The sequence below is a fragment of the Silene latifolia genome, chromosome 5 (assembly GCF_048544455.1).
Source record: "Silene latifolia isolate original U9 population chromosome 5, ASM4854445v1, whole genome shotgun sequence".
Lineage (NCBI taxonomy): Eukaryota > Viridiplantae > Streptophyta > Magnoliopsida > Caryophyllales > Caryophyllaceae > Silene > Silene latifolia.
The window spans coordinates 71,926,228-71,980,432 of record NC_133530.1 but is presented as its reverse complement, the minus strand read 5'-3'; the positions used below and the strand labels follow the sequence as shown (position 1 = coordinate 71,980,432).

The 54,205-nt window shown below is 38.4% G+C and overlaps 8 protein-coding genes and 1 long non-coding RNA gene across 17 annotated transcripts; 1 reads left to right on the top strand and 8 right to left on the bottom strand.

Moving 5' to 3' along the window:
- Window positions 1-7,393: 7,393 nt before the first annotated feature.
- LOC141655524 (pentatricopeptide repeat-containing protein At2g15980) lies at window positions 7,394-8,773 on the bottom strand. The gene has a single exon (XM_074462601.1). It carries the CDS (start codon window positions 8,771-8,773, stop codon window positions 7,394-7,396), a length of 1,380 nt encoding a protein of 459 aa, XP_074318702.1.
- Window positions 8,774-10,151: 1,378 nt separating this feature from the next.
- LOC141657542 (uncharacterized) lies at window positions 10,152-11,582 on the bottom strand. The gene is made up of 2 exons (XR_012548789.1): window positions 11,404-11,582; window positions 10,152-10,554 (listed from the first exon to the last, which is right to left on the bottom strand). It is a non-coding gene; the product is annotated as an uncharacterized LOC141657542 (long non-coding RNA).
- Window positions 10,550-12,254, top strand: LOC141657541 (uncharacterized). Its single transcript, XM_074464814.1, has 2 exons — window positions 10,550-11,321; window positions 11,580-12,254. The coding sequence occupies exons 1-2, from the start codon at window positions 10,938-10,940 to the stop codon at window positions 11,946-11,948; spliced, it is 753 nt and encodes a 250-aa protein (XP_074320915.1). The 5' UTR covers window positions 10,550-10,937; the 3' UTR covers window positions 11,949-12,254.
- A 1,697-nt stretch (window positions 12,255-13,951) lies between these two features.
- LOC141657540 (uncharacterized) lies at window positions 13,952-16,851 on the bottom strand. The gene is made up of 7 exons (XM_074464813.1): window positions 16,566-16,851; window positions 16,373-16,469; window positions 16,129-16,267; window positions 15,587-15,669; window positions 15,371-15,505; window positions 15,160-15,264; window positions 13,952-14,636 (listed from the first exon to the last, which is right to left on the bottom strand). The coding sequence occupies exons 1-7, from the start codon at window positions 16,658-16,660 to the stop codon at window positions 14,505-14,507; spliced, it is 786 nt and encodes a 261-aa protein (XP_074320914.1). The 5' UTR covers window positions 16,661-16,851; the 3' UTR covers window positions 13,952-14,504.
- Window positions 16,852-17,064: 213 nt separating this feature from the next.
- Window positions 17,065-23,371, bottom strand: LOC141657538 (receptor like protein kinase S.2-like). Of its 3 annotated transcripts, none has more exons than XM_074464806.1 (7): window positions 23,328-23,371; window positions 23,078-23,133; window positions 21,877-22,069; window positions 21,517-21,660; window positions 19,387-21,225; window positions 18,201-19,169; window positions 17,065-17,763 (listed from the first exon to the last, which is right to left on the bottom strand). In XM_074464806.1, the coding sequence occupies exons 2-7, from the start codon at window positions 23,084-23,086 to the stop codon at window positions 17,375-17,377; spliced, it is 3,543 nt and encodes a 1,180-aa protein (XP_074320907.1). In that variant the 5' UTR covers window positions 23,087-23,133; window positions 23,328-23,371; the 3' UTR covers window positions 17,065-17,374. The 3 variants fall into 3 exon arrangements, with proteins under 3 accessions (XP_074320907.1, XP_074320906.1, XP_074320908.1); XM_074464805.1 differs by having other exon boundaries at window positions 21,877-22,723; window positions 23,328-23,360; XM_074464807.1 differs by lacking the exon at window positions 21,517-21,660 and having other exon boundaries at window positions 21,877-22,723; window positions 23,328-23,360.
- On the bottom strand, window positions 23,103-23,927 carry LOC141655523 (receptor kinase-like protein Xa21). The gene is made up of 3 exons (XM_074462600.1): window positions 23,807-23,927; window positions 23,363-23,710; window positions 23,103-23,191 (listed from the first exon to the last, which is right to left on the bottom strand). The coding sequence occupies exons 1-3, from the start codon at window positions 23,925-23,927 to the stop codon at window positions 23,103-23,105; spliced, it is 558 nt and encodes a 185-aa protein (XP_074318701.1).
- A 2-nt stretch (window positions 23,928-23,929) lies between these two features.
- Window positions 23,930-30,201, bottom strand: LOC141657539 (putative receptor-like protein kinase At3g47110). 6 transcript variants are annotated; one of them, XR_012548788.1, is made up of 8 exons: window positions 29,997-30,201; window positions 29,804-29,900; window positions 29,564-29,702; window positions 29,022-29,104; window positions 28,803-28,937; window positions 28,592-28,696; window positions 26,232-26,486; window positions 25,937-26,023 (listed from the first exon to the last, which is right to left on the bottom strand). XR_012548788.1 is itself a non-coding variant. In XM_074464808.1 (7 exons), the coding sequence occupies exons 1-7, from the start codon at window positions 30,089-30,091 to the stop codon at window positions 24,034-24,036; spliced, it is 1,026 nt and encodes a 341-aa protein (XP_074320909.1). In that variant the 5' UTR covers window positions 30,092-30,201; the 3' UTR covers window positions 23,930-24,033. The 6 variants fall into 6 exon arrangements, 5 of the variants coding, with proteins under 5 accessions (XP_074320909.1, XP_074320910.1, XP_074320911.1 ...); XM_074464808.1 differs by lacking the exons at window positions 25,937-26,023; window positions 26,232-26,486 and adding an exon at window positions 23,930-24,405; XM_074464811.1 differs by lacking the exons at window positions 25,937-26,023; window positions 26,232-26,486 and adding an exon at window positions 24,560-24,698.
- A 284-nt stretch (window positions 30,202-30,485) lies between these two features.
- On the bottom strand, window positions 30,486-37,158 carry LOC141657537 (uncharacterized). Of its 2 annotated transcripts, XM_074464804.1 has the most exons (5): window positions 36,222-37,158; window positions 34,092-35,930; window positions 32,850-33,818; window positions 31,608-32,576; window positions 30,486-31,172 (listed from the first exon to the last, which is right to left on the bottom strand). In XM_074464804.1, exons 1-5 carry the CDS (start codon window positions 36,826-36,828, stop codon window positions 30,784-30,786), a joined length of 4,773 nt encoding a protein of 1,590 aa, XP_074320905.1. In that variant the 5' UTR covers window positions 36,829-37,158; the 3' UTR covers window positions 30,486-30,783. The 2 variants fall into 2 exon arrangements, with proteins under 2 accessions (XP_074320905.1, XP_074320904.1); XM_074464803.1 differs by having other exon boundaries at window positions 34,092-37,158.
- Window positions 37,159-38,609: 1,451 nt separating this feature from the next.
- On the bottom strand, window positions 38,610-41,863 carry LOC141656151 (uncharacterized). The gene is made up of 2 exons (XM_074463028.1): window positions 39,162-41,863; window positions 38,610-39,063 (listed from the first exon to the last, which is right to left on the bottom strand). The coding sequence occupies exons 1-2, from the start codon at window positions 41,842-41,844 to the stop codon at window positions 38,717-38,719; spliced, it is 3,030 nt and encodes a 1,009-aa protein (XP_074319129.1). The 5' UTR covers window positions 41,845-41,863; the 3' UTR covers window positions 38,610-38,716.
- Between the last annotated feature and the right edge of the window lie 12,342 nt (window positions 41,864-54,205).

Here is a 54,205-nt window from a genome sequence, read left to right as displayed (position 1 = left end):
ATTGACTGCACAGTTATAGGCACTTTTTCTGTGGGTAAAGCATATGATTATCTGAGACCACGAGCTCATACTCAAATCTGTTTCAAAGCTTTTAATAAGAAGTGCCTTATCCCTCGACACAAGATCACCTTAATGCTTGCAGTCCAAAGGAACCTAACTACTATAGATCTTTTGATTAAATGTGGTCTTCCTCTTCCCAATAAAGCTGCAGTAGAAAGCCCTAGACATTTGTTTTTCAACTACACATATTCTAAGGCACTTCTGGCATACATTATTTCTTGAACTGGTTGGACAACTGCCACTACTCAGCTAAGATGTCTCATTTGTCTGGTTATGAGATACAAGTTCAAGAAATCCTGGCAAGACAATTGGCTTTTATGTTGTGTCTCTGCTGCAGTATATTACTTATGGGCAGAAAGAAATAAAAGATTGTATGAGGGTCATGAACGTCCAGTGGCTACCTTATGGAAGGAAGTCCAGTTCGTTGTGTGTGCTACACTCTTAAACATGTCATCATCCGTGATTCCAGACGATTTGTTAGCAACTTTAAACTCTTAGTGTAGCGGATGTATTTTCTAGTGGAAATGTTGGAATAGTCTAGTGGATATGTCCTTGTAAGAAAATTCATGTATCTTTCTCTTTGAAAATATATGAGTATCTTTTCTTGCAAAAAAAAAAAAAAAAAATTAAAGAAAACAAAAATTCTGTTGCACGACTATTTTTTTGTGTGTTTTTTTGGCAAAATATGACCACTTTTTGGTTAATAGTGACCTGGTCATTTTTTAGTAATAAAAAATGGTAGTTTTTTTTTTTTTTTTTTTTTTTTTTTTGACAACAGTAGGAGAATAACTTACAATTTTCTATCAGGAACAAAGTAAGCTACTCGACTAAGTAGCACCAGAAACCCGCGAGCTAAACCTAGCACTACAAAGTCATACCTAAGCAAAACATAAATATTAAATAAACTTAAAGCTACTACAATAAGATAAGCTACATCCGCGACCATAGGATGGAAAAGGGCGGAGGAAGGGCCACGAACAATCAAACCAGCTTCAAAAGCACACTCGATTTCCAGGAGACATCGGTGCCAACGAGCCGCAGAATGACAATGACAAGGTGCACTTCCGCTCTTGCGAAAAGAACGAAGAAAGAAAAAGAGATGAGCGAGACAACGAAGTCTGCCATTGGCGGAGAAAAAACTCCTACACCTTAGAAATCGAACCCTTTGACCAAAAGACCAACCTATCAGGAAATCCACCATGCAAAGAAGAAAGGCCCAAAGCAGTCCATACACCAAAACCCATTCAAAAGAAGCCAGAAAACAACCCGCACATCACTGCTAAAATCCAACTCACCAGAGCGGAGGAGGGAGATGGACACAACACCCACCGGATGTACAGTGACTAACTTCCTTATTAACCCGTAACTAAATACTCCCTCCTAATCCAAGTGCTGTGAGTGCAGTGGAGCGCGGGTCACCCTCAAAGCATGCAATGGCATGAATTGTGAGGTCCCGGGTTCGACTCCCTGCATGAGCAGTATGCGGTTATTGCACGGGGACCTTTGGGGTCTGTTAAAAGAGAGTGCCGGCTTACCGTGCTGTCGCGTATCTCTCGGGGTTTAGTCTCTCAAAGGTGTATCGCCCTAGGCTGCTAATGAGAGATGTTCCTCGTTACCAAAAAAAAAAATACTCCCTCCTATTCACTATTTTCTTCTCTATTTCCTTAAACGGATTATTCAGGTTTTCTTCTCCTTTCTTATTTTGGAAACTTTTACTCTTATTTTATTCATTTCTCTCTCCTATTACCAAACACCACCCAACTTTTACTCTTATTTTATTAATCCATCTCTCCTATCACCAAACCCCACCTAACTCACAATTCTTTATTTAATTTCTAATTATTCATTCCTCTCTCAAATCCACAACCCCACCATCTTCCTTTATTCATTATTTAATTATCTCCTAAAATCTTGTGCCCACATCAAAGGGGAAGAAAACCCCGAATAGGAGGGAGTATGAAATAGACAGACCCAATTAAAGCTAGGAAGATATAGCTAGGAAACGGTTTTATTTGGAAAAACAGTAAATAAGGTAAACAAAAAGCAAGCATCAACAAGTAGCGGAAACCACCACATCCGACCTGACCAACAACACAGCCAAAATCCCAAATCTTCTCCTACCAGGCACATCTCAAAAGGGAGACCCATCCACCATGACCACACCCCAACATAAAAAAAACGGACACAACAAACACAACCGCGGAAAGAAGCGACAAATCTGCAAGCACCAAGAAACCAAAAAAAGGACACCTATTTCACCAAGCGATTCCTCCCAAGACCACCGCCTCACATGCAAAAACCAACCTTCAAAGACATAAAAGACACGGAAGAGAAGGGACCAATAAGGTGGGGGAAATGAGGGGATCACCTATCGGTCCAAACAGACTCAATGAGCTATGCTCATAGACCAACACAACAAGGACAAAAGACCGAAAGGTGGGGGAAATGAGGGGATCACCACTCGGTCCCAATCCGACCCCACAAACACAACACGAAACAACCCACACACAGTTGTCACAAATCTGACCAGACAAAAGACGTCGGAACTATCGACAGAAAACTAAAAGACTGGTCAAAACCAGAACGCGGGCACAACGAGAAGCACCGGCCGAAAACAAAAGACTTACCAGGGGTGGGATAAATGGGGGGGATCACCCCTGGGATGCATGCAAGGTAAACGGTGACAGGACAAGGAGTCGGAAGGGCAAGAACCCCAAGGAAGCAGCGACAACAACTGATCAGCCCGACAACCCGGAGAGACAAACCCGAGAAACGCCTAGAAGCTCGGGTTTTACACCAATCATTGTGGATGTTGTAACACAAGAAGAACAATGAAAACAAAAGGGGTGAGGTCAAAAAACAGGTCAATTTTATCGATCGTCGGAGAAGGGCCTAGGGAAAGACCCATCGCGGGCGATCGCATAGGAGAAGAAGGGCGGAGTGTGTGGACAGGCGAAGCGGCGGCTCATAGAGGGCTAGGGTTTTTTTTGTATTTTTAGAGAAAGGGGAGGGAGATGCAGTTTAGAGAGAGAGAGAATGTAGATTAAAAAAAATTGGTAGTTGATACCCAAAAGTGATCACTATTTAGTAAAAAGTGATTAAATTTTTCACGTTGCACATAAGACGGTCATATAATAGAATTTGCACCTTACTAATTAATTACCAAGTTTTGCTGCGTTTTGAGAGTAATGCATTTGTGAATGGATTCTCTACTTAGGGTGAAAGTTATGAGGTTCCAGTTTAGTGAATACATTTGGGTATGTTGAAATATTTAAATAGGTATCCGCTATGAGGGCCAAATGACCAAATTGGTAAAAAAAAGTAGGGGTTGAGTGACAAATTGGTAAAAAAACTTAGCAAAGTGACATATTGGTAAAAAAAGTTGATGGCAAGCGACAAATTGGTAAAAAAACATTTTCGAGGACAATTTGACAGAAAATTGGTAAAATAAACATTTCGGAGGACAATTTGACGAAAAATAAAACATTATTAAGACTGACTTATTACCGGATTGTTCCTACCATAAAACCGTCTTATAAAACTTTCAAATGGGTTCATCTACTATTTGTTATTCTCATTCCTCCGTAAATTCCATTTCGCTAAATACTTTGGCTGATTTATGACCTCATTTTGACATTTTTTTTTTAAAAAAAAAAATCTCTTTCGATTCAGATCAACTTTAGAGTTAACTTTCGGGTTATGTTCGCCTTTCCAAAGTTTAATAGTTTGTTTGGCTAGACAAAGAGGAAATACATGGCAGATTGGCAAGGAGGAATGGAAAAATTTTTAATTTGCAGGTGTAAATGTCGGGTTCTCCTCCAAATACCTTTAGTTTAAACTTGACCCAAACTTGTTATGTAATGTCATAAAATCGTCTAATCTTTATTTAACATCGGATAAAATCGTTGAATCACGGATTTATTACGTTTTTTGGAGTATATATATCTTTGTAATAGTAAGTCACCTGCGATTTAACAACTATAGAGTAATAAAAATTCAATCTAACATTTAGTGACTTCGTACCAAGTTTGGAAAAGAAACAACGAACATATATCCATTATACTCATAGTAAACATTTTCAGTTCAACCCCATTTACGCAATTATCTTGTCTTCCAACTAAAAAAAAACTTAATTTCACCATAATTGTAGTTTTTCAAGGGTTAAAAATTTCATATTTTTCAACATAAGAAAATTCAACATAAAAAAGAAAATAATACTCGTAATAATTATATTTCATCATGTTTTTTGCCGAATAAACGCAAATACTTTGACAAACAATGATAAAAGTTTTTACATAAAAATATTTGATAGAAAATGTTTACTTATTTGGAAAACAAAATTCACATTAAATAAAAAATATTTGTAATATTACCGTGTTTTATTTTCGGTTAAATTATCCTCGAAAACGTTTTTTTACCAATTTGTCACTTATCATCCACTTTTTTTACCAATTTGTCACCTTGCTTAGTTTCTTTACCAATTTGTCACTTGTCCCCTACTTTTTTTTACCAATTTGGTCATTTGGCCTCCGCTATGAGTCAGATTATAGTTTGACTCAAGAAAAACGGTTATTAAGTTTGGGTAATTAAGTTAATTGCTCCTATGGGATTATTCGAGCATGAATTGCAAATTTGCAATTAATTCATTTGAACGGAGAAAGAGGAAGATTTGAACACAAATTCTCATTATAGACGGACACTATTCGTCTATACGTATAGACGGATACCATTTTCCCTCACAAAATACCCATTTGCCATAAAGTGGGAAGCACATGGGGGTGCCCCACCTTGCCCCCTACCCATTTTATTAGAGGTTTTTACCCGTCTGTTCACCCCACCCGTCTATACCAAGACCTATTGAGATTTGAATTGGGATTGCATCAAGGACATAAGATACATTGACGTGGAGGAGAGTGGTAACAATTTTTTTAGGTCTCGTTTGGTTATCCCATAGAAAATGTAGGAAAGTAGAAATCCCATGAATTGCAAAATTGAAGGTTGTTTGGTTATTCCTTTTTTGGCAAAATGTAGGAGTTTGAAAATCACATGATTTTCCAACTCCCCCATAATGGAGGAGTTGAATTACCTAGTCCCCCCTAGGTAGTTCTAAACTCCTGTGTTAATTGAACTCTTATGTAGGTAACCAAACGGATTTGCTAAATTCACGTGAATTTCATGCTGGAACTTAATTCCCATGAATTCGATATTCCTATGGAGTTGTATTCCCGCGGGCAACCAAACGAGGCCTTAGTGTTAATAAATCTTGTGAGTGGCTACATTTGAGGTATTTGTGCATATACAATTATGATTTATGAATTTGTCTTTAGCTCTTCAGTTTATTCATATATATATATGTGACATGATCAGATTACTAAAACTGATTTGAGAGGATCTTTGTTCCGACCTTCTTCACAATGTACACAGTAAAAATTTCTTTTGATTTGTCGTTTGCGGTTCAATCTTGTTGCTAAGCATCTATTTTACCATGTTTTGAATGAGAGAGTTGGACAAAATGAGAAGGGTACAATCGTAAAAATTGTATGTGAAAGAGTAAAATTCGTATGTGAAAAAGCATGATTATCCTCAATATGTAGAGAAATATATTATACTTGAATATACTTTAAATTATCATATATTTTACGTATGCTATATTCTATGATATATATATGTCACATTGAAATATATAGCTCTTATTAGACATACGAAAATATTAAGATAGGAAAGTGACAACTTGAGGACAATTTTACATACGAAAATCAAAATATCATTACATTGACTAATTTTAATAAATATTGTGTTTTTGGAGTTGTATTTTAGGGAGATTTCGTATTTTATAAAGTTACATTAATTAGCATTTCGACATTGTATATTTCAAATAAGAGATGAAGATAATTGCGATGAAGAAATTTTTTTAATAATATAATTAAAATATATATGGTTAAAATGTGATAATAATGATATGTGTAAAATCAATACTATATATTAATTCCAGAAACCAAGGGACTTCAATGTAATTAAAGAAAGTTATACAAATTAATTATACTATATAGTTTTAAATCGATAGCACCGTGTGATGGACCTGATAAAGGGACTTCAATGTAAATATTATATAGTTTTGGTTAAAAGTATAATATAAAGATGTCTTGATGAATAATATTTATGGAAATTACATTAAATTAAAATAATTAAATTTAGAAAATACAAGAATATAGTGATTTTCCTTAAAATTAGCATGCCCCACTTATGGAATTAATTAGTATCATACATTAAATTAAATGTGGTAAAATAATAGTAACAACAACGAGATTAATAAAATTAACGGTATTAATGTGGCAGTAGTGACAGTTATAGTAATGATAGTGGGAGTAGTGAAAGTAACTACGAATGTAGTGAAAGTAACAGTGGTAACAATGAGAAAACATATGAACAATTAAATAACCAATCGACTCAAGGAAATATTTTATTGATTTAAATATAGGCCGGATAAAATTAACAGGAATAATGAATTTAACAGAAAAAAAAATAGAGGAATTAGTAAAAGAAACAATAATAACCACGGGAGTAGTGAACGTAATGATATTAAGAAAGAATGTCGTGAAAGTAATAATATTAATAGCGGGGTAGTGAACGTGTCTCATAATTTGAAAATAAATTTTACATTTCATCATAATTACAAGATATGCCGTAGAAAAATATATTACAAATAGTAAACGTGTGAGTTAGACAACTCCAACATAATTTATTTCATTGAAAATAAAATTTAACGGTAAATAGAGATAGCCGGGCGAAGCCGGGCACCAAACCTAGTATTATACTATTTGATGAAAAGCAACCAAATATACAAGATAAAACTCAAGAGTCAAGACAAGGCATGCCATCATAATTTTCCTCTCCTGCTTGAAAATACCGCTCTCAAGTTTTCGGCTCACGTCTCATACAAAGAGAAGTAGATAGCACTTCTTAATTTATAGATACAAACCCAAATCAATCAATAAAACTTTGAAACTGTAGTGTCGTTTACAAAGTTACATAGCAGCCATGTTTTAGCCTCTACATTAATCTATTGTATATTTCCTTGTGGATACAGCAAGATCGAGGAGCTGCACTGCTCTACATGGTACATTGATGAATGACAGCACGGTCTGCCAACAAATAATGTCCGCTTCGCCATCCACAGGTAAGGTGTCTCTTGTCATAGGAAATTGGATGATATTGGCTATCTATTCTTGATCTTTCTACATCTTGTGTTCCTGTTTCAAGGACAATAAACTGAACTCAATGTCCCATGTCAGTTCTTACATTAGCTGGAGCATGCTCATAAACTGAACTTAATCTATTTAGCAGGTAACTCAGTTTCAACACCAGTAGGTTGTATTCCCAGAAGCTCCTTTCTCAAGCTTTCGGCCACATCAGGTTTTCCTTGTTCAATATATCCATCAATGAAAGCGCCGTATACATCGGCATTGGGTCGGAATCCTTTCCCCACCATCTGCGCCTGCAGTTTCAGTGCTTCTTCCATCTTTCCTACGCCACACAAGCCCTTTAATAGCATCTCATAGCTTGTCTCTTTTGCCACAAAATCAGCATTATCCATGACAGTCGTGAAAAATCCCAACGCTTCCATGACACAGCCCTTGTCACAAAGAACCGTAACCATTGCATTGACAGTAGAACTATCAGGACAATACCCTTTCCTGCGCATATCTTTCGACAAAAGCATTGCAGCATCAGCATCACCAGCCAAGCAATAACCGTTTACCAGATGTTGATAAGTAAGACAAGTAGGTTCCACAGCAGTGAGCCCCATTTGTTTATAAAGCTCCTCGCCCTTATCAACTTTACCCGCCTTACAATAACCAGCAATCAATGTATTATAAGCAACAACATCAGGGTCCAATCCCTTGAATCTCAACTCTTCCCACACCTTTTCCGCCTTGTCAATATCAGCATCCTCACAGTAAGCTTCCATTAAAATGCAATAGCTATAACAGTTGGGTTGACAATTCCACTTGGCCATCTCAATCCAAACCTCCTCAACCATATCAAGCACTCCATTTTTATGAAACGAGAGCATCAAGTTGTTAAAAGTGTGAATATTAGGCAATACTGTACAAGTAGCAGGGTCATGAAATACCTGCTTGTACAAGTCATACCCAAAGAAACAGCCTTTACGCTGAGATGCGTTAGAAATTAAGACATTGCAGGTCGCAACATTAAGATGATTCCCACGCGATATCAGGATACGCACAATACGAAGACAGGAATCAAACTGATTCATTTCCAAAAGGGAAACGATGAACAAGTCAAATACAAAGGGGGCAGAATCACATTTCCGATAGTTTTCGACAAGTAAGTTGAAAAGTTGGGAAGCTTGAGAATGATGACGACGAAGAGCGTCCTTGATGAGAGACTGGGCTCGGGTTTTTTGGCGGGCACGAGCTAAAATGTGGATAATGGTGGCGTAAGAGGAGAGGGAAGGAGGAAGGGTAGGGAAACGGTGGGAAGTGAAAAGGAAGAAACGGAGGGCAAGATGGGGATTGTTGCGGAAATGGAGGATAATTTGGGAAACATGAGGAGGTGAAATGCCGTGTGGGAAGAGGGATACAAGGGTTGACCAACGGGATTTGGAACGCTGGTGTTTCAGGATTGATACGGCCGTCGTCACGGCGGACTCATTGCTGGCGCCGGTGGTGGAAAACGCGCGCCTCAACATTAACAGGGTTGATGACGTCTTCATCTCCAAAACGAAAACGAAACTCAAAAAAACTTGAACATTCTTGACATTTACATAAAAATTGCAGCAATGGAGTATGGTGTGTGAACTTGATCATCATCAATGGCGGCTGCAACTACTGGGTTACTGCCATGTGTCCCCATTAATCAAGTTTCTCCCTTTTTAGCTCATTTGCTCCATCTTTGAGGGTTTCTTCTTATATATATCTCTCTTAGCATTTCGTCGAACGTTTGGTGTACATGGATTAATCCGCTATTTCTGTATTTATCCAATTTTGCGATTATATACTCATCGCCGGTTTTTTCTTTTCTTCAAGTTTGTTTTTATTTTTTATTTTTTTTGACTCGAGTATGAGGAAAGGAGAGATGGTATGATTTTCCTTAGCGAAATAATTCAGATATCCAAATAAGGAAAACTTAAAAAAATGATTGAAATAGAGGAAGTATTAACTTAGTTATAATATTGTTCGGTCAATCATAAGTCACACTCTTTTTTACTTTGCTAAAAGGTGTTTTATTTGCCTCCAATTGGTACTTGGTAGCCAAGTTGATTTTCGAATTTGATTGATTATAACAAGACTTTATTCAGTTTACATGGTCACATTGTTAAGTTTTATGTTTGCTACGGGGTGTGTCACTGGGTGATGGAGTATTATTTATACTCCCTCCCACACCAATGGTAACATGGACCCATTTTTTGTGAGGAGAAAAGTGGGTCCATGTTATCATTGGTGTGGTATGGAGGGAGTAGTTTATTTAATTGAGCATATAGTAAAAAACTAAACTCAACATATATTTGAATGGCATATGGTGCATTGGTGGCATAGTATTCATTTCTCTACGGATTTAAATATTTAATGATCAGATTCATGCATAAGAAAATAATGTAATGTTTCTTAATATTTTTTTTTACAAAAATGTAACATTCGGTCTCCTTTTTCTAGATTTCCCATTTATCGCAATTTGCAAGTATTAGGTAGGAGTCTTTCTAGTTTTTCATGGACACGTCTTACAAATACTCCTCCGTCCTTAAAATTGTCGATTGTTGTCGCTTTGGTTTTTGGCAAAAAGAAAGAAAGAAGGAAGGGCCAATAACTAAATTACAAGTGGAACAAATTGGATGTGAATGATCAAATTACTCATCAAGTTCATTCTTAAAATAGAAAGGACAACAAATGACTGAGACACCCAAAATGGAAAAGGACAACAAATGACCGGGACAGAGGGAGTACTTTGAATTTCAAACCAAAACGACAACAAGCTTAGTAAATTTAATATCTAGCTTCTGGAAGATGGAATATATGTCTTAACTTATACTTTATGAATAGATTTAAGTAAGGTAAACAGGGAATCAATTCCTAAATCCAATCCTTAAAACTGCGTTCACTTAACTACGTATGAATAAGCTATGGAATCTATGACCTACATCCTTCACATAATCTGATTTAGCCAACAAATCTAGTAACTATCTATAAAGATCTCGGTGCTAAATCAGGTGTATGTGCATATGTAATACACTACTGTCATTCTTGTACGCAACTGCCTAACAAAGCAAGAATATATTCATTCAAACGATGCTTAACATCATCCATTTCTCCACCACAAGCTTTCGCCAACACAGCATGCATCATGCATCATCGTTTTGTGAAGTGAAACCAATGATGCAATTTCGTGAATCATTCTAACAGAGTAAGGTGAGCAAATAATGTCACCTAGCTTCCGGTCATGTCATGAACTGTAGTGCTCTCAGCTTGTACCTCCCTACACAGGGTAATGTAAAAATAATGAGTGAAGTTATCAAGGTATAACCTTAGAAGCTGACCAAAAGAATCTTAAAACATCACCCTCACATATTGGAAGTTATAGTCCTATCAAATGAGAAGAATCAAGAGCCAATGTCAAAAGCAGGTAAAGTCTTCAGGGAATATAATCATACAAAGTAAATATTGGAATCGGAAATGGAAATAATAATATGTTTGTCTTCTGGCATATACACGTCGATATATCTGCTAGTATTCTATAGGATAGAGATACCAATTAGCTTCAACCACAAGCAAAGTTTTATCCTATTTAATTTGACCTGCTATATATATAAGCATGCATGCATTCTGCATTCATATACAGAATACTAGTCGAAGTTAGGCATGAAATACAATGAGATATCTCATTATAGCCATCCACAACACAGGCTTAAACTCGAGTTCTCAGAAGTGCCCTTCAAGTGTGATGGCTGCAAAGAGATGGGCATAGGAAGTTGTTATAAGTGCAATACATGTGACTATGATCTCCATATGCACTGTGCCATTCCTACTACTTCCATATACCATCCTTTCTACCCACAATGCTCTTTCATCTTCATGTCTAGGCCGCCTGGTAACGTTCCCCGTTACTGTAATGCTTGTGAGCGTGGCATCTCTGGTTTTCTTTACCATTGTAATTCATGTGGTTTTGATCTCCATCCTTGTTGCGCCAAACTCCCTACTGCATTAGATACTGGATCTGGTATGCTATTGTATCTATACAGGAAGGTTAGTTTATTCCTGCCTTTTTCTTCTCCTGTTTTCAATACATGGTTAGGTTGCAAATATACAAATGAACTTCCATACCCACCATAAATTGGAGTCTTAGGCATTGAGGTCATGTCAGTGTCGTTCTGGTTGTGGTTGTCATGACTGTTGAACGCCATATCTTTAACTTTACACACTTCATTTTGAAAAACTGCAATTATATTAGAATAAGGCATATGATTAATATAACCTGACCAAATTTGTTGATAATGAATGAAGGTGAGTGGACCATGTCAAAGATGTGGAAAGAAAGGGAGGAGTTGGAGTTACAGATCATCAGACAAGAAGTACAATCTACACGTAGCTTGCGCGAAAGACATGGTGATGGAGAGTTGGCATGATGTATACTATGGGGGTGGGCTTCGTTCAAGTGCAGCGATTGGTGGAACAGGGATTAATAGTGTACCTGGCCTAAAAGGGGCCCTGCTTCAGACGCATGGCCATAGCAAGTACAGTAGTAAAAGCAAGGGAAAGGTCCAAAAGTGTTGTGAGATGGCAGGGATGTCACTCCAGTTTGTAATCTCAGCAGTTCTAGGTGATCCTACCTCTCTCATTGCGGGCGTCATCGGCTCCCTCATGACTAGATAGTGAATCATGGACAATGTGACACCAGATGGTACTATGGTCTCGGAATCACTCCAACTTGTCTTTTCTTGGTATTATCTCAGCTGGTCTACTCTAGGCGATCCTACCTGTGTCATTGTTCGGGCCATTGCCTAGTGCCTATCTAATTATTGTCTATATAGGAGACATACAGCAACAACTATTTAGTACACTCTTTCTTGGTACGATCTGTTCTGAGTGATGTATGTACATATTAATGATAAAAATGCAGATGTATATATATTTGTACGAGAAACTCAAGTACTCATATAGAAAAATGAGTTTGTGTGCCACCCTCTTACAAGATCCATGACCATGAGATACTGCAGCCTAGTGATGCTCTATAATTGTTATTTTGTAAACAAAAGGGAAAAGGAAAAGAGACAATGGTTCACTCGAGCCGAACTGCAGTTATTATAACAAAGTATGTGCAAATGAACAACATGAAACCAGACAGTGTCTATCAATAACAACACGTACAACTGAACAAGTATAATTTGATTCTACAAAATTCCATATCACTAGTAGCAGAGAGTTTGACCAAGGAAAAATGCACAGATCCAGAAAGATATTTATTTAGCATTTAAGATTTAAATGGGGAGAAGATCACATTACTTGTCATGGAGGCCGGATATACAACAAAGGCCATTCATCACTGTATGTCATAGACTACTTACCTTTCATATTATATCACAAATATTCACACTCTTTCGGATAAGCTAGATCCAGAGACATATACTCTGTTATGCTGAGGTCTCCCTCTCTAAACAGTAAACATCCAACTAACTGAGGGAAGCTCTATAATTCAGCATTTGGGCTATATCGTCATTAGTGGCTTGTAATTAATCTGGTCAAAATTCTAAAACTTGTCTCTAGGTTTGGCAGGACGCGCTCCCTAATCCCTAGCAAAGTATTGGACATTGCCACTGAAGGAAAGTCCATGCCTTTCTGAGTTCTCTCTGATACAAATTCTAGGTGATCATTAGCAGCCAAAAACTGTGAAGTGCAAGAACATTGACCAAATAATGACACCATGTGTCCAACTGTAGACCTATGAATGAATCCTTCTGCAACAGTGCAACACCAGCCCTTGTCTCAGTGTAAATCCAGCCAACACATGAATTCACGGGGTATTACAGTTAAACAGTCTCAACTCAAACCTACAAATGAATCCTTAGAAACTAAGAGCCCTTGCCGGCACACCCTAGTCTATAAAAGAAGTCTTGATGCATGTATGGAAATGATTATATAAAAATATAAATTGCAGGATAAAGGAAGAAAGTAACATTAGAAGGAAAATCCACATAGAAAAAAAAAAGAGGGTAAGAAAAGAAACCTGGAAAGAAGAAAGGTAAGAGTAGAGAGAGTGAAAAGCCTGACAAATGCTGAAGAGGGCATCTGAAGAAGAAAGGTCATGGACATTGTTATAACCAGCAGCAGGAGTAGAAGTGGAATCGGGGTGGTGGAAGAGAAGAAAAAGAAGCAGCAGAAGTGGTGTGTATGCAGGCTGCAATCTTGGAGTGGAGCTCAGAAGCTCGTACTAGCACCATTGCTATCCTCTCTGTTTCCATGTCCATCTCCCTTCTCTAACTTGCCTTTCAGTTCAATGCAAAGGTTCAAGGGTCTCTCATTTTTATTTCACCTTTCCTGCCAAATGCTGCTCAATCATCTCTTCTTCAGTACCAGTGTACCACCACATATTAGAGTCGCCGAGTCCCTTTTTTCAGCATACAAGGTTCGCTGGGCCCCTCATTTCCTCCTCCATAATGTTGGACTTGACGAGACTTATTGTGAGACCGATAGATATGAAGCATAGTTTACTCCCAACGTTTAACATATGTAATTTTATTGATTAATTATATCAACTACAGTACATAATATAAATTTCAAATGCTGGAGGCTTGAATTGTACAAATTCTTCTAGGAATCTCAGAAACAAAAATAATCCAGTCCAAAAAAGGAAAAGGGGGGGGGAGGAATTTGACATGGACGTGAATGTAAACAAACCAAAAAGTTGTTCCATTTCCACTTTCAACACGTTGCATTGAAAAGAATACAAATTTAAAAATTTTAAGGACGCTTTTCAATAGTACAGGGTCTCTCACAAAAGAACTTAATGGCTTGATAATTTGATATAAGGCAAAAAAGGACATAGCTTATCCTTTCACATTTAAAAGATGAACTTACACCACAAACAAAGTACACTGGAGCAGGATTGAAACATTCCCACAGACCCACAATAATGAACGAGTTTAAGCATGTTTGATCATTACTCCATAGGTTAAGAGTTTTTGATGAAGAAGATATCTAAAACTTGAGCGCAAGGTAGCTGATTTGTTATCAACTTTCATGTCCATGCTGTAAATGAACAGTATACCTTATAAATCGAATCAGCAAAACAAGAATCATAGGCACCTTGGCAGCTGACAATCCATGGTGAAATCCAAAAGAGACGCACAAGTTTTGACAAGCATTCCAGATGTGCAAAGAACTCCATAGCAAAAAGTACATTAGTCGAAAATACTTTTCAACAATCTCACATTAATCTTCTTCACTGTCATCAAGATTGGTCCTGAATATGTAATCCTCGCCTTCAAGTTCATCTTGAAATAGGCACATTGATGGCAAATCCGACTTTTCACAAGTTTCTTTGCTGATCAAAGATCTTGTACCCTGCAAATCAAACAAAAAGTTATTGAGAAACGAGTTCAAAATATAGATTAACCAATTAATTTTTGTTAAAATAATTAGAGAAAAGAACATCTAGTCGCGCTCAGCCAGAGACTTAAAATTCTTATTGCGTTAGGATTCTAGAGTTGAGAACTCAAAATCAGAGAGTTCATTAAAAATAGTAAGTACGAGTAAATTTTTTTGTACATGTATATGCACCCGTATAGTATATTTTATGATCCAGTTAGAGTACACTCTACCAGCTCTACAACAAATAAACTCTACTTGAAACAAAAGGTTAAAATCTCATAGCTTTCAACAGCAAAACAAAGCAGTCAGTGGTGGAACTAGAATTTGCTGTTAAAGGAGGCAAAAAGTTTCAGGGTGACAAACTGGTGATGTACACTAGTCAAAAGATCAAAAATATTACTACGTAACTAAATTTCGTGGTAGTGGTTGAGGAGCTGCTCTTGCTAACCCCCTCGTTCTGGCACTAAAACCAGCCATTAAAAGCAATACTACTAACCTTCTTTAAAGTATAGAAAAAATAATGGAATCCATCTCCAAACGTGTCCCACTTCATTGACCACGTGAATTCAGAAGCCTCAAAAATTGGACGTCTGAAATGTGGCTGCAACAAGTGAACAAACAACGGATAAGTACTCCATAGAAGAGATGAGAAATGTGATACCAATGCATCTCTGAGTTCAGGGGCATCCTACAGAGATGAAGATTACCTGCCCAAATGATATAGAGATGAAGATACCATCTGGCTTCAAGACCCTATGTACGCCTTGAAGCATAGCCATGACCTTCTTCACAGTTTCCGCTTGTGGATTCCATGGATCACCGCTGTCCACGAACAATACATCCTTCAATCACAAGTCCATTTCGTAATCAATATCAGTTGAAAGAAAGCTTTTCTAGGATACTTATATGTTATATGGTCTTACCATCGTTCCTTTCTCTATGACCACATCAAAAGTCTCATCCCTGAAAGGCAAGTCGAGCATGTCCGCAACCATGGCTTTAATTTCTGATAATTTAGGTTCCCCACAAAAATTAAGAAAAAGTAAGGAGAAAGACGCGCAATCAGAATTGCAAGCGCAAGAAATTATTGGCAACACAAATTCTATCATTTGCAAATGCGAGTCTATACAACTACTTGGAGACTGCAAGACTATTCACTGATCTGCATAAATACCAGCTTTATCAAAAATTAAACACCTTTCAATACATGTAATCATGGTGATTTAAAACACAAATTTGGTGCAGAAGATGAAAGCTAATACAGAGCAGAATCCGGTATGCTATGAGAAAATGAAGGGGGGAAATGCCTTGATACTAGTAGGAAACATCAAAGTCTGCAGCTTTTAAACGTAAAAAGAATGAAACTTGAGAGTCAAAGCTCAACTTTAGTAGTGAGGACTGGAGTAAGCAAGAAGCAGCACTAAGCAGTATAAAAAATTAAGAAAAATAGAAAAAAAAGAAAAACCTGTAAAACCCTTCTCGGAAACCCTAGTTTGCAAATTGTGAACAGCAACAGGGGATAAATCAGTGCAAGTAATATCCTTGATACCATCTTTATGCATTTCATCACTCAATTGAGAATTTCCGCAACCCAATTCCAGCACCTACATAACATTTTCTAATTAATTAATTAATTACATTCTGATTCCAATTCTAAACCTAATTAATCCAATTCATATCATATCATAACATAAAAAGAGAATACTTACAGAAGAATGAGGCTGAATGTGTTCCAAAATAAGGTGGCGAAAATGGGAATAATCCTTGAACCATTCATAATGTTCTTCCTTAGCAAACCTCTCATTCCTGCGTCCATCACATCAAATATCAATCAATTACTACTAATTGGGATGTACGAAAACAAATGATTGAGACGGAGGGAGAGAAGAGTAATATTGAGACCAGTAAAGAGGATCAAGGTACGTCAATGCCGAAGGAGGAGCTATTTCATCCTTTGAATTATTACTACTATTTCTCTTCTCTACTTGTGATTCCATTTTTTTAGGAGCTTTTTATTTGGGGATGCTTTTTTCATAAACCTAATAGTTTTACTACTCTAATTATTTTGTTTCAATAGCCTGCTCTATTTATATCAGCATAGCATAAACCTCATAATGCATCATGCATTGTTAAATTTGCTCCCTCCGTCTCACTCATTTGTTTTGTATTCTTTGCGACACTTATTTATCCAAAGGTAAGCAGATAAATGAGACGAAGGTAGTATATGAAATGTTTATGCCAAAAACATTGTAGCTTTTACTAAAACAATTCCTAATCAAAATCTGATATAGCTTTACTTCATCATCATGTATAATCATCACTGCTTGCCTTCAATGTTGTTTTCATTCGACATTGTAACTTTGAATGAATTCCTGGACAGCAAATGTTTAGGCCATGAAATGTTTAATTTGTAATTGGTATAAAATGAAATAGTATTATGAGCCAAAAGAAGACCATAACTATACATTTAAACCATTATTTACTGGTTTTACAAGCTTCAGTATTAGAGGAACATCTCCCAACCTCTTGCAAATATAAATACATGATTGATATATAAGGAATCCCACCCCCATATTATTTTGGTATTAATGCTTTGTCGCAAAGCCACAGCTCACACTAGTTAACATGCAGACAACTAAAACAGAAATTATACACTTTAGATAATATGAACATTAAACTCTGACTGGACTGTCGTCTGTGTAGTGCTATTTCTAACCACTACCAGAGCTTCTGCTTTGTTGCTGCATATGAAGTCCTTGGAGCTTGGTTCGGACTGAAGATAGCTTTGCAACAATGTCACTAATATCCGGCCTTTCATGTTGGACTTCAGTGCAGCAGGTAAGTGCAATTTCAAACACCGACATCACAACCTCAAATACTAACTGGCTATAAGAACCCTCTGTTGCCATATCTTGAAGAAGAGTCCGGTCCGCAATCCTGATATCCTGTTCAGACAGACCTGCTTTCACAAAGTCACGTAAACTCCTCCCTTTTTTGAAACTGCCACCTGTAGGCCTTTTTCCAGTAAACATTTCCAGAACAAGGATCCCGAAACTGTACACATCTCCACCCATGGATACCTCATTTCCCATTCCATATTCTACAAAAACATATATCACCAACATTTTAAAACAAATATGGAGTAGTTAGCAAGGTGAAAGGACCGTCTATTAGATTTGAGATACCCTTTTTGCATTGTCAATAAACTCCAAATTATAAGAAAGCTATAAACTAACTAACAAGGAAAATATATTGTAAATATAAACTAAGACTACTAAACTAGTCGACTCTGGAGTTGTTTTACAACAAAAGGAGGACCCAAAAGTAATTATTTCCGGTGTCAAAGATTATTAACTATTAAGTTTGTCAAGATATGCAGGAGAAAAAAAAAAATCACAGTAACTTTTAAGTTTGAACCCTAGACTCTATGGTGTGGATTAGCTTGATGACCCATTATTTACTTTCTGTAAAAAATTACTAGAGCATTATATTAGCCGGCTCTGGGAGGGGGTTGGAATGGGGATGCTTGTTAGTTACCTGGAGGTGCATAGCCAATAGTCCCTCTAACTCCAATAGAGCTGGACTGATTGTGACTCGAGCTAACAATAGCTTGGGAGAGGAATTTCGCCAATCCAAAGTCTCCGACATGTGCCATCATATCTTCATCAAGGAGAACATTGCTTGGCTTGAGGTCGCAATGAATCGCTGATGATCCACAATCATGATGAAGGTATTCCAAAGCAAAAGCAACATCTACTGCAATTTCAAGTCTCTGACGAAGGTTTAGATGCCGTGATGCTGTATCTGAGTTGTCAACGTGAATTTCCTCTGTAGGATGCAGCCAGTCATCTAAACTGCCGTTTGCCATGTACTCATAAACAATGGCCTTGAAGTCATTGCGTTCGTAATCCAGACTTGAACAAGCTGTAATGACCTTGATGAGATTCTTGTGCCTGATGTTGCGGAGTGCTTTGCATTCAGCGACAAAACTCTTAGACACTCCGCAATGTTCAAGATTGAATATCTTGACTGCAATAACTGTTTCAACATCTTCAAGGATACCCTTGTATACCACCCCAGATGCCCCACTACCAATTAAATTTTTAGAAGAGAACCCATTGGTGGCTCGGTGTAGCATTGGGTATGATAAATTTGGCTCGGTGTAGCATTTGGTTTGGATTGAAGATAACTTTGCAACAATGTCACTAATATCCGGCCTTTCATGTTGGACTTCAGTGCAGCAAGTAAGTGCAATTTCAAAGACCGAAGTCACAACCTCAAAAACTAACTGGCTGTCAGAATCCTCTGTAGCCATATCTTGAAGAAGAGCCTGGTCCGCAATCCTGATATCCTGTTCAGACAGACCTGCTTTCACAAAGTCACGTAAACTCCTCCCTTCTTTAAAACTGCCATCTGTAGGCCTTTTTCCAGTAAACATTTCCAGAACAAGGATCCCGAAACTGTACACATCTCCACCCATGGATACCTCATTTCCCATTCCATATTCTGCAAAAACATATATCACCAACATTTTAAAACAAATATGGAGTAGTTAGCAAGGTGGCAGGACCGTCTATTAGATTTAAGATGCCCTTTATGCATTGTCAATGTGAGACTCCAAATTATAAAAAAAGTCACAGTAACTTTGAACGCTAGACTGTATGGTGTGGATTATATTAGCCGGCTCTGGGAGGGGGCTGGAATGGGGATGCTTGTTAGTTACCTGGAGGTGCATAGCCAATAGTCCCTCTAACTCCAATAGAGCTGGACTGATTGTGACTCGAGCTAACAATGGCCTGGGAGAGGAATTTCACCAATCCAAAGTCTCCGACATGTGCCATCATATCTTCATCAAGGAGAACATTGCTTGGCTTGAGGTCGCAATGAATCACTGATGATCCACAATCATGATGAAGGTATTCCAAAGCAAAAGCAACATCTACTGCAATTTCAAGTCTCTGACGAAGGTTTAGATGCCGTGATTCTGTATCTGAGTTGTCAACGTGAATCTCCTCTGTAGGATGCAGCCAGTCATCTAAACTGCCGTTTGCCATGTACTCATAAACAATGGCCTTGAAGTCATTCCCTTTGTAATCCAGACTTGAACAAGCTGTAATGACCTTGATGAGATTCTTATGCCTGATGTTGCGAAGTGCGTTGCACTCAGTGACAAAGCTCTTAGACGCTCCACGATGTTTAAGATTGAATATCTTGACTGCAATGACTGTTCCAACATCTTCAAGAGTGCCCTTGTATACCACCCCAGATGCCCCACTACCAATTAAATTTTCAGAAGAGAACCCATTGGTGGCTCGGTGTAGCATTTGGTATGATAGATTTGTCAAGCCCTTTTCGAGATCAGATGCACCAGTTGAGCTCTTGGTTCGCTTCCTATGATATGCGGTATATAATGATACCACCACCACCAGCAAGAGAAATCCAGAAAACCCATACAAAAGTGCCATTTTAATATGATTTCTGTTCCGGGTATTTGCACTAAAAGAACAGTTGTTCAACTTTAGTTGAGGCAGCCCTCCACAGAGCATACTATTTCCAACTGTCGAGACACCAGTGGTGTTGCTGAAAACTCCAGAAGTAGGTACCTCTCCTTCAAGGTTGTTATACGATAGATTCAGCATTTTTAACGGGAGGTCTTTCAGAGAATCTGGGATGCTGCCAGACAAATTGTTTCGCGACAAATCCAAAAATTGTAAACTTTTTAGAGATGTCAGAGTTGAAGGAATGACACCCTGGAAAAAGTTGCCCTCCATGTGTAGCACCTCTAGCTCTAGACAAGCACCAAGAGTCGTAGGAATTTTCCCTGATAGTAAATTATCAGAAACATAGAGTACAGCAAGATTCACCAGCCCCCCAACCTCATCAGACAAGGGTCCTGTGAGGCGATTGTTGGATACATCAAGGGTTAGAGACAACTTAGCCAAGCGAAAAATTTCTGTAGGTATTCCACCAGTAAAATTATTAGAAGAAAGATCCAAAGCAAGTAGATTTCCACATTTTCCCAACACAGAGGGTATGGTGCCCTGTAGATAATTATTGTACACCATAAAGATTTGTAGCAGTGTTATGTTTCCAATGGTGGATGGTATGCGGCCTGATAATAGGTTGTCACCAAGATAGAGAATGTACAGAAGAGGGAGCCTTCCTATACTCTGGGGTATAACTCCAACAAGGTTGTTTTCTCTAACATCTAAGCTCGCCAAGTTTGCCAAATTGCCTATGCAAGATGGGATTTCCCCGGTTAAGTAATTTTCTCCAATGGTTAAGACAGAAAGCATTGAGAAATTACAGAAGATTGTAGGAAATGTCCCACTGAAGTTATTATTTCCGACTACAAACCTCACTAAATTTGTTGCATTAGCCAGGGAATAAATAAACTCCAAATCATTAGCTGGATCACCCACTCCAAGTTTGTTATCGAAGAGCTCAAGATTTTGAAGATTGTTTAACCCCCGCAAAGAAGGAACCTGTCCTTGAAATTTGTTGTGAGGCATTATGAGAGTCACTAGATTGGAGGAATTGGAAATGGAGGAAGGAATCGAGCCTGAGAAATGATTAAGACTTATATCAAAATACTGGATATTAGGCAGCATGTTGCCTAAATCAGAAGGCAGATTTCCTTCCAAGTGGTTTGATCCCAGAGTTAATTGTTGGAGATATGAGAGATTGAAAATGGAGGGTGGAACTTGTCCAATGAAGTTATTTGTGTCAAGGTCGAGAACAACAAGGTTATTTAATTTCCCTAAGCTAGTTGGGATACTCCCAACCAAGTTGTTTTGCTGTATCCGTAGAGTCGAGAGAGAGGACAAGTTTCCAAGAGAAGCAGGAATGGTACCTGTAAAGTTGTTAACTGAGAGGACAAGAGTTTCCAAATATGGGAGAGAACCAAGCTCAGGAGGGATTTGTCCGACTAGAGTGTTCTGATAGACATGTATTTCCCTAAGTTGGGAGCATCTTGATATATTGGAGGGAAGCTCTCCTACGAGATAATTGTAACTGAGGGACATATACACCAAATTATATAAACGGCCAAATTCAGGAGGAATTTTTCCTCCAAAACTGTTATTGTTGAGTTCTAAATCCTGCAAACGGTATAACCCGCCGATTTCAGGAGGGATGGTGCCTCCAAAACTGTTATTTTTGAGGTTGAGAACCGAGAGAAAGGTTAGATTACCTATGGAAGGAGAGATGGTACCTGATAACTTGGAGGAGTCGAGGGCTAGTAACGTCACCCTTGCATGCTTTAGACCACACTGAACTCCATACCAGTTGCAAACGGGTAAGGAGTCATTCCAGGAGCTCAACACCCCCAAAGGATCTTTTTTTATGAGGGCCTTAATATCAAGCAATGCTTGCTTGTCTGTTTCATTAGTCCCGGCTATGGAGACCTGAATGCAACATACAAGGAGCACAGAAGCGCATATAAACAGCTTCAATGACATGCTTATGTTTAATATATGTTTTTTAAAAGCCAAAGCTGGTTTAAGTGGAGTATTAGAGATATGTTGATAAGAGTCATAAACATCTCCTTTTTATACTGAGTATATGTAGTGGAAAACAGTAGCCGCGCGCAAAGTGAGAAAAGTAGTGGAGACTGTAATTAGTCAAGACTTGGGTGTGCTTGAAGAGAAGACTTGGTTGACTTGGGAAGAAGACAAGTCGATATCTAGATGGAGAAAACGACAAGGCCAAACTTTGAGATAGTAATAATGATTGTTTGTTTATGGCTGCTTAAGAAACTCTATTACTGATAGTAATAATGATTTGGAAGTGGATGATAGATAGTGCACATTTTCTTGATTAACAGCACTCTATTACTGATGGTAATAATGTGTCATCATTATACATAACCATTTACCAAAGCTTATGGAAAAATGAAGTCGACGACGACTTGAGGATTTGACAAATGTGGAATTTTAAAGTCTTGTTTTAATATATAATATATATTAAAACCTCCCTACTTGAGTTCCACTGGTTGGTGGCCTTCTTCCTTTGTCTAATCATGTCGACAGTCCCTCCCTCTTATTTCTCATCTTCAGACCCTACATCCATTGTCCATACACCTAACTTGAGTTCATGCACGAAATATATTAATGAGGAAGGAAGGGTACTAAGTTGGACCTATTTCCCATGGTGTACACCCCTTTATATTTATAGGATGTCTTACCTATCACTGAGGTTTTAATCAAGTGGTATACATTTGAGCGTACGGTTCGGAAAAAACACAACTTTTCTGCTAATAAGTTTGCAGTATTTTGATGATTGACTAATTGAAATCAAATTCTGTGTAGTATTAAGGCATCAACTTTTTATATGCTCCTTAAATATTGAAACAAGTCCTATAAATTAATGTTTAGATAGACAAATCAATTAACAGCAGAGGATTTTATATTCACCTGCCACATTACAGCTTTGCTCCAGTTAAATTAAGAAGGTGATCAACCTTGTCCTCCTGTAGCCAGAGTGAACAACAGTTACATCCGATACAACTTTAAGTTCACTCTCATTCACTGTACATTCAAATTAAATTACTTAAACTCTGATTTGACTGTACACCCAAATTCAATTATAGTCCCTTGTGTTTAGTACTTCAGTTATCTTCATAATTATATGATTTAGATCGAGAAGCATTAGATGAATATAAACCTGTTAGGATTATTTGTCTTCCTTGTATTACAGACGTAGAGACGGTAGAGTTCCGAAAAGCCTGTTTCTAACTGATGACAGCTTCACAGCGATGTCATTCATTTCCGGCCTGTCTCTTGGTAACTGAGCAGAGCAAGAAAGAGCAATCTCGAGTACAGTTATCATAGTCCCACTTGTCTCCTCCTTTACTATGTCTTCAACAAGCGCAGGATCTAGAATTTCGGTCATGTGCTCAGGTAGGGCTGCTTTTACTAAGTCGTGCAGACTCAGCCCCTCTTTCAACATGCTATCTGTAGGCCTTTTTCCTGTAAATACCTCCAGTAAAAGGATCCCAAAACTATAAACGTCCCCATTTGTCGACACACCGTTTCCCAATCCATATTCTGCACAGCATGTAAAGTGAACAAATGTTAAACGCTTGTGAAAGTTTGACAGGATTTGTAACAATGCTTTATAAAGGGATAAGGGAGTTAGCTTACCTGGAGGGGTGTAGCCGATGGTTCCCCTAACTCCGAACAAACTAGATTGATCCGCACTGGAGCTGATGATGCCTTGCGAGAGGAATTTAGCCAACCCAAAGTCACTCACATGAGCAACCATTTCATCATCAAGGAGAACATTACTTGGCTTGAGGTCACAGTGAATGACGGGCACATCACAGCAATGGTGAAGATATTCCAAGGCCAAAGCAACTTCTACTGCAATATCAAGTCTTTGGTTGAAATCTAATTTTTGTCGGATTATTTGTGCCGTCATGTCCCTTGATTGCTTTTGGATGCAACCAATCATCCAAACTCCCGTTAACCATGTACTCATACACCAAAGCCTTGAAATCCCTTCCCTGATAATCAACACTTGAACAAGCTGTTATGACTTTGATGAGATTCCGGTGTCTAATGTTCCGAAGTACTCCACATTCAGCCATAAAACTCTGAGAAGCACCACGGTTCTCGAGCTTAAAAATCTTGATGGCAATCAATGTATTATCTTGGCCAAGTGATCCTTTGTATACAACCCCAAACCCACCGCTACCCAACATGTTTTCTGCAGAGAACCCATTTGTGGCTTTTAGAAGACACTGGTAAGACAAATTTGGAAACTTTTCCAAATCAGCTGAAGCTGTTGGGTTGCTCTTCTTTTTTCCGTGCCAAAAGATGTATAACAACATTATTACCACCAGAAAAGTAACTACTACACAGCCACAAAGAATTGCAATTACTAATTTTATTTTGTGGCGCGATCTATTCTGGCTTTTGCCGCTAAAACTGCAACTGGGCAGCTTAAACTCAGGTATCCCTCCACAAAGTCTATTGTTTCCGACTAATGAAGTACCAGATGCATTGTTGAAGACTCCGTCAATGGGCAACTCACCTTCAAGGTTATTGTAAGATAGGTTAAGTGTTTGTAACTGATGGAGGCTTGTCAGAAATGTCGGAATTTTACCAGAGAAATTATTCCGTGACAAATCTAAAACATGAAGGCCTCCCAATGTCTTCAGTGCTTCAGGAATCGGGCCTTGGAAAAAGTTTCCGGCCATAATTAGTTCCTCTAAACCTATGCAAGCTCCAATAGTGCTTGGTATTTCTCCTGATAGCGCATTTCTAGAAACGTCAAGAATGTCAAGTTTATACAGTTTTCCGATTTGTTCAGAGATGGTACCATTTAGGTAATTAGAAGACAGGTTGAGTACAATGGACAAGGTGGAGAGGCTAAGAAGTTCAGCGGGTATGTTCCCGCCAAAATGGTTCTCAGAAAGATCCAATGCCAGTAAGTTGCTACAGTTTCCTAAACTTGATGGTATATGACCATCAAGATGATTTCCAGATAGTTCAAGATAAGTTAACATGGTCAAGCTCCGGACTGTGGATGGCACGTGCCCAGATAAACTGTTACCGGCTAAACACAAGCCTATTAGATTCTGGAGGTTCCCTATACTTTGAGGAATGGCACCGGAAAGTTGGTTAGAGGTAGCAGTGAAGAATTGCAATTTTGTCAGGTGTTCAATGCAAATCGGAATGCTTCCGTCTATGTGATTGTACTCCAACCCTAAATAAGAAAGTATTGTGAAATTACAGATGATTTGTGGAAATGTTCCTTTGAAGTTGTTTACACTGATGTCCAAGTTAGACAACATTGTGGCATTAGCTAAAGAGGAGACAAAATCCATATCACTGTCGCTCTTATTTCCGAGGTAGTTGCTATAAATTGTGAAGGATCTAAGCCTTTGTAACTTGTGCAGAGAAGGCACTTGTCCTGAAAGACGGTTTAGAGCAAACTGCAGAATTTCTAAATTAGAGGAGTTGGATATCGAAGAAGGAATAGTTCCAGTGAATTGGTTACTGAATATCGAGAAATACTGGATATCAGGAAGCCTGACCCCTAAATCTGAAGGAAGGGTTCCTTCAATGCTGTTGTATGCTATGTTAAAATGCGTCAAAGACGAGATATTAAAGACTGATACTGGGACAGTCCCAAACAACTTGTTCATGGGTAAATTGAAATTCAATAAATTTCTGAGGTTTCCTAAGCTAGCCGGGATACTTCCTACTAAATTGTTTCGACCCAATATCAGATTATTGAGTGATGACAAGTTTCCCAAAGACGTTGGGATGTTTCCAGTCAATTTGTTAATCGCTAAGTCGAGAACTTGCAGATGTAACAGGGAAACAAGCTGATGCGGTATGCTTCCAACCAACCTGTTGTTAGAGAGGTTTAACTCAATGAGGTTGGAACAAGAAGATAAGTTGGACGGTATTTCCCCGACCATTGAATTATTAAACAACCATAGAGATTGCAGTCTCTTCAACTGTCCCATTTCAGAAGGGATAGTACCAGCAAAGCTGTTATTCTGAAGGTAGAGCTCTGTTAGGAAGCTTAAATTTCCGATATAGGAAGAGAGAGTACCTGCAAGCTTTGCAGAATGCAGATTGAGGGTCCTCATTCTGTGGTGCTCCTGATCACAAGTAACCCCGTGCCAGTCACACAAGTCAATTGTGTCGTTCCACGAGCTGGTAACACCGAGAGGATCATGTGTTATTTTGGCTTTGATAGCGAGTAATGCTGCACGGTCGGTTTCAGGGGTCGTAGCAAGAGACGAGTCAAAGCAGTAAATGAGAAACATAGCAGAATAGATGGCGGAAAATCTGAAGTAGGACATGTCTGCAATTTTGTAGGGATGGTACGAATAATGAGCCGGATAGGAACAGGAATATATATACAGGGATAGTATAGGTGTGAACAACATCAGGTGAGGTTATGGACAATTGAGCAAGATTCATAAGGTCAGTGACTCCCACACGTACAAGCCAGGTACAAAGGATATTCATCAGTCAGAAGTCAGCAGTCAGAGCGTCCAAATATGGAATATCTAAATCTTGTCAAAAACAATAAAAACGTTTAAATTTCAAGTAATAAAATTAGAATGTATGACTGAGGATGTACTGACATTCAAATACTAGCAAGTCCATCATTCCCACTGGCTACCGCCTACGAATGTTAATATACTAAGTCTCTCTTAGGATGACAATATCCGTCCTAAGAAATAAAACATGTCAAATATAATCCCACCTACAAATATCGGACAATATTTTGTTTGTCCCTAAGCATCCTCTTTTTGTCTCATCTATCATATTTAATACTCCGTACGTTTTAAGTTTAAGACGGATATTGTTGTCTGAAACAAAAATTTGTGATGTTAGTAGTAATATGAGATATGGGTACTCTATAAGGCCACGAAACACTTACTCACAGCCATTTATCGACTCATCTCTTACTGTTCTCACTACCAAGTTACTCATTCCTCCAGGCTCCATCTCTACCTTTTTTTCACAACCTCGCTACGGAGTAGTTACTAGTTTCTCCATCTATAACTCATAAATTACATATGAATAAGCCATTTCGGCCTCATTCTTTATCTTTTTGAGTGAGGAATTATTGGTTAGAGTAGGAGCAGGTTTTGTCGGTCTTAAGGGAGCTATAAGTGTGATTTTGATGCTGACGGGATTTGACCCCGAGTCATGAGCACCACATCTCACAACTTTACTAGCTAAGCTAGTTGGCATCTACCGCAAGTTGTGACCTACTCATGTACGGAGTAGCTTTTTTGAGTTTTTCCCAGCAAACAAATTCACGGCTTTTAGTGAGGAATTATTACTCTTATCTAGAGTGACCACTTGCTTTCAGCAGGAGACAATAATAATAATAATAATAATAATTACTAATTAAATAAATTATTTTGATTCGAATCAATCGCACAAATTCAGTCAATTTTGAATCAAAAGAAAACAATAATGCCTAATAAAATATTTATAAGCTACTGCTTTTTCCCAACAAACAATAATAAGTACTCCCTCCGCACAACTATTTTCACCCCATTTCAATAAAATACTTCTCACATATATTACAGAAATGGAGACTAATTAGACATTATTAATTAAATAATTTATCTTTGCCTCTTTATTAGACATTAAAAAAATGCAAGGCTTATAGAATCATTATAATCAACACAAAATCTCATTGAAGACGGACACTATCCGTCACAAGCTGAAGACGGATAGTGTCCCTCTCACAAAATGTAAATAGATAGTGTAAGTGGGAGGAAATGGATACCCCCACTTGCCCTCCCACTTGTATTTTGTGAGAGGGCCACTATCCGTCTTCAGCTTGTGACGGATAGTGGCCGTCTTCAATAAGACGGACTGTATAATCAATGATTCAATGGTAGGGACTAGGGATCAATAATGCAAAGGAAATATTAAAAAAAGACAAAAAATAAAATTAAGGTTGGTCTGTTTGCACTTTGCAGTAGCAGGAGGAGGTGTATTAATACCTGCTACTCGCAGTAGCATTCTCCTCAGTTGTAAGAAAATACTAGAATAACCATTAACCACCATGGATTATTGCTCCATACATCTCGGCTGCCTCATCGTCATCCTTGTTTTCTCGGTCATTATTATTTCTCAACCTTATATTTTTAATTTGACGTTTTTATGTCTAATATACTACTCTCCGTATTGTGCAAGCATTCTTTGTTAGGAGTATTATGTAGTGATCTATATATATTTGTGGCATGCAGGTTAGTCAAGCAGTCCATCAGACGGCAAACTCTACTGGGAGTCCCACCTGCCAAACATCCCTATGCCTCAACCTGTACTTGATGCCTTGCCTATGGATGGTATATATATATCTCCTACTTCCACAATTAAGCATGTCAAAACCCCCTCATTCCGGCACTAAAACCAGTCATTAAAAGCAATACTACTAACCTTCTTTAAAGTATAGAAGAAATAATGGAATCCATCTCCAAACGTGTCCCACTTCATTGACCAGGTGAATTCACGAGCCTCAAATATTGGACGTCTGAAATGTGGCTGCAACAAGTGAACAAACAACAGACAAGTACTCCATATAAGAGATGAGAAATGTGATATCAATGCATCTCTGAGTTCAGGGGCATCCTACAGAGATGAAGATTACCTGCCCAAATGATATAGAGATGAAGATACCATCTGGCTTCAAGACCCTATGTACGCCTTGAAGCATAGCCATGACCTTCTTCACAGTTTCAGCTTGTGGATTCCATGGATCACCGCTGTCCACGAACAATACATCCTTCAATCACAAGTGCATTTCGTAATCAATATCAGTTGAAAGAAAGCTTTTCTAGGATACTTATACTATGTTATATGGTCTTACCATCGTTCCTTTCTCTATGACCACATCAAAAGTCTCATCGCTGAAAGGCAAGTCGAGCATGTCCGCAACCATGGCTTTAATTTCTGATAGTTTAGGTTCCCCACAAAAATTAAGAAAAAGTAAGGAGAAAGACGCGCACTCAGAATTGAAGATATAAGCATGCAAGCGCAAGAAATTATTGACAACACAAATTCTATCATTTGCAAATGTGATTCTATACAACTACTTGGAGCCTGCAAGACTATTCACTGATCTGCGTAAAAATTAAACACCTTTCAATACATGTAAATCATGGTGATTTGAAACACAAATTTGGTGCAGAAGATGAAAAGCTAATACAGAGCAGAATCCGGTATGCTGTGAGAAAATGAAGGGGGAAAATGCCTTGATACTAGTAGGAAACATCAAAGTTAGCAGCTTTTAAACGTAAAAAGAATGAAACTTGAGAATCAAAGCTTAACTTTAGTAGTGAGGACTGGAGTAAGCAAGAAGCAGCACTAAGCAGTATAAAAAATTAAGAAAAATAGAAAAAAAGGAAAAACCTGTAAAACCCTTATCGGAAACCCTAGTTTGCAAATTGTGAACAGCAACAGGGGATAAATCAGTGCAAGTAATATCCTTTATACCATCTTTATGCATTTCATCACTCAATTGAGAATTTCCGCAACCCAATTCCAGCACCTATATAACATTTTCTAATTAATTAATTACATTCTGATTCCAATTCTAAACCTAATTAATCCAATTCATATCATATCCTAACATAAAAGGAGAATACTTACAGAGGAATGAGGTTGAATGTGTTCCAAAATAAGGTGGCGAAAATGGGAATAATCCTTGAACCATTCATAATGTTGTTCCTTTGCAAATCTCTCATTCCTGCGTCCATCACATCAAATATCAATCAATTACTACTAATTGGGATGTACGAAAACAAATGATTGAGACGGAGGGAGAGAAGAGTAATATTGAGACCAGTAAAGAGGATCAAGGTACGTCAATGCCGAAGGAGGAGCTATTTCATCCTTTGAATTATTACTACTATTTCTCTTCTCTACTTGTGATTCCATTTTTTTAGGAGCTTTTTATTTGGGGATGCTTTTTTCATAAACCTAGTATTCCGTAGTTTACTACTCCAGTTATTTTGTTTCAATAGCCTCTGCTCTATTTATATCAGCAGAGGATAAACCTCATAATGCATCATGCATCGTTAAATTTGTTCCCTCCGTCTCACTCATTTGTTTTGTATTCTTTGCGACACTTAGTTTATTTAAAGGTAAGCAAATAAATGGGACGAAGGTAGTATATCAAATGTTTACGCCAAAAACATTGTAGCTTTTACTAAAACAATTCCTAATCATGTATAATCACTGCTTGCCTTCAATGTTGTTTTCATTCGACATTGTAACTTTGAATGAATTCCTGGACAGCAAATGTTTAGGCCATTAAATGTTTAATTTGTAATTGGTATAAAATGAAGAATAGTATTATGAGCCAAAAGAAGACCATAACTATACATTTAAACCATTATTTATTGGTTTTACTAACTTCAGTATTAGAGGAACATCTCCCAACCTCTTGCAAATATAAATACATGATTGATATATAAGGAATCCCACCCCATATTATTTTGGGATTCAAGCTTTGTCGCAAAGCCACAGCTCACACTAGTTAACATGCAGACAACTAAAACAGAAATTATACACTTTAGATAATATGAACATTAAACTCTGACTGGACTGTCGTCGGTGTAGTGCTATTTCTAACCACTACCAGAGCTTCTGCTTTGTTGCTGCATATGAAGTCCTTGGAGCTTGGTTCGGACTGAAGATAGCTTTGCAACAATGTCACTAATATCCGGCCTTTCATGTTGGACTTCAGTGCAGCAAGTAAGTGCAATTTCAAAGACCGAAATCACAACCTCAAATACTAACTGGCTGGCAGAATCCTCTGTAGCCATCTCTTGAAGAAGAGCCTGGTCCGCAATCCTGATATCCTGTTCAGACAGACCTGCTTTCACAAAGTCACGTAGATTCCTCCCTTCTTTGAAACTGCCATCTGTAGGCCTTTTTCCAGTAAACATTTCCAGAACAAAGATCCCGAAACTGTACACATCTCCACCCATGGATGCCCCATTTCCCATTCCATATTCTGCAAAAACATATATCACCAACATTTTAAAACAAATATGGAGTAGTTAGCAAGGTGAAAGGACCGTCTATTAGATTTGAGATACCCTTTTTGCATTGTCAATAAACTCCAAATTATAAGAAAGCTATAAACTAACTAACAAGGTAAATATATTGTAAATATAAACTAAGACTACTAAACTAGTCGACTCTGGAGTTGTTTTACAACAAAAGGAGGACCCAAAAATAATTATTTCCGGTGTCAAAGATTATTAACTATTAAATTTGTCAAGATATGCAGGAGAAAAAAAAATCACAGTAACTTTTAAGTTTGAACCCTAGACTGTATGGTGTGGATTAGCTTGATGACCCATTATTTACTTTCTGTTAAAAATTACTTGAGCATTATATTAGCCGGCTTTGGGAGGGGGTTGGAATGGGGATGCTTGTTAGTTACCTGGAGGTGCATAGCCAATAGTCCCTCTAACTCCAATAGAGCTGGACTGATTGTGACTCGAGCTAACAATAGCTTGGGAGAGGAATTTCGCCAATCCAAAGTCTCCGACATGTGCCATCATATCTTCATCAAGGAGAACATTGCTTGGCTTGAGGTCGCAATGAATCGCTGATGATCCACAATCATGATGAAGGTATTCCAAAGCAAAAGCAACATCTACTGCAATTTCAAGTCTCTGACGAAGGTTTAGATGCCGTGATGTTGTATCTGAGTTGTCAACGTGAATTTCCTCTGTAGGATGCAGCCAGTCATCTAAACTGCCGTTTGCCATGTACTCATAAACAATGGCCTTGAAGTCATTGCCTTTGTAATCCAGACTTGAACAAGCTGTAATGACCTTGATGAGATTCCTGTGCCTGATGTTGCGGAGTGCTTTGCATTCAGCGACAAAACTCTTAGACACTCCGCAATGTTCAAGATTGAATATCTTGACTGCAATAACTGTTCCAACATCTTCAAGGATACCCTTGTATACCACCCCAGATGCCCCACTACCAATTAAATTTTTAGAAGAGAACCCATTGGTGGCTCGGTGTAGCATTTGGAATGATAAATTTGGCTCGCTGTAGCATTTGGTTTGGATTGAAGATAACTTTGCAACAATGTCACTAATATCCGGCCTTTCATGTTGGACTTCAGTGCAGCAAGTAAGTGCAATTTCAAAGACCGAAGTCACAACCTCAAAAACTAACTGGCTGTCAGAATCCTCTGTAGCCATATCTTGAAGAAGAGCCTGGTCCGCAATCCTGATATCCTGTTCAGACAGACCTGCTTTCACAAAGTCACGTAAACTACTCTCTTCTTTGAAACTGCCATCTGTTGGCCTTTTTCCAGTGAACAATTCCAGAACAAGGATCCCGAAACTGTACACATCTCCACCCATGGATGCCCCATTTCCCATTCCATATTCTGCAAAAACATATATCAGCAACATTTTAAAAAAAATATGGAGTAGTTAGCAAGGTGGCAGGACCGTCTATTAGATTTGAGATACCCTTTTTGCATTGTCAATAGACTCCAAATTATAAGAAAGCTGTAAACTATCTAACAGTAACTTTGAACCCTAGACTGTATGGTGTGGATTAGCTTGATGACCCATTATTTACTTTCTGTAACAAATTACTAGAGCATTATATTAGCCGGCTCTGGGAGGGGGTTGGAATGGGGATGCTTGTTAGTTACCTGGAGGTGCATAGCCAATAGTCCCTCTAACTCCAATAGAGCTGGACTGATTGTGACTCGAGCTAACAATAGCTTGGGAGAGGAATTTCGCCAATCCAAAGTCTCCGACATGTGCCATCATATCTTCATCAAGGAGAACATTGCTTGGCTTGAGGTCGCAATGAATCGCTGATGATCCACAATCATGATGAAGGTATTCCAAAGCAAAAGCAACATCTACTGCAATTTCAAGTCTCTGACGAAGGTTTAGATGCCGTGATGTTGTATCTGAGTTGTCAACGTGAATTTCCTCTGTAGGATGCAGCCAGTCATCTAAACTGCCGTTTGCCATGTACTCATAAACAATGGCCTTGAAGTCATTGCGTTCGTAATCCAGACTTGAACAAGCTGTAATGACCTTGATGAGATTCTTGTGCCTGATGTTGCGGAGTGCTTTGCATTCAGCGACAAAACTCTTAGACACTCCGCAATGTTCAAGATTGAATATCTTGACTGCAATAACTGTTCCAACATCTTCAAGGATACCCTTGTATACCACCCCAGATGCCCCACTACCAATTAAATTTTTAGAAGAGAACCCATTGGTGGCTCGGTGTAGCATTTGGAATGATAAATTTGGCTCGCTGTAGCATTTGGTTTGGATTGAAGATAACTTTGCAACAATGTCACTAATATCCGGCCTTTCATGTTGGACTTCAGTGCAGCAAGTAAGTGCAATTTCAAAGACCGAAGTCACAACCTCAAAAACTAACTGGCTGTCAGAATCCTCTGTAGCCATATCTTGAAGAAGAGCCTGGTCCGCAATCCTGATATCCTGTTCAGACAGACCTGCTTTCACAAAGTCACGTAAACTACTCTCTTCTTTGAAACTGCCATCTGTTGGCCTTTTTCCAGTGAACAATTCCAGAACAAGGATCCCGAAACTGTACACATCTCCACCCATGGATGCCCCATTTCCCATTCCATATTCTGCAAAAACATATATCAGCAACATTTTAAAAAAAATATGGAGTAGTTAGCAAGGTGGCAGGACCGTCTATTAGATTTGAGATACCCTTTTTGCATTGTCAATAGACTCCAAATTATAAGAAAGCTGTAAACTATCTAACAGTAACTTTGAACCCTAGACTGTATGGTGTGGATTAGCTTGATGACCCATTATTTACTTTCTGTAACAAATTACTAGAGCATTATATTAGCCGGCTCTGGGAGGGGGTTGGAATGGGGATGCTTGTTAGTTACCTGGAGGTACATAGCCAATAGTCCCTCCAACTCCAATAGAGCTGGACTGATTGTGACTCGAGCTAACAATGGCTTGGGAGAGGAATTTCACCAATCCAAAGTCTCCGACATGTGCTATCATATCTTCATCAAGGAGAACATTGCTTGGCTTGAGGTCGCAATGAATCACTGACGATCCATAATCATGATGAAGGTATTCCAAAGCAAAAGCAACATCTACTGCAATTTCAAGTCTCTGACGAAGGTTTAGATGCCGTGTTGCTGTATCTGAGTTGTCAACGTGAATTTCCTCTGTAGGATGCAGCCAGTCATCTAAACTGCCGTTTGCCATGTACTCATAAACAATGGCCTTGAAGTCATTCCCTTTGTAATCCAGACTTGAACAAGCTGTAATGACCTTGATGAGATTCTTATGCCTGATGTTGCGAAGTGCGTTGCACTCAGTGACAAAGCTCTTAGACGCTCCACGATGTTTAAGATTGAATATCTTGACTGCAATGACTGTTCCAACATCTTCAAGAGTGCCCTTGTATACCACCCCAGATGCCCCCTTACCAATTAAATTTTCAGAAGAGAACCCATTGGTGGCTCGGTGTAGCATTTTGTATGATAGATTTGTCAAGCCCTTTTCGAGATCAGATGCACCAGTTGAGCTCTTGGTTCGCTTCCTATGATATGCGGTATATAATGATACCACCGCCACCAGCAAGAGAAATCCAGAAATCCCATACAGAAGTGCCATTTTAATATGATTTCTATTCCGGGTATTTGCACTAAAAGAACAGTCGTTCAACTTTAGCTGAGGCAGCCCTCCACAGAGCATACTATTTCCAACTGTCGAGACACCAGTGGCGTTGCTGAAAACTCCAGAAGTAGGTACCTCTCCTTCAAGATTGTTATACGATAGATTCAGCATTTTTAACGGGAGGTCTTTCAGAGAATCTGGGATGCTCCCAGACAAATTGTTTCGCGACAAATCCAAAATTTGTAAACTTTTTAGAGATGTCAGAGTTGAAGGAATGACACCCTGGAAAAAGTTGCCCTCCATGTGTAGCTCCTCTAGCTCTACACAAGCACCAAGAGTCGTAGGAATTTTCCCAGATAGTAAATTATCAGAAACATAGAGTACACCAAGATTAACCAGCCCCCCAACCTCATCAGACAAGGGTCCTGTGAGGCGATTGTTGGATACATCAAGGGTTAGAGACAACTTAGCCAAGCGAAAAATTTCTGTAGGTATTCTACCACTAAAATTATTAGAATAGAGATCCAAAGCAAGTAAATGTCCACAATTTCCTAATGCGGAGGGTATGTTGCCCTGTAGATAATTCTCATACAGCACAAGCTTTTCTAACAGTGTTAGGTTTCCAATGGTGGATGGTATATGACCGGATAATAGGTTGTCACCAAGATAGAGAATGTTCAGATAAGGGAGCCTTCCTATGCTCTGGGGTATAACTCCAACAAGGTTGTTTTCTCTAACATCTAAGCTCGCCAAGTTTGCCATATTGCCTATGCAAGATGGGATTTCCCCGGTTAAGTTATTTTCTCCAATGGTTAAGACAGAAAGCATTGAGAAATTACAGAAGGCTGTAGGAAATGTTCCACTGAGCTTATTATTTCCCACTACAAACCTCACCAAATTGGTTGCATTAGCCAGGGAATAAATAAACTCCAAATCATTAGCTGGATCACCCACTCCAAGTTTGTTATCGAAGAGCTCAAGATTTTGAAGTTTGTTTAACCCCCGCAAAGAAGGAACCTGTCCTTGAAATTTGTTGTGAGGCATTATGAGAGTCACTAGATTGGAGGAATTGGAAATGGAGGAAGGAATCGAGCCTGAGAACATATTAAGACTTATATCAAAATACTGGAGATTAGGCAGCATGTTGCCTAAATCAGAAGGCAGATGTCCTTCCAAGTGGTTTGATCCTAGAGTTAATTGTTGGAGATATGAGAGATTGAAAATGGAGGGTGGAACTTGTCCAATCAAGTTATTTGTATCGAGGTAGAGATAAGTAAGATTAATTAATTTTCCTAAGCTAGTAGGTATACTCCCACCCAAGTTGTTTTGCTGTATCCCTAGAGTGGAGAGAGAGGACAAGTTTCCAAGAGAAGCAGGAATGGTACCTGTAAAGTTGTTAATTGAGAGGACAAGAGTTTCCAAATATTGGAGAGAACCAAGCTCAGGAGGGATTTGTCCGACCAGAGTGTTCTGATAGACATGTAATTCCGTAAGTTGGGAGCATCTTGATATATTGGAGGGAAGCTCTCCTCCGAGATAATTGTAACTGAGGGACATATACTCCAAATTATATAAGCGGCCAAGTTCAGGAGGAATTGTTCCTCCAAAGCTGTTATTGTTGAGTTTTAGGTACTGCAAACGGGACAACCCGCCAATTTCAGGAGGGATGGTGCCTCCAAAGCTGTTATTTTTGAGGTTGAGAACCGAGAGAAAGGTTAGATTACCTATGGAAGGAGAGATGGTACCTGATAACTTGGAGGAGTTGAGGTCTAGTAACGTCACCCTTGCGTGCTTTAGACCGCACTGAACTCCATACCAGTTACAAACGGGTAAGGAGTCATTCCAAGAGCTCAACACCCCTAAAGGGTCTCTTTTTATTAGGGCTTTAATATCAAGCAGTGCTTGCTTGTCTGTTTCATTAGTCCCGGCTATGGAGACCTGAATGCAACATACAAGGAGCACAGAAGCGCATACAAACAGCTTCAATGACATGCTTATGTTTAATATATGTTTCTTAAAAGCCAAAGCTGGTTTAAGTGGAGTATTAGAGATATGTTGATAAGAGTCATAAACATCTCCTTTTATACTGAGTATATGTAGTGGAATACAGTAGCCGCGCGCAAAGTGAGAAAAGTAGTAGAGACTGAATTAATCAAGACTTGGGTGTGCTTGAAGAGAAGACTTGGTTGACTTGGGAAGAGACAAATCACAGTATTGAGTCCTATTTTCAGACAAGTCGATATCTAGACGGACCAAACGACAAGGCGAAACTTTGAGATAGTACAAATGTGACTGTTATGGCTGTTATAAAAGGGTAGAAAATAGCACAAGATCAGAAGAGTGCAGAAGCCTATAGGTAATTTAGCATGTTAGCATTAAGAAACTCTATTACGAGTAATTCATAGTAATAATGATTTGGAAGATGGTGCACATTTTCTTGATTAGCAGCACTTCAGACAAATAAAAGAAAGTCGACGACGACTTGAGGATTTGACATATGTGGAATTTTTAAGTCTTCGGTCTTCTTCCTTTGTCTAATCCCATGTCCACACTCCCTCCCTCTATTATTTCTCATCTTCAGGCCCTACATCCATACATCGTCGTCTATATCGTAAAATAATTGCAGCCTTCCATCATATCCATAATTCTATTATAACGCTTACATATCCAAATTCGGAGTTGGTCTAGACACGATGATAACCTTGTAAGTAATAAATTTTACCCGCTGATATGGTTAAAATATTTTGACCCGCTGGACACGTTTTTCAAGAATAGGACCACGAGCTGTATTCCGCACAGACTAGCGTGGTCACGGTTCTTGACTTAGACAATGAAGTGGATGACTAGAGATTAGATGGCTCCTACAGTCCAGTCCTACGCCTACTTGAGTTGCATGGAATGCACGAAATATATGCAAGTGACGAAACTGACAATAATATTAATGAGGAAGGAAGGGTACTAAGATGGACCTATTTCCCATGGTGTACACCCGTTTATATTTAAAGGATGCATGTCTTACGTATCACTGAGGTTTTTAATCACGTGGTATACATTTGAGGGTACGGTTCGGAAGACGAGCAAAAATTTTCTGCTAACAAGTTTGCAGTATTTTGATGATTGACAAACTAAAAACAGATTCTGTGTAGAGGTGGCAATAGGGTCAATCGGGTCGGGTCAGGTATGGGTCGGGTCTGCCATATATTTTGGGTTGGTCGGGTCGGGTTATTTCGGACTTTAGGTCAATTTCGGGTGACCTGTTGTCGGGTCACTTTCGGGTATGGATCATTTTGGGTCGGGTCACTTTCGGAAAGAAGACAGTCACAAACTCACAATAGTGAGTATATGTAGTGGAAAGCAGTAGCCAAGAAAAGTAGTTGAGACTGTAATTCAGTCAAGACCTGGCCTGTGCTTGTAGAGAAGACTTGGTTGACTTGGAAAGAAGACAGTCACAAACTCACAATAGTGAGTACTTCAAAGTTAGTACATCTGACAATAACATTAATGATGACTTGAGATTAGAAGGCTCCTATCAGTGAGGTTTTAATCAAATGGTAAACATTTGAGCATACGGTTCGCAGACCAAAATGTCGAGGAAGACGCAAAACTTACCTGCTAATAAGTTTGCATCAACTTTTTACATGCTCCTTTAATATTGAAATAAGTCCTATGTTCACCTGCCACATTACATCCGATGCAACTTCAACTTCACTCTGATTCACTGTACACCAAATTAAATAATTACTTAAAACTCTGATTTGACTGTACACCAGAATTCAATTATAGTCCCTTGTGTTTAGTTATCTTGATAATTATATGATGTATATCGAGTAGCATTAGATGAACATAAACCTGTTAGCTAGGATTATTTCTCTTCCTTGTATTACAGACGTAGAGTTCCGAGAAGCCTGTTTCTAACTGATGACAGCTTCACAGCGACGTCATTCATTTCCGGCCTGTCTCTTGGTAACTGAGCAGAGCAGGAAAGAGCAATCTCAAGTATAGTAATCATAGTCCGACTTGTCTCCTCCCCTACCATGTCTCCAACAAGTGCGGGATCTATAATTTCAGTCATGTGCTCAGGCAGGGCTGCTTTTACTAAATCGTGCAGACTCAGCCCCTCTTTCAACATGTTATCTGTAGGCCTTTTTCCTGTAAACACCTCCAGTAAAAGGATTCCAAAACTATAGATGTCCCCATTTGTCGACACACCGTTTCCCAATCCATATTCTGCAGCATGTTAAGTGAACACATGTTAAACGCTTGTGAAAGTTTGACAGGATTTGTAACAATGCTTTATAAAGGGATACGGGTTCTAGCTAGCTTACCTGGAGGGGTGTAGCCGATGGTTCCTCTAACTCCGAACAAGCTAGATTGATCTGCATTAGGGCTGATGATGCCGTCCGAGAGAAATTTAGCCAAACCAAAGTCACTCACATGAGCAACCATTGCATCATCAAGGAGAACATTACTTGGCTTGAGGTCACAGTGAATGACGGGCACATCACAGCAATGGTGAAGATATTCCAAGGCTAAAGCAACTTCTACTGCAATATCAAGTCTTTGGTGGAAATCTAATCTTTTTGTCGCATTATTTGTGCCGTCATGTCCCTTGATTGCTTTTGGATGCAACCAATCATCCAAACTCCCGTTAACCATGTACTCATACACCAAAGCCTTGAAATCCCTTCCCTGATAATCAACACTAGAACAAGCTGTTATAACTTTGATGAGATTCCGGTGTCTAATGTTCCGAAGTACTCCACATTCAGCCATAAAACTCTGAGAAGCACCACGGTTCTCGAGTTTAAAAATCTTGATGGCAATCAATGTTTTATCTTCGCCAAGTGATCCTTTGTATACAACCCCAAACCCACCGCTACCCAACATGTTTTCTGCAGAGAACCCATTTGTGGCTTTTAGAAGACTCTGGTAAGAGAAATTTGGAAACTTTTCCAAATCAGCTGAAGCTGTTGGGTTGCTCTTCTTTTTTCCGTGCCAAAAGATGTATAACAACATTATTACCACCAGAAAAGTAACTACTACACAGCCACAAAGAATTGCAATTACTAATTTTATTTTGTGGCGCAATCTATTCTGGCTTTTGCCGCTAAAACTGCAACTGGGCAGCTTAAACTCAGGTATCCCTCCACAAAGTCTATTGTTTCCGACTAATGAAGTACCAGATGCATTGTTGAAGACTCCATTAATGGGCAACTCACCTTCAAGGTTATTGTAAGATAGGTTAAGTGTTTGTAACTGATGGAGGCTTGTCAGAAATGTCGGAATTTTACCAGAGAAATTATTCCGTGACAAATCTAAAACATGAAGGCCCCCCAATGTCTTCAGTGCTTCAGGAATCGGACCTTGGAAAAAGTTTCCGGCCATAATTAGTTCCTCTAAACCTATGCAAGCTCCAATAGTGCTTGGTATTTCTCCTGATAGCGCATTTCTAGAAACGTCAAGAATGTCAAGTTTATACAGTTTTCCGATTTCTTCAGAGATTGTACCATTTAGGTAATTAGAAGACAGGTTGAGTACAATGGACAAGGTGGAGAGGCTAAGAAGTTCAGCGGGTATGTTCCCGCCAAAATGATTCTCAGAAAGATCCAATGCCAGTAAATTGCTACAGTTTCCTAAACTTGATGGTATATGACCATCAAGATGATTTCCAGATACTTCAAGATAAGTTAACATGGTCAAGCCCCCGACTGTGGATGGCACGTGCCCAGATAAATTGTTACCGGCTAAATACAAGCCTATTAGATTCTGGAGTTTCCCTATACTCTGAGGAATGGCACCGGAGAGTTGGTTAGAGGTAGCAGTGAAAAACTGCAATTTTGTTAGATGTTCAATGCAAATCGGAATGCTTCCGTCTATGTGATTGTACTCCAATCCTAAATAAGAAAGCATTGTGAAATTACAGATGATTTGTGGAAATGTTCCTTTGAAGTTGTTTACACTAATGTCCAAGTTAGACAACATTGTGGTGGCATTAGCTAATGAGGAGACAAAATCCAAATCACTGTCGCTCTTATTTCCGAGGTAGTTGCTATATATTGTGAAGGATCTAAGCCTTTGTAACTTGTGCAGAGAAGGCACTTGTCCTGAAAGACGGTTTAGAGCAAACTGGAGAATTTCTAAATTAGAGGAGTTGGATATCGAAGAAGGAATAGTTCCGGTGAATTGGTTACTGAATATAGAGAAGTACTCGATATAAGGAAGACTGAACCCTAAATCTGAAGGAAGGGTTCCTTCAATGCTGTTGTATGCTATGTCAAAATGCGTTAAAGACGAGATATTGAAGACTGATACTGGGACAGTCCCAGACAACTTGTTCATGGGTACATTGAAATTCAATAAATTTCTGAGGTTTCCTAAGCTAGCCGGGATACTTCCTACTAAATTGTTTCTACCCAATATCAGATTATTGAGTAATGACAAGTTTCCCAAAGATGTTGGGATGTTTCCAGTCAGGTTGTTAATTGCTAAGTCGAGAACTTGCAGATGTAACAGGGAACCAAGATGAAGCGGTATCGTTCCAACCAACCTATTGTTGGAGAGGTTTAACTCAATGAGGTTGGAACAAGAAGATAAGTTGGAAGGTATTTCCCCGGCCATTGAATTATTGAACAACCATAGAGATTGCAGTCTCTTCAACTGTCCCATTTCAGAAGGGATAGTACCACCAAAGCTGTTATTTTGAAGGTAGAGCTCAGTTAAGAAGCTTAAATTTCCGATATAGGGAGAGAGAGTACCTGCAAGCTTTGCAGAATGCAGATTAAGGATCCTCACTCTGTGGTGCTCCTGATCACAAGTAACCCCGTGCCAATCACACAAGTCAATTGTGTCGTTCCACGAGCTGGTAACACCGAGAGGATCATGTGTTATTTTGGCTTTGATGGCAAGCAATGCTGCACGGTCGGGTTCAGGGGTCGTAGCAAGAGAAAAGCCAAAGCAGTAAATGAGAAACGTAGCATAATAGATGGCGGAAAATCTGAAGTAGGGCATGTCTGCAATTTTGTAGGGATGGTACGAATAATGAGCCGGATAAGAACAGGAATATATATATATATACAGGGATAGTATAGGTGTGAACAACATCAGGTGAGGTTATGGACAATTGAGCAAGATTCATAAGGTCAGTGACTCCCACACGTACAAGCCAGGTACAAAGGACATTCATCAGTCAGAAGACAGAAGTCAGCAGTCAGCAGTCAGCAGTCAGAGCATCCAAATATGGAATATCTAAATCTTGTCAAAAACAATAAAAAAAAGGATATTCTCTTGTGTACCCCTCAACTTTTTCATTTTCTATGATATGCCCCTCTTTTCATGCAAAAAAAATTTAACTGTCAATAACTCTGTGCTACAAGTTCAGAATACGATAAACTTTTTTTCCAAATTGACCGTATTTAAGAGGTCTTCCGTTTGAAAAAAAATTCACCGACGTCTCAACTCGTAGACGGGAATTATGGTCGGTCAAAGTTTATTCGTTAAAAAATGTTTGACCAACCATAACTACCGACTACGAGTTCAAAAAGCGGCGAATTTTTTTTTCAAATTGAAGGCCTTGACGAGATAATTGGTTTGAAAAAAAAAATAACCGTTTTCTGAACTCGTAACAGAGAATTATTATCGGTCAAAGTTTTTTTGCGAAAAAAGAGGGGTACACCATAGAAAACGAAAAAGTTCGGGGGTACACGAGAGATATTATCGGTCAAATTTCAAGTAATAAAATTAGAAGGGATATTCTCTCGTGTACCCCCGAACTTTTTCGTTTTCTATGGTGTACCCTCGTTTTTTGAAAAAAACTTTGACTGACAATAATTCTCTGTTACGAGTTCAGAAAACGGTAATTGTTTTTTTTAAACCAATTATCTCGTCAAGGCCTTCAATTTGAAAAAAAAATTCACCGCTTTTTGAACTCGTAGCCGGTAGTTATGGTTGGTCAAACAATTTTTAACGAATAAACTTTGACCGACCATAATTCCCGACTACAAGTTGAGACGTCGGTGAATTGTTTTTCAAACGAAAGACCTCTTAAAGACAGTCAATTTGGAAAAAAAGTTTATCGTATTCTGAACTTGTAGCCAAGAGTTATTGACGGTCAAAGTTTTTTTGCATGAAAAGAAGGGTATATCATAGAAAATGAAAAAGCTGAGGGGTACACGAGAGAATATCCCAAATTAGAATGTATGACTGAGGATGTACTGACATTCAAATACTAGCAAGTCCATCATTCCCACTGGCTACCGCCTATGAATGTTAATATACTAAGTCTCTCTTAGGACAACAATATCCGTCCTAAGAAATAAAACATGTCAAATATTTTGTTTGTCCCTAAACATCCTCTTTTTGTCTCATCTATCATATTTAATACAGTATGTTTTAAGTTTATGACGGATATTGTTGTTGAAACAAGAATTTGTGATGTTAGTAGTAATATGAGATATGGGTCTAAGGCAACGAAACACTTACTCACACCCATTTATCGACTCATCTCTTACCTGTTCTCACTTCTCACTAACAAGTTACTCATTTCTCCATCTCTACCTTTTTTCACAACCTTGCTACGGAGTAGTTACTAGTTTCTCCATCTATAACTCATAAATTGCATATGAATAAGCCATTTCGGCCTCATTCTTTACCTTTTTGAGTGAGGAATTATTGGTTAGAGTAGGAGCCGGTTTTGTTGGTCTTAAGGGAGCTATAAGTGTAATTTTGATGCTGACAGGATTTAACCCGAGTTATGAGCACCACATCTCACAACTTTACTAGTTAAGCTAGTTGGCATCTACCGCAAGTTGTGACCTACTCATGTAGGGAGTAGCTTTTTTGAGTTTTTCCCAGCAAACAAATTCACGGCTTTTAGTGAGGAATTATTACTCTTATCTAGAGTGACCACTTGCTTTTAGCAGGAGACAATAATAATACTCCCTCCATTCAACTCCACTTTGCAACATTGCTTTTTGCGCGGGTATTAAGAAACGGATTAAAAAAACTATTAAAAGTACATAGAGAAAGGGAATGGTGGGTTAAAGATATTAAAAAAATATAAAGGTGAGTTTTATGGTGGATTTGTGTGGGGTATGAATGGCATTTTTTGTAAATATAGATTTTCAATAAGGATAGAAAGGTCTTTTACATGTCCAAATAAGGAACCCTGTAAAGTGGAGTTGAATGGACGGAAATAGAATACTTGTAAAGTGGAGTTGAATGGAGGGAGTAATAATTAATCCCTCATATTCACTATATCAATCAATCAATACTATATATTAATTCCAGAAACCAATGGACTTCAATGTAATTAAAGAAATTTATACAAATTAAATATACTATATAGTTTTAAATCGATAGTACTGTGTGATGGACCTGATAAAGGGTTCTCAATGTAAAATTATATAGTTTTGGTTAAAAGTATAATATAAACCTACCTTGATGAAGAATATTTATGGAAACTACATTAAATTAAAGTAATTAAATTTAGAAAACACAATAATATAGAATTTTCCTTAAAATTAACATGCCCTACTTATGGAATTAATTAGTATCATCATAGAATTATAAATTAAGTTAAATGTAGTAAAAGTAATAGTAGCAACAACGAGATTAATAAAATTAACGGTATTAATGTGGGAGTAGTGAAAGTTATAATAATGACAGTGGGAGTAGTGAATGTAACAACGAATGTAGTGAAAGTAACAGTGGTAACAATGAGAAAAAGTATGAACAATTAAATAACCAATCGACTCAAGGAAATATTTTTATTTATTTAAATACAGACCGGATAAAATTAACGGGAATAATGAATTTAACAAAAAAAAAAGAGTAATTAGTAAAAGAAACAATATTAACCACGGGAGTAGTGAACGTAATGATATTAACAAAAAATGTCGTGAAAGTAATAATATTAATAGCGGGATAGTGAACGTGTCTCATAATTTGAAAATAAATTTTACATTTCATTATAATTGCAAGGATATGTCATCGAAAAATATATTACTAATAGTAAATTTGTGAGTTAGACAACTCCAACATAGTTTATTTCATTGAAAATAAAATTTAACGGTAAATAGAGGTAGCCCGGGGGAAGCCGGGCACCAAACCTAGTTCTTCCCTATTTCCTTATTCGGATTATTCGGGTTTTCTTCCCTATTTCCTTTTTTTGGGTTGATTTGTGTGGTCCAAATTAAATTGCATGTGGGGTAGTGTGTTTTGTTTGGTCCAAATTCACTTTCTAATTTCTTGTGCAAAAAGGAAAGGGGAATAATATAGTGAATAGAAGGGAGTACTAATTAAATAAATTATTTTGATTCGAATCAATCGCACAAATTCAGTCAATTTTGAATCAAAAGAAAACAATAATGCCTAATAAAATATTTATAAGCTACTGTTTTTTCCCAACAAACAATAATAATTACTCCCTCCGCACAATTATTTTATTAATAATAATGGGGGTGTGTTCACTTTAGAAAATCTGGGACACTAAAGAAAATTTCATGACCCCGATTCATGAGCAACATGTAGTTTTCAACTTGGTATACTATGCATGCTGTAGAACACAAATTCTCATTATAGACGGACACTATCCGTCTATACGTATAGACGGATACCATTTTCCCTCACAAAATACTCATTTGCCATAAAGTGGGAAGCACATGGGGGTGTCCCACCTTGTCCTCTCTACCCATTTTATTAGAGGTCTTTACCCGTCTATACGCCCCACCCGTCTATACAAAGACCTATTGGCTGTAGAAACACTTGCGGGTGTAACGCGAATGGCCTCTAGTTTATCCATCTGTAACTCGGAACTTACATATGCATAGAAACCGCCATGGAAAGTTAAAGACTAGTGTATGTAGCTAACAAGCTTCGTCATTTCCTTCAATTATGAGCAATACTTTGATTTGATTCGCCCATTTTTGCCTCATTATTCTTTACCTTTTTCAGTCGGGAATTATTGGTTGTTTTCCCAACAAACAAATTCACGGCTTTTAGAGAGGAATTATTATTGCTCTTATCTAGAGTGACCACTTGCTTTCACCAGGCCAGGAGACAATAATAATAATAATTACGTACTAATTAAATAAATTATCTTGATTCAATTCAATGATTAAATAGTAGGTGGGGGAGGTGTATTAATACCTAGCATTCTCCTCAGTACCAAAACCGCGCAACCACCACCAAACAAAACTGTCACAACCCGACTCGACAACAACATTCGCAAGCCAAACCCAAAGTATGCGAAACTAGCTCATATCTCGCCCCTGGTCACAAACCTTCCCAACACCGTAAAACAGGCCCTCGTTCTACCTCACTGGCGACAAGCGATGCAGGATGAGTATAACGCTCTTACTCGCAACCACACATGGACTTTAGTCCCACGCTCGTCAGCACAAAATATCATTGGATGTAAATGGGTGTATAGGAATAAATTCAATCCCGATGGAACCCTTAAATAACATAAGGCCCGCCTTGTTGCGAAAGGATTCCATCAACGACCCGGTATTGATTATACGGAAACCTTCAGTCCCGTCATAAAACCCACTACCGTTCGCTTAATTCTTTATCTAGCTATAGCCAAAAACTGGCCTCTAAAGCAACTTGACGTAAATAATGCATTCTTACAAGGTACTCTTACTGACAATGTCTTTATGATACATCCACCCGGATTTGTTCACCAAAGTAATCCCGACTATGTTTGCAAATTAAACAAAGCAATCTATGGACTCAAACAAGCTCCACGAGCCTGGTACACCGAACTCAAAACATATCTAACCACCGTTGGTTTCACTCAATCGATTTTTGACCCCTCCTTATTTATCTTAAAAACCGCTACGACCACACTTTACATGCTTATTTATGTAGACGATATAATAATTACAGGACCAAACTCGTCTCAACTACAAACCTTTATTGCTAATCTCTCTACTCGTTTCTCGCTAAAAGACCTTGGACCCCTTTCCTACTTCCTTGGCATTGAGGTCACTCCCAATGCACTTGAAATCCACCTTAGTCAATCGAAATATGTCCACGATCTCCTTACAAAATACAAAATGGCGGATGCCAAACCAAATACAACACCAATGGCTACATCGCCACCTCTTATGAGAGAAGACAACAACCCTATTCACGACCAATCCACCTATCGGGCCATCGTTGGGAGCCTACAATATTTATCTCTCACTCGACCAGACATTGCCTTCTCCATCAATCCTCGAATCATTGGATCGCACTCAAACGACTTCTTCGATATCTTCAAGGATCTCAAACCCATGGAATCCAACTATACAAAAACACCCCTCTCTGCCTTCACGATTTCTGTGACGCCAACTTCGGAGGTGACAAAGACAACTACCTATCCACAACCGACTACATTGCTTATCTTGGACGCAATCCCATAGCCTGGTCTTCCAAGAAACAAAAAGGAATTGCCCTCTCCACAACAGAAGCCGAGTTTCGAGCAATTGCCTCTATCACAACAGAAACCCTGTGGCTCCGTAAACTTCTCTCAGAACTGGACATCAATGTCATCAAACCACCCGCCATCTTCTGTGATAACATCTCAGCTACACTCTACCCCAAGAACCCAGTTTTTCACTCGCGCATGAAGCACATGGCCATCTCCTTTCACTATGTCAAACAACAGCTGCAACTCGGCCAGATAAGACTCTCTCATATCGCCAGCAAAGATCAAATCGCCGATATCCTGACCAAGCCGCTGCACAAACATCAATTCCACGAACTACGAGACAAGCTTGGACTCATCACAAGATCGTCCAACTTGAGGGGGCGTATTAACAGCATAATATCTCATCCTATCTCCAATTCAAAAGATATACACAATCCCACATAATCTCAATCAATTAGCTGTCATATAATTGTAAATATAGAATACATATATTTTGCCAATCAATTAGTATCAATTGTATAGGCTCCTTTCCTTATTTAGTTCTCTCCTCTAGCTATATTTACTGTACATTTCAGTCTTAAGAATTATCAATTACAATTACCAAAAACTAGGGGTGAGCAAAAATATACGAAACGGTTTTAATATACGAATACGGTATGGTATACGGTTTCAATTAAACGAATTTCCGTATATACGATACGGATTTCCGAATATACGATACGGTTTTCAAAAAACCGTATCGTATTCGGGTCGGGCAAAAACAAAACCGGGTATACGCTTTCTGATACGGTTTTTGAAAAGAAATAAAAAAAACCAAAAATATCTTACAAAAACTAAATAATTTAACCAAAATCCCTTTAGCTTGTCCACTTTCTTTTTCCCTAATACATTTGTATAATGAATATTGAAATTTTGATTATTTTAATATGTAACCTATTATTAAATTTAAGTTATGGTGTACCGGTTTTATCGTGTATGCTATAAATAGAACAACAAACAACTATAATCCGTATCCGGGTATACGAAAATCATATATAAGGAAAAATCGGGTATACGAAAATCGGGTATACGGTTAAACCGGGTCGGATCCGTATCGAAAAAATTGTGGTTTTCAAAACCGTATCGGGTATACGGTTTTGCTCAGCCCTAGATAAGACTCTCTCATATCGCCAGCAAAGATCAAATCGCCGATATCCTGACCAAGCCGTTGCACAAACATCAATTCCACGAACTACGAGACAAGCTTGGACTCATCACAAGATCGTCCAACTTGAGGGGGCGTATTAAGAGCATAATATCTCATCCTATCTCCAATTCAAAAGATATACACAATCCCACATAATCTCAATCAATTAGCTATCATATAATTGTAAATATAGAATACATATATTTTGCCAATCAATTAGTATCAATTGTATAGGCTCCTCTCCTTATTTAGTTTTCTCCTCTAGTTATATATACTGTACATTTCAGTCTTAAGAATTATCAATTACAATTACCAAAAAGTCAAAAACCTCTTGTCTTATAGTGACCTAATCATGTAGGGAGTAGCTTTTTTGAGTTTTTTCCAGCAAACAAATTCACGGCTTTTAGTGAGGAATTATTACTCTTATCTAGAGTGACCACTTGCTTTCAGGAGACAATAATAATAATTACTAATTAAATAAATTATTTTGATTCGAATCAATCGCACAAATTCAGTCAATTTTGAATCAAAAGAAAACAATAATGCCTAATAAAATATTTATAAGCTAGTGCTTTTTCCCAACAAACAATAATGGGGGTGTGTTCACTTTAGAAAAAATGGGATATGATACACTAAAGAAAATTTCATGACCCCGATTCATGAGCACCACATGTAGTTTTCAACTTGGTATACTATGCATGTTGTAGAATACAAATTCTCATTATAGACGGACACTATCCGTCTATACGTATAGAAGGATACCATTTCTCCTCATAAAATACCCATTTGCCATAAAGTGGGAAGCACATGGGGGGTGCCCCACCTTGTCCCCCCTACCCATTTTATTAGAGGTCTTTATCCGTCTATACGCCCCACCCGTCTATACCAAGACCTATTGGTTGTAGAAACACTTGCGGGTGTAAGGCGAATGGCCTCTAGTTTCTCCATCTGTAACTCGGAACTTACATATGCATAGAACCGCCATGGAAAGTGAAAGACTAGTGTATGTAGCTAACAAGCTTCGTCCTCTGACATCTCCTTCAATTATGAGCAATACTTTGATTTGATTCGCCCATTTTGGCCTCATTATTCTTTACCATTTTCAGTCGGGAATTATTGGTTGTTTTCCCAACAAACAAATTCACGGCTTTTAGAGAGGAATTATTATTGCTCTTATCTAGAGTGACCACTTGATTTCACCAGGCCAGGAGACAATAATAATAATAATTACGTACTAATTAAATAAATTATCTTGATTCAATTCAATGATTAAATAGTAGGTGGGGGAGGTGTATTAATACCTAGCATTCTCCTCAGTACCAAAACCGCGCAACCACCACTAAACAAAACTGTCACAACCCGACTCGACAACAACATTCGCAAGCCAAACCCAAAGTATGCGAAACTAGCTCATATCTCGCCCCTGGTCACAAACCTTCCCAACACCGTAAAACAGGCCCTCGTTCTACCTCACTGGCGACAAGCGATGCAGGATGAGTATAACGCTCTTACTCGCAACCACACATGGACCTTAGTCCCACGCTCGTCAGCACAAAATATCACTGGATGTAAATGGTTGTATAGGAACAAATTCAATCCCGATGGAACCCTTAAATAACATAAGGCCCGCCTTGTTGCGAAAGAATTCCATCAACGACCCGGTATTGATTATACGGAAACCTTCAGTCCCGTCATAAAACCCACTACCGTTCGCTTAATTCTTTCCCTAGCTATAGCCAAAAACTGGCCTCTAAGGCAACTTGACGTAAATAATGCATTCTTACAAGGTACTCTTACTGACAATGTCTTTATGGTACAGCCACCCGGATTTGTTCACCAAACTAATCCCGACTATGTTTGAAAATTAAACAAAGCAATCTATGGACTCAAACAAGCTCCACGAGCCTGGTACACCGAACTCAAAACATATCTAACCACCGTTGGTTTCACTCAATCGATTTTTGACCCCTCCTTATTTATCTTAAAAACCGCTACGACCAAACTTTACATGCTTATTTATGTAGACGATATAATAATTACAAGACCAAACTCGTCTCAACTACAAACCTTTATTGCTAATCTCTCTACTCGTTTCTCACTAAAAGACCTTAGACCCCTTTCCTACTTCCTTGGCATTGAGGTCACTCCCAATGCACTTGGAATCCACTTAGTCAATCGAAATATGTCCACGATCTTCTTACAAAATACAAAATGGCGGATGCCAAACCAAATACAACACCAATGGCTACATCGCCACCTCTTATGAGAGAAGACAACAACCTTATTCACGACCAATCCACCTATCGGGCCATCGTTGGGAGCCTACAATATTTATCTCTCGCTCGACCAGACATTGCCTTCTCCATCAATCGCCTTGCCCAATTTCTTCATCATCCCACCTCGAATCATTGGATCGCACTCAAACGACTTCTTCGATATCTTCAAGGATCTCAAACCCATGGAATCCAACTATACAAAAACGCCCCTCTCTGCCTTCACGCTTTTTGTGACGCCGACTTCGGAGGTGACAAAGACAACTACCTATCCACAACCGGCTACATTGCTTATCTTGGACGCAATGCCAGTTCCAAGAAACAAAAAGGAATTGCCCTCTCCACAACAGAAGCCGAGTTTCGAGCAATTGCCTCTGTCACAACAGAAACCCTGTGGCTCCGTAACCTTCTCTCAGAACTGGACATCAATGTCATCAAACCACCCGCCATCTTCTGTGATAACATCTCAGCTACACTCTACCCCAAGAACCCAGTTTTTCACTCGCGCATGAAGCACATGGCCATCTCCTTTCACTATGTCAAACAACAGCTGCAACTCGGCCAGATAAGACTCTCTCATATCGCCATCAAAGATCAAATCGCCGATATCCTGACCAAGCCGCTGCACAAACATCAATTACACGAACTACGAGACAAGCTTGGACTCATCACAAGATCGTCCAACTTGAGGGCTCCGTATTAGCTGTCATATAATTGTAAATATACACAATCCCACATAATCTCAATCAATTAGCTGTCATATAATTGTAAATATAGAATACATATATTTTGCCAATCAATTAGTATCAATTGTATAGGCTCCTCTCCTTATTTAGTTCTCTCCTCTAGCTATATATACTGTACATTTCAGTCTTAAGAATTATCAATTACAATTACCAAAAACTAGGGGTGAGCAAAAATATACGAAACGGTTTTATTATACGAATACGGTATACGGTTTCAATTAAACGAATTTCCGTATATACGATACGGATTTCCGTATATACGATACGGTTTTCAAAAAACCGTATCGTATCCGGGTCGGGCAAAAACAAAACCGGGTATACGCTTTCTGATACGGTTTTTGAAAAGAAATAAAAAAAAACCAAAAATATCTTACAAAAACTAAATAATTTAAACCAAAATCACTTTAGCTTGTCCACTTTCTTTTTCCCTAATGCATTTGTATAATGAATATTGAAATTTTGATTATTTTAATATGTAACCTATTATTAAATTTATGTTATGGTGTACCGGTTTTATCGCGTATGCTATAAATTGAACAACAAACAACTATAATCCGTATCCGGGTATACGAAAACCGGATATACGGAAAAACCATGTATACGAAAATCGGGTATACAGTTAAACCGGGTCGGATCCGTATCGAAAAAATTGTGAATTTAAAAACCGTATTCCGATACGGTTTTCAAAATCGTATCGGGTATACGGTTTTGCTCAGCCCTACCAAAAACCTCTTGTCTTATAGTGACGTACTCATGTAGGGAGTAGCTTTTTTGAGTTTTTCCCAACAAACAAATTCACGGCTTTTAGTGAGGAATTATTACTCTTATCTAGAGCACAAAGCCTTTGGAGAGACGGTCTCTCAATAATATTATTGAAAGACCTCTCACACCTCTCCCTCATGATGGGGTGAGCAAGATGGAGTTCTGTCATTTCCCTTTTGTGTCTCTCACTAAATAAGTGAGAGACGGTCTCTCACAAAACTTACTGTATCTAGAGTGACCACTTGCTTTCAGCAGGAGACAATAATAATAATTACTAATTAAATAAATTATTTTGATTCGAATCAATCGCACAAATTCAGTCAATTTTGAATCAAAAGAAAACAATAATGCCTAATAAAATATTTATAAGCTAGTGCTTTTTCCCAACAAACAATAATGGGGGTGTGTTCACTTTAGAAAATCTGGGATATGATACACTAAAGAAAATTTCATGACCTCGATTCATGAGCACCACATGTAGTTTTCAACTTGGTATACTATGCATGCTGTAGAACACAATTTCTCATTATAGACGGACATTATCCGTCTATACGTATAGACGGATATCATTTTCCCTCACAAAATACTCATTTGCCATAAAATGGGAAGCACATGAGGGGTGCCCACCTTGTCCCCCTACCCATTTTATTAGAGGTCTTTACCCGTCTATACGCCCCACCCGTCTATACCAAGACATTAGTTTTAATCCCGTGCAAAATATGCACGGGTCGTTTCTAAAATTCTAATATAAAAAATACTTTAACTAATACTCCTAGTTTTATATACGTGTCATGCTCCCTTTTCAAGGCACTCTATTTTCTCTTAAATATTTCTTAAAATATAAGAAAAAACATATCTGATGGGGCATATTCTGCACCCACTGACCGAGTCAACATATTGAGCAAGGTCAAAGATATCCACAGCAAGTCAACGACTTAGACAACCTAACCGATGCAGCCTGTCGGCCTGTCTCTTGGGTCTCGGCTAGGACAACTAGCCAGACGGGGCACATATCCGCGTACTCATATCCAAGACCCCTCGACGGCGAGTCAACAGGGCCCGCCGGCCTGCCATGAGTCCCTCGGCCGAGGGTAGATCAGTCTTTCCACCTGCTAGCCACTTGGCCACTTGGCCACTACGTGACAAAAGGTGAAAGTCTATAAATACTCCTCAACCCTCATTGAGGAAAGGTTCCACAATCTAACCTAAAACTCACTATTCATCTGGTAATATCTTCCTTATCTCTCTACAATATATACTTCGCCAAGTAACACACAACTTATCTCTTTAAGTTCACTGACTTGAGCGTCGGAGTGAGTACGCTCGGTGCAAAGCCGAGCCCTCAGTTTGTTCATCGTTTCAGGAGAAGCCGAGAGAAAGAGTCAAGGCAAGGAAAGACATCCATTCACCAAGCTTGCGTGGTAAACAACACTGCTCTGGAAATTACACCTGGAACAATATCATAATTAAACCTCTTTTTATACGGAATTTAATGGTGTAGTTTTATAATTTTCGAACTACTAAGTTTTTGTAAAAATTAAAGTCAAATTTTCCCTCTGAAAATAAAAACGCCGTATCGACAAAAATTGAGGTTTAATTTCGTAGTGTAGTTTACTACTCCTTAATTTTTGTAGTGTAGCTTAGTACTCCATAATTGTTTTTTCATATTCAAGATTACTGATTCTATTTTTTTTTATTTTTGTTTTTTAAAAAGATAAGATGAGAGGGTATAAGTTGTAATTTAAATTTTTACTCTAAAAAAGTGTAATTTAATTCTTGCTCAATTAGTAGAAAAGAAATATTCATGTGACACACTTTCATAGATTTTAAATCAAAGATATGTTGCTGCAATTAATCTCTTCTCCTAAAATCATCTCATATATTACGTGGGTTATTTATATTCATTGAATTGTGAATCAATGAAATAAAATGCAAAATAAACTAAAATCAAGAGAGATAGTAAGTAATTCTTTCAAAGAACATGGGATAC

Coding starts and splice junctions, on each gene's coding strand:
- LOC141657538 (XM_074464805.1), bottom strand. CDS start 22,123: ATGTCATTGAAGCTGTTTATATGCGCTTCTGTGCTCCTTGTATGTTGC. Junction 19,170..19,386: donor TATTGGCTATGCACCTCCAG/GTAACTAACAAG, acceptor ATGTTTTTGCAG/AATATGGAATGGGAAATGAG. Junction 17,764..18,200: donor TATTGGCTATGCACCTCCAG/GTAACTAACAAG, acceptor ATGTTTTTGTAG/AATATGGAATGGGAAATGAG.
- LOC141657540 (XM_074464813.1), bottom strand. CDS start 16,660: ATGGAATCACAAGTAGAGAAGAGAAATAGTAGTAATAATTCAAAGGAT. Junction 16,470..16,565: donor TACCTTGATCCTCTTTACTG/GTCTCAATATTA, acceptor TGATGGACGCAG/GAATGAGAGGTTTGCTAAGG. Junction 15,670..16,128: donor TTCCGAGAAGGGTTTTACAG/GTTTTTCTTTTT, acceptor CTAAATTATCAG/AAATTAAAGCCATGGTTGCG.
- LOC141655524 (XM_074462601.1), bottom strand. CDS start 8,773: ATGTTGAGGCGCGCGTTTTCCACCACCGGCGCCAGCAATGAGTCCGCC.
- LOC141657539 (XM_074464808.1), bottom strand. CDS start 30,091: ATGGAATCACAAGTAGAGAAGAGAAATAGTAGTAATAATTCAAAGGAT. Junction 29,901..29,996: donor TACCTTGATCCTCTTTACTG/GTCTCAATATTA, acceptor TGATGGACGCAG/GAATGAGAGATTTGCAAAGG. Junction 28,938..29,021: donor TCATAGAGAAAGGAACGATG/GTAAGACCATAT, acceptor TTGTGATTGAAG/GATGTATTGTTCGTGGACAG.
- LOC141657537 (XM_074464803.1), bottom strand. CDS start 36,828: ATGTCATTGAAGCTGTTTGTATGCGCTTCTGTGCTCCTTGTATGTTGC. Junction 32,577..32,849: donor TATTGGCTATGCACCTCCAG/GTAACTAACAAG, acceptor ATGTTTTTGCAG/AATATGGAATGGGAAATGGG. Junction 31,173..31,607: donor TATTGGCTATGCACCTCCAG/GTAACTAACAAG, acceptor ATGTTTTTGCAG/AATATGGAATGGGAAATGGG.
- LOC141657541 (XM_074464814.1), top strand. CDS start 10,938: ATGAAATACAATGAGATATCTCATTATAGCCATCCACAACACAGGCTT. Junction 11,322..11,579: donor TATTGTATCTATACAGGAAG/GTTAGTTTATTC, acceptor TAATGAATGAAG/GTGAGTGGACCATGTCAAAG.
- LOC141656151 (XM_074463028.1), bottom strand. CDS start 41,844: ATGCCCTACTTCAGATTTTCCGCCATCTATTATGCTACGTTTCTCATT. Junction 39,064..39,161: donor CATCGGCTACACCCCTCCAG/GTAAGCTAGCTA, acceptor AACATGCTGCAG/AATATGGATTGGGAAACGGT.
- LOC141655523 (XM_074462600.1), bottom strand. CDS start 23,927: ATGGTTGCTCATGTGAGTGACTTTGGGTTGGCTAAATTCCTCTCGCAA. Junction 23,711..23,806: donor CATCGGCTACACCCCTCCAG/GTAAGCTAACTC, acceptor CATGCTGTGCAG/AATATGGATTGGGAAACGGT. Junction 23,192..23,362: donor CGGAACTCTACCGTCTCTAC/GTCTGTAATACA, acceptor TTGAATGTACAG/TGAATGAGAGTGAACTTAAA.